We start from the raw sequence: 67,606 nt of genomic DNA, 5'->3' as shown, positions 1-67,606 counted from the left end.
GTGGAGTAAACTGGAGCACCCGAAGGAAACCCACGCAAACATACAAATTCCTTACAGAGGTTGTCCTTGGTCAGATACGAACCCAGGACTCCAGCACTGCAAGAAATCAGTGTTGGGGTCCATTTACACATCCGTATGTGTTTTGTGGACACGGACACTGGCAATGTGCGTTCTGCAATTGCGGACAAGAATAGGACATGTTCTATTTTTTTCGGGAAAGGAATTGCGGATCCGCATTTCCGGATCCGGGCAGCACATAGTGTGGCCCCATAGAAATGAATGGGTTTGCAATTCCGTTCTGCAAAATGCGGAACAGAATTGCGGACATGTGAATGGAGCCTTAACCACTGAGCCAGCTACTTAAAGGAGTGCCTGAACTACACAGCTAAATAAATATGCATTACTTAAAGGGAACCTCTCACCTGGATTTTGGGTATAAAGCTGAGGACATGGTCTGCTAGATGGCCGCAAGCACATCCGCAATATCCAGTCCCCATAGCTCTGTGTGTGCTTTTGTGTCAAAAAAAAAACAACGATTTTATAGGTATGTAAATGAACCTTAGATGAGTCCTGTCTCCTCCATGCTTCAGGGATGAGTCCAGCCATGCCCACTGTGAAGAAGCCCAGCACCGCCCCGCATCCTCCGAATCTCCTCCATACTCCCAGACGTCAAAAAGCTAGAGCGCCGTAATCTCGCGATGCGCAGTTCATTCCCTGAGGCTGATGCCAGCACAGGGAAGGAACACTGCGCATGCGCTAGCTTGCAGCGCTCTAGCTTTGTGATGTCGGGGAGCAAGGGTGGGCTCCAGAAATGGTGGCTGGGTTCCAGCAATGTTAGTAGCCTCATTTACATATCTATACAATCGTTTGTTTTAAATAAAAGCCCACAGAACTATGGGGACTGAGTACTGCGGATGTGCTAGCGGCCATCTAGCAACCCATGTCCTCAGCTCTATACACAAAATCCCGGTGACAGGTTCCCTTTAAAAGTGAATCGCCAGTCTGAGTACAGCTGCTGAAATCTCCAAGGAGATCCCAGGTCATAGATTTCCATTGATGTAAACGCAATAGTTTGAAGATCTCATTAAAAGTTAAAAGAAATATGTTGACATGCGTTGTCATTTTACAACTTCCTCTCACCAGGATATTCATACTACATGACTTGGGCCTCTTTCAAATAGTTGCAATGCGTGTGCTTTATAGTCTATTACAGCCATAAATGTCAGCTCAGTTGTGGTTCGGATGACCTGAACCAACAGCATGATAGAGAGTTATGATGCTGTAAGTTCAGATATTAGACTTATAGTCAGGTCAGGATTTGTGGCTGTAATATGGATGAGAAAAAGTATCCACATTACTGGCGTCTCGGAGGAGGCAGAGTCAAAATAAAAAGTGCTCCACAACCTATATCTGGGATCAGCAACCTCAGGCACTACAGCTCCCAGAATCCTCACTTCACTTCTATAATAATTACAAGAACGGTCTGGGATTTGTAGTTTCACAACAAATGGAGTGCCAAAGGTTGCTGACAGGGGCGTAGCTATAGGGGGTGCAGAGGTAGCAGCCGCTACTGGGCCCAGGAGCCTGAGGGGGCCCAAAGACCCTTGTGCCCAGGGCCAACGCCATCAGTAAGGCGACTTAGGCAGTCGCCTAGGGCGCCATGCAGCAGGTGGCGCCCGTTGCGGTTAAAAAAAAAAAAAAAAATTGCTTATATAAGTTCGGGCGGCCGGTGGCGCCTTAGCGGCTGAGGCTGAGCGCTTGCCGCTCTAAAGAATCCTGCCTGCGCCTGCTGTGTGCTGTTGTTAATGTAGCGTGGCTGAGCTCTGTTCGATCCGCAGTACAGAAGCTTTTGTTTCCTGTACCCGGCCGGACTGACAGGAAGTGCTCACTTTGTGCACTTCCTGTCAGTCCGGCCGGGTACAGGAAACAAATGCTCCTGTACCGTGGACCGAACAGAGCTCGGCTACGCTACATTAGAGGTGAGGGAAAAGAGAGTGACAAGGGGGGGGGTGGAAATAATGAGTGACAAGGGGGAGGGGGGTGGAAATGAGTGACAAGGGGGGAGGGGGGGTGGAAATAATAAATGACAAGGGAGGAGGGGGAAATAATGAGTGACAAGGGAGGAGGGGGAAATAATGAGAGTGATGGGAGAGGGGGGTGGAAATAATGAGTGACAAGGGGGAGGGGGGGTGGAAATAATGAGTGACAAGGGGGAGGGGGGGTGGAAATAATGAGTGACAAGGGGGAGGGGGGGTGGAAATAATGAGGGGGAGGGGGGGTGGAAATAATGAGGGGGAGGGGGGGTGGAAATAATGAGGGGGAGGGGGGGTGGAAATAATGAGGGACGAGGGGGGTGGAATAATGAGTGACAAGGGGGAGGGGAATAATGAGAGTGACAAGGGAGGGGGAGAGAGTGACAAGGGAGGGGTGGGGAATAATGAGAGTGACAAGGGAGGGGGGGAAATAATGAGAGTGACAAGGGAGGGGGGAATAATGAGTGACAAGGAAGGGGCGGGGAGTGACAAGGGAGGGCGGGGGGGAGAAGAGAGCGACAAGGGAGTCCCCAGAGCCAGACTGCAGCCAGAGACCAGATCATCTTATTGTCCTGGTGGTAAGTAGACAATGCAATATGTTTATTATGTAATTGTTTAGTTATTAATACTACATTGGAGACTAATTTACCTCACATTTAGGGTCCATTCACACATCAGTGTGTTTTTTTGCGGATCCACAAAACACAGACAGCGGCAATGTGTGTTCCGCACTTTGCGGACCGCACATTGCCGGCACTATTGCGGACAAGAATAGGACATGTTCTATTTTTTTCAGGATCAGAATTGCGGATCCAGGTCCGGATCGGGGGCGCACAGGGGCCTGATGGGATACACCCAAAGCTATTAAAAGAGCTCAGCGGTGAACTAGCAAAACCATTAACAGATTTATTTAACCAATCACTGGAAACAGGAGTCATCCCAGAAGATTGGAAATTAGCAAATGTTGTGCCCATTCACAAGAAAGGTAGTAGGGAGGAATTGGGCAACTATAGACCAGTAAGCCTGACATCAATAGTGGGGAAATTAATGGAAACCATACTTGAGGAGAGGATTGTGGAACATCTAAAATCCCATGGATTGAAAGATGAAAAACAGCATGGGTTTACTTCAGGGAGATCATGTCAAACTAATCTTATTGATTTTTTTGATTGGGTGACTAAAATAATAGATGGCGGAGGTGCAGTAGACATTGCTTATCTAGAATTTAGTAAGGCTTTTGATACTGTCCCACATAGAAGGCTTATCAATAAAGTGCAGTCATTGGGCTTGGACTCCCATATTGTTGAATGGATTAGGCAGTGGCTGAGGGACAGGCAACAGAGGGTTGTAGTCAATGGAGTATATTCAGACCAAGGTCTTGTTACCAGTGGGGTACCTCAGGGATCTGTTCTGGGACCCATATTGTTTAATATCTTTGTCAGCGAAATTGCAGAAGGTCTCAATGGTAAGGTGTGTCTTTTTGCTGATGACACAAAGATTTGTAACAGGGTTGATGTTCCTGGAGGAATACACCAAATGGAAAAGGACTTAGGAAAACTAGAGGAATGGTCAAAAATCTGGAAACTAAAATTTAATGTTGATAAGTGCAAGATAATGCACCTGGGACGTAAAAACCCAAGAGCAGAATATAAAATCAGTGATACAGTCCTAACCTCAGTATCTGAGGAAAGGGATTTAGGGATCATTATTTCAGAAGACTTAAAAGGTAGGCAGACAATGTCACAGAGCAGCAGGAAATGCTAGCAGAATGCTTGGGTGTATAGCAAGAGGAATTACCAGTAGAAAGAGGGAGGTGCTCATGCCGCTCTACAGAGCACTAGTGAGACCTCATTTGGAGTATTGTGCTCAGTACTGGAGACCATATCTCCAGAAGGATATTGATACTTTGGAGAGAGTTCAGAGAAGAGCTACTAAACTGGTACATGGATTGCAGGATAAAACTTACCAGGAAAGATTAAAGGACCTTAACATGTATAGCTTGGAAGAAAGACGAGACAGAGGGGATATGATAGAAACTTTTAAATACATAAAGGGAATCAACAAGGTAAAAGAGGAAAGAATATTTAAAAGAAGAAAAACTGCTACAAGAGGACATAGTTTTAAATTAGAGGGGCAAAGGTTTAAAAGTAATATCAGGAAGTATTACTTTACTGAGAGAGTAGTGGATGCATGGAATAGCCTTCCTGCAGAAGTGGCAGCTGCAAATACAGTGGAGGAGTTTAAGCATGCATGGGATAGGCATAAGGCCATCCTTCATATAAGATAGGGCCAGGGGCTATCCATAGTATTTAGTATATTGGGCAGACTAGATGGGCCAAATGGTTCTTATCTGCCGACACATTCTATGTTTCTAAATGTATGGGTCCGAATTCCGTTCTGCAAGAGACTGCTACAAGAAGCTGGATTAACCCTAAGGGAAACATAGCAGTTCTTTTCATTTAAAAGCTGAGAAAGGGGTGGAACATGATATGGGCAGATCATCTGATAAGGGGGGGGGGGGGGGGGGGCGTCAATTTGTATCTTGCCTAGGGCGGCAAAAATCCTTGCACCGGCCCTGCTTGTGCCACATAAGAAGACACCAGTATTATAGAAAGTGCATGCTGGTCAAGTTATAGCTCTGGCTGGAGGGAGGGTTAGGTCAAGAATTTGGCATGGGAGGGTTTTTTGCCGCAGGCAGCATGAAGGCTGTGTGTTTCCCTAGCCACAAAACACTGAGGTAAGGGGGGGCCCAAGCTGAACCCTTGGACCAGGGCCCATGAGCCTTTAGCTACGCCCCTGGTTGCTGATCCCTGACCTATATAAATATGAGCAGGGAAATAAAATGTCAAAAAATTGCCCGGTGTTTTACCTTTTAAATTGGTTCTCTGAACAAAGCCCTAGATACTGAATACCTTTTGATTTGCAGGAAGTGCTTGTTTTATCTAGTGGGTACTCATAGTTGATAATTGGCCGCTGGCCTGTGTCTAAAACATGTCCTATAATTTAAGTATGGTGGGTTGTGTGCTGTATGAGACCGGAATGGGATAAGAAGGCAAATACTGCACATTAATAATAAAATCAGTGGCTAAGCCAACCTGGGAACTAATGGGTCGGTGCTCACCCTGCGACTCACCCCAGGGTCGATGAGGGAATAAATAAATGTACACTGGGTTTGGGGGGCACTCTGCTATCTAGTGCTGTATGGACTGAGGATAGTCGACTAGATGTAAAATAATACATTTATTGGATAATCTTAAAATATAATAGCAGGCACTCTCTAATTTGGAGTCATATAATGCTTAAAATAATGGACACGGATAATGAAGGATTATCAATGTATTGGATATATCATTGGTAAAAACACAGAATAAAATATGCAAATAATTAGTACAACAATATAAAACCAATAAAATGAATATAAGCAATCTCAAAAAGAAAAGGAAGAAATAGTAGCTCTAGGTGTCCAATAATTAGCAGAAAGGTAGTGTAAAAAATAGTATATCAATCTAGCACATATAGTCCTTTCATTGAGGAAAGTGATATATTCTCGATGGACATGAATTCGCTAGCAAATTTTCGGGATGTAGCTGATCCGAATTTATAGTTCCAATCACAAACACTAGTAGAGTATCTATAACTCTAAATTCGGATCAGCTACAACCCGAAAATTTGCTAGCAAATTTATGTCCATCGAGAATATATCACTTTCCTCAATGAAAGGACTATATGTGTATAGATTGGTTTTATATTGTCGTACTAATTATTTGCATATTTTATTCTGTGTTTTTACCAATGATATATCCAATACATTGATAATCCTTCATTATCTGTGTCCATTATTTTAAGCATTATATGACTCCAAATCAGAGTGTCTGCTATTTTATATTTTTCAAGATTTCTTATTATTGACTGGGTGAGTCATAGCAGCTGCACCTCAAACCACTGTGGTACCCGGTGGAGCCGTCCAATAACTAATTTTACAATTTATTGGATAATACATAGAATATAAAACATGCGTAGAATCAAAACCTGCATGGGTATATGGCGTCCACCATGTATATAAAATTAAGCACACATAGCCAGGTCCATAAATATTGGGACATCAACGCAATTCTAACATTTTTGGCTCTATACACCACCACAATGGATTTGAAATGAAACAAACAAGATGTTCTTTAACTGCAGACCATCAGCTTCAATTTGAGGGTATTTACATCCAAATCAGGTGAACGGTGTAAGAATTATAACAGTTTGCATATGTGCCTCCCACTTGTTAAGGGACCAAAAGTAATGGGACAGAATCATAAATCAAACTTTCACTTTTTAATACTTGGTTGCAAATCCTTTGCAGTCGATTACAGCCTGAAGTCTGGAACGCATAGACATCACCAGACGCTGGGTTTCATCCTTGGTGATGCTCTGCCAGGCCTCTACTGCAACTGTCTTCAGTTCCTGCTTGTTCTTGGGGAATTTTCCCTTCAGTTTTGTCTTCAACGAGTGAAATGCATGCTCAATCGGATTCAGGTTAGGTGATTGACTTGGCCATTGCATAACATTCCACTTCTTTCCCTTAAAAACTCTCTGGTTGCTTTTGCAGTATGCTTTAGGTCATTGTCCATCTGCACTGTGAAGCGCCGTCCAATGAGTGCTGAAGCATTTGGCTAAATATGAGCAGATCATTTTGTCCCAAAACACTTCGGAATTCATCCTGCTGCTTTTGTCAGCAGTCACATCATCAATAAATACAAGAGAACCAGTTCCATTGGCAGCCATACATGCCCACGCCATGACACTACCACCACCATGCTTCACTGATGAGGTGGTATGCTTAAGATCATGAGCAGTTCCTTTCCTTCTCCATACTCTTCTCTTCCCATCACTCTGGTACAAGTTGATCTTGGTCTCATCTGTCCATAGGATGTTGTTCCAGAACTGTGAAGGCTTTTTTAGATGTCGTTTGGCAAACTCTAATCTGGCCTTCCTGTTTTTGAGGCTCACCAATGGTTTACATCTTGTGGTGAACCCTCTGTATTCACTCTGGTGAAGTCTTCTCTTGATTGTTGACTTTGACACACACACCTACCTCCTTGAGAGTGTTCTTGATCTGGCCAACTGTTGTGAAGGGCGTTTTCTTCACCAGGGAAAGAATTCTTCGTTTATCCACCACAGTTGTTTTCCGTGGTCTTCCGGGTCTTATGGTGTTGCTGAGCTCACTGGTGCCTTCCTTCTTTTTAAGAATGTTCCAAACAGTTGTTTTGGCCACGCCTAATGTTTTTGCTATCTCTCTGATGGGTTTGTTGTGTTTTTTTCAGCCTAATGATGGCTTGCTTCACTGATAGTGACAGCTCTTTGGATCTCATCTTGAGAGTTGACAGCAACAGATTCCAAATAGCACACTTGAAATGAACTCTGGACCTTTTTTCTGCTCATTGTAATTGGGATAATGAGGGAATAACACACACCTGGCCATGGAACAGCTGAGAAGCCAATTGTCCCATTACTTTTGGTCCCTTAACAAGTGGGAGGGACATATGCAAACTGTTGTAATTCCTACACCGTTCACTTGATTTGGATGTAAATACCCTCAAATTAAAGCTGATGGTCTGCAGTCAAAGCACATCTTGTTTGTTTCATTTCAAATCCATTGTGGTGGTGTATAGAGCCAAAAATGTTACAATTGTATTGATGTCCCAATGTTTATGGACCTGATTGTATGTGTGTGTGTGTATATATATATATATATATAATAAAAATGGTTGATCAACCTGTTATAATAAAAAGGAAAAAAATAATATAATAAAGAATAAACTATAAATACAAGATTACACTCACCGGTAATCACTTTTCCATGAGCCCATGACAGCACCCTTGAGAGAGCCCGCCTCTATCCAGGAACTTCCGTGGAGAGCTTCTTAAGGAGGGACCCGGCCTCTATCCACCAGTTATTTGCGAGAAACTTGTCCTATAATTTATACAAAAATCCAACAACTTTCTCTTTTTTTTAATTTTTTTATATTGTGTTCCATTTTTATTTTTAATATATATATATATTTTTTTTATTTACATTTTATATTTTCATTTTTTTTGGGAGGGAATAATAGCGGGTGCTGTCATGGGCTCATGGAAAAGTGATGACCGGTGAGTGTAATCTTATATTTCCCTTATGCCCATGACCGCACCCTTGAGAGATGACTAGAATAGAAACTAGACTTAGGGAGGGATAACAGCCTGCAAGACTTTCCTTCCAAAGGATAACTGATCCTTGCCGCCTAGATCCAGCCTGTAATGATGGAAAAAGGTAGTAGGTGATTTCCAAGTAGCGGCCCTACACATTTGTTCTAGGGAAGCTTCGGCTCTTTCTGCCCAGGAAGTGGAGACGGACCTAGTTGAGTGTGCCCCAAACCCTAAAGGGCAGGGCTGCCCTACTGAGGAGTAGGCCAAGGAAATAGCTGCCACAATCCATCTAGAAAGAGTTCTGGAAGTAATCTTATCGCCTTTGTTCTTCCCAGCAAACTGTACAAAGAGTCTAGAAGATTTTCTCCAGGGTCCAGTCAACTCCAAATTGCTCTAAACAGTGCAATTTCATTTCTTTCTCATTATTCGGCGTTTGGCATAAGGAGGGTAGGACTATGTCTTGTGATCTATGAAAAAAGGAGACGACTTTGGGAAGAAAGGAGGGGTCTGGTTTGAGGATCACTCTGTCATCCAAGATTTTAGTGTAAGGAGGTAAAGTAGAAAGGGCAGATATTTTGCTTACTCGTCTAGCCGAGATGATAGCCACCAGAAAAGCAATTTTGAAGGATAATATTTTTGCTGGTAGGTCTAGCAGAGGTTCAAACGGTGGCTCCATCATACTGGACAAAACTACAGTCGTGGCCAAAAGTTTTGAGAATGACACAAATATTAGTTTTCACAAAGTTTGCTGCTAAACTGCTTTTAGATCTTTGTTTCAGTTGTTTCTGTGATGTAGTGAAATATAATTACACACACTTCATACGTTTCAAAGGCTTTTATCGACAATTACTTGACATTTATGCAAAGAGTCAGTATTTGCAGTGTTGGCCCTTCTTTTTCAGGACCTCCGCAATTTGACTGGGCATGCTCTCAATCAACTTCTGGGCCAATTCCTGACTGATAGCAACCCATTCTTTCATAATCACTTCTTGGAGTTTGTCAGAATTAGTGGGTTTTTGTTTGTCCACCCGCCTCTTGAGGATTGACCACAAGTTCTTAATGGGATTAAGATCTGGGGAGTTTCCAGGCCATGGACCCAAAATGTCAATGTTTTGGTCCCTGAGCCACTTAGTTATCATTTTTGCCTTATGGCACGGTGCTCCATCGTGCTGGAAAATGCATTGTTCTTCACCAAACTGTTGTTGGATTGTTGGAAGAAGTTGCTGTTTGCCTCTGATTGGTTGGAGGGCGGGGAGGGGCGGGCCTAGCTTCCAGTTTATTAGTTAAAGAATCCAATGAGTCACAGACCGTGTCATCGAGTCCCTGCCAGGCTTCCTGCTCTGCGGCTCCCTGTAAGTCCGTCCGGGGGAAGGTGGGGGGGGGGGGGGGCATTATTAGTATAGCATGTAGTGGTGCTGTGTGTGTACAGGGTGCATGTAGCAGAGCAGGAAGTCTGGGGTGACACAGTCTCTGACTCATTCGATTCGTTTTAACTAATAAACTCTCAGACGATTCTCTGAGTCCCTGCAATAACTATAATTACATCACAGTCTGCTCCACTGTGTTTGCCAGGAGCGAGTCCCTCTAAAAGTGATAGTGTCTGTCTTCTATGGCCCTGGTCCTTCCCTTCCTGCCTGCAAGCTGCACATTGATCTCTAAAAGCAGGCATTAGGGCAAGAAGAAATATACATTACTGTATGATGGCCACAAGACTATTATACTGAGGAGGGGGGGCTTCAAAAATTGTTGTCCTGACTCCTTACAGTAACGTCTCCTTGTGGCTGCCCCCCATACAGTATAACGTCTCCTTGTGGCTGACCCATACAGTATAACGTCTCCTTGTGGCTGCCCCCATACAGTGTAACGGCTCCTTGTGGCTGCCCCCATACAGTGTAACGTCTCCTTGTGGCTGCCCCCATACAGTATAACGTCTCCTTGTGGCTGCCCCCATACAGTATAACGTCTCCTTGTGGCTGCCCCCATACAGTATAACGTCTCCTTGTGGCTGCCCCCATACAGTGTAACGTCTCCTTGTGGCTGCCCCACATACAGTATAACGTCTCCTTGTGGCTGCCCCCCATACAGTATAACGTCTCCTTGTGGCTGCCCCCCATACAGTATAACGTCTCCTTGTGGCTGCCCCCATACAGTGTAACGTCTCCTTGTGGCTGCCCCCATACAGTGTAACGTCTCCTTGTGGCTGCCCCCATACAGTGTAACGTCTCCTTGTGGCTGCCCCCATACAGTGTAACGTCTCCTTGTGGCTGCCCCCATACAGTGTAACGTCTCCTTGTGGCTGCCCCTATACAGTGTAACGTCTCCTTGTGGCTGCCCTATACAGTATAACGTCTCCTTGTGGCCGCCCCCATACAGTATAACGTCTCCTTGTGGCTGCCCCCATACAGTATAACGTCTCCTTGTGGCCGCCCCCATACAGTATAACGTCTCCTTGTGGCTGCCCCCATACAGTATAACTTCTCCTTGTGGCCCCCATACAGTATAATGTCTCCTTGGAATGTTATAGTTCTGTTTTTGGGCCTTTTGGTTGGTCAGTGGTCAGAAAATACATGTCTGTGTATTTTATTGTTAAAATTAGTATCGGTAATTGGTATCGGTGAGTACTTAAATAAAAGTATCTGTACTCGTACTCGGTCTTAAAAAAATGGTATCGGGACATCCCTAATAAAAACTTAAGCAGCAACTTTTCCAATTTCCAATATTTATGTAATTCTCAAAACTTTTGGCCACGACTGTAGGTCCCATGGAGGAGCGGATGTTCTGGGTATTTGACTAGTACGATTGACTGCTTTAAAAAATCTTCTTATCCAAGTATGATTGGCTAAGAGGGAGTCGAAATACGCACTAAGGGCTGAAACGTGAACTTTTACTGAGTACTGATTTACTGAGTACTGAATCTCAGTTTTTTGTCCAGGCCACTTTGCAGAAAATCGAGAACCACAGGCATTGGAGGGGGGTCCAAAGGGTCTATTGGGACACCAGCGAATTTTAAGAAGTTCTTCCATACTCTTAAGTAAATGGACGAAGTAGTGTCCTTTCTACACGACAGGAGAGTATTGATCACATCTCCAGACAGGCCCTTCTTTTCTAGTATGGCCCTCTCAGATACCAGGCAGCAAGGTGTAGGTTGCTTATTTCCGGATGGTAAACTGGTCCCTGATGCTGCAAGTCCTGCGTGTCTGGTAGAATCCATGGTTCCATTATTGAAAGCTTGCGCAGCCAGGTGAACCATGACCTTCTGGGCCAGAAGGGGGCGATCAGGATTAGTCTCGTCCTGTGCCGCCTCAGTTTCTGTAGGACCCTTGGAATAAGTCTTATTTGGTGGGAAGGCATATAGAAGGTTGTCTCGCCAGGTTTGGGAGAAGGCGTCTATGCCTGTTGGCGAATCCTCCGGATTTAGAGAAAAGAATAATGACATTTGCGATTTTCTTTGTTTGCAAACATGTCTATCAAGGGTTTGCCCCAGAGACATATTGTCTGATTCAGACCCCATTCTCCATGATGTAGGCGATTTCGGCTCAGAAAATCTGCTTTTCCGTTTTCTGCACCTCTGAAGTGCACCGCTTTTACGAAGCTGACTGAAGGGATGATTATAAAGAAGATCTCTTCTGTAAGTGACATGAGGACTTCGGACCTTGTCCCGACTTGCCTGTTTAAATAGGACACTACTGTGGTGTTATCTGAATTTCTTTTTACAACTTTTCCTTTTAACTTGGGGAGTAACGTTTTGAGAGTCTCTTTTCTCTTGAGGAGACCATTCTCCCTGAGCGACTTCTACCTGGCAGTAAGCACCCCAACTCATGGGACTGGCGTCTGTTGTAATTGAGATCTGCTCCTGCATATCCCAGAGTAGACCTTGAGATAGGTTTGATGGATCTAACCACCACTGCAGGGACTGAATGACGTGGGATGGAAGATGCAGCTGGGCCTCCAAGGGGGATAGGGACCCCTGCCATTCTTTCAGAATTTGCAATTGGAGCTTCCGAGAATGTAGTAATGCCCATTTGACTGCCGGGGTTGTGGACGTCATCCTGCCCAACATTGCCATCCCTTCTCTGATTGTTCTGTGTGTTGATGTAATTAAAGATTGTACACCTTCCAGAATTTTGGAGACTTTGCTCTGGGGAAACAGGCAGCGTTGGTTTATAGAGTCTAGAATTAGGCCTAGGAACACACAGCTTTTTGATGGAGTTAAGCTCGATTTCTCCCAATTTATCCGCCATCCTAACTTCTCTAATATTTTGATTACTTCTGAGAGGTGGGAGGCCAGTATGCTTTCTGATTCTGCTACGACCAATATGTCGTCTAGATAGGTTATCGCTAGGATATCCTTCTCTCTTATATGAGCCATTACCTCCGCCATTAGCTTGGTGAGCAGCCTGGGTGCCTGGGATATCCCAAAAGGAAGCGCTCTGTATTGAAAATGGTGGATGTCTCCGTCCATGAGAATTGCTACCCTCAGGAACCTTTGGGAGTCTGAGTGGATTGGGATGTGATAATATGCATCCTTTATATCGGGAGTTAACATCACACATTTCAGAAAAAGCTGTTTTATTGTGGATTGTATCGATTCCATTCGGAGCTTCTTGTACGAATGGGTTCCATCTGGTTTGGGAACCAGAAAAAGGGAGGAATAGAATCCCCTCTCTGATTCTGGAACCTCTATTAGGACTTTTTTCGCCAACAGGGAAAACACTTCTCGCTTTAAGGCCTGGTTTCTTATAGAGTTCCCGTCGAGCTAAGTAATTTTTATCCTTTCCGGTGGGGAAGAGGCAAATTCTAGACAGAATCCGTCTCTTATTACCCCTAGAATCCAAGGGCTTGCGGAAATAGATTCCCAAGCCTGAAGGAAGGGAGACTACCTTCCCCCCACCGGACTGGCACCGTCATTGTTGTGTAGACTTGGAACAGTTACCGGACTGGGAGCTGAAAAGGAGACCTTTTTTTTCTTTCCTATTTCTGTTATCCCTCCAGTATCTCTGTCTTTTATCTCGGAAATTATTCTTTTTGTTTTTACGAAAAAACTGGCGGTTATTTGTGGGTCTGCTGGAGGGAAAACCTTTTTTTGTCATCCGCTGCCTTTTCTAAAAGTCGCCCTGGCAAGGTATAGCACATAATTTGTTTTTCGACCCCGTGTCTCCTGACCATCCTTTTAACCAAACCACTCTTCTGGCGGAATTAGTTAAAGCGGCAGATCTAGCGCTTAATTTTAAGGCATCTGCGGATGCATGAGAGATAAAGTCCACGGCCTTTAGGATTGTGGGGAAAACTTCTAGCAGCTGTTCCCTTGGGGTTTTGTTTTCTATATGCGCTTCTAGGTCTTGTAACCATATTTTAAGGGATCTAGCTGTGGAGGTAGCGGCGATGTTAGGTTTAAATGCCTGGGTGGATTCTTCCCAGGCGTTTTCAAGAAACAATTCTGCCCTTCTGTCCATAGGGTCCTTTTAGGCCCCCAGGTCCTCAAATGGTAATGCAGATTTTTTTTGGACATCTTGGCTACCTGAGCATCTATTTTTGGTGGTCTATCCCAGTTAGAGCATTCCCCTTCATCAAACGGATATTTTCTTTTAATGTTTTTAGGGACGAAAAAAAATTTGTCTGGCTTTTTCTATTCTTTTTGTATTCGAGACTTTACATTCTCATTTATTGGGAAAACCCTGGATTTTTTGTGACTCAAGTCACCGAACATGATCTGCTGAACTGTCCTCTGCTCTTTGGTCTCCTCCACCTTCATTGTAGCTCTAATGGCTTTAAGTAAGGAGTCTGTGTCCTCATGCGAGAATAGATGTTTACCCGCTGACTCCTCTTCAGATGATGAATCCGAAGAATCTTGGATCTCCCCCTGTTCTGCTTCATCCTCAGAAGAGTGAGTCTGAGAAGCGACTGGTGCGACTCTGTCTGCCTGGGGGGGTAGATGGAAGGAGTTTCTTAAACTCTTTCAAAGAATCCGCTATCTCGGATTTCACCATGCTTTTGATGTTTTGCATGAAAGATGGAGATTCTTCCTCTATTATCTTACCAATACAACGCTGGCAGAGCAGCTTAGGCCAGGAAGTATAGTAGCACACTCCTTCCCACGGGTCTTAGCGATAGCCTTCCTGGGGCTCTTTTTTTATATTCTGTGGACAAATAACAGAAAAAAAGACCCTCTTAGTATAAAATATAAAAAAGGTTGGGGATTACCCCCTTACCCCACCAGGAGTACCGATCTGGAATCATGGTTGTCCTGGTTTTCAGTGCGCTGACCACCCTCTTCTTCCATGGTAAGGTCCAGGGATGGAGGGTTTTCCATATATGGGGTCTGCAGACGTCCTCTGGCTGGCACCCTTCCACCTGCGCACTGAGTGGAGTTAAATACTCCTGGTTCGGTCCTCACCATCATCCACTCTGCGGCCTGCAGCGCTGACTTCCGGGATGCCGTGCATTCCAAACACCGGAAGTCACGCACGCGTCCCTTCCGGTTCTCACTACGCGCCTGTCCAAAAGGCTCTGCACTGCCTCCCCCTCTGTAATCCTACCAGGGATGCTGCATGCCAGGGAGAACAGGCCCCGGACCTCCTGAACACCGCCAGGAGGATCCGGCGCGACAGCGGTACCTCTCGGTACCGCCGGAACTGCCAGCAGATGACGATATGGCTCCAGCCAGGAACGGGAAGGGTGTTCGTCCAGACTTAGGGCAGCTCCAAGAGGAGACTTGCGCCGCACCAGGTAAACCCTATGGTTAAATTCCAAAAACCGGCGGACAGGAAACAGGAACTGGTGGATAGAGGCCGGGTCCCTCCTTAAGAAGCTCTCCACGGAAGTTCCTGTTTCCTGTCCTGGATAGAGGCGGGCTCTCTCAAGGGTGCTGTCATGGGCATAAGGGAAAATTGGATACATAAAAAGATGTAGAAAAGGAAAGTCCCTTGTATAGAGTCAGTTTACTCCTCTGGTGTATATAGCAGAGGTTAAATTGGGATATATAACTCTAATTGTGTCAGTCCTGAAGACAGATACATGGCACTGGTGTTTTTGTCCCAATACTTGTGTAGACAGGACTGATATTCCTTCTGTTATCTCCCAATCAATGTGTCCTTTGTTATATGGGGAGAAATTAGTCTCTTATGTATACTAAAAATTATCGATGGCTTGTAGCCAGTACATTACGGTTGGCTTGTTCCGTTGGGCTGGAGAAGTATCGGACCTTGCGATTTAGACTTTTTGGAATTTATAAGAGATGCTTTGACATATTTGTAACTTCATTCACTGCCAGGTTACCATACGCTTTTCGGAGCTTAGCGCTTCTTCCTCAGTGGCCTGCAGTGAATGATTCAATGGTTCTTTATAAAGAGGTGCTTCATCTTCTGGGGAAGGTACCCCCAAAAAAGGGGTTACAACAAAAACATGGACTGGATTGTTTCACTTTCTATTAGTATGGTAACATAGTACATAAGGCCGAAAAAAGACATTTGTTCATCCAGTTCGGCCTGTTATCCTGCAAGTTGATCCAGAGGAAGGCAAAAAAAAAAACTGTAAGGTAGAAGCCAATTTTCCCCACTTTAGGGGAATAAAAAATTCCTTCCCGACTCCAATCAGAATAACTCCCTGGATCAACGACCCCTCTCTAGTAGCTATAGCCTGTAATATTATTACGCTCCATAAATACATCCAGGCCCCTCTTGAATTCCTTTATTGTACTCACCATCACCACCTCCTCAGGCAGAGTGTTCCATAGTCTCACTGCTCTTACCGTAAAGAATCCTTTTCTATGTTTGTGTACAAACCTTCTTTCCTCCAGACGCAGAGGATGTCTTCTCGTCACAGTCACAGTCCTGGGGATAAATAGATGATGGGATAGATCTCTGTACTGACCTCTGATATATTTATACAAATTAATTAGATCTCCCCCTCAGTCGTCTTTTTTCTAAAGTGAATAACCCTAATTTTGATAATCTTTCAGGGTACTGTAGTTGCCCCATTCCAGTTATTACTTTAGTTGCCCTCGTCTGGACCTTCTCCAGCTCTGCTATGTCTGCCTTGTTTACAGGAGCCCAGAACTGTACACAGTACTCCATGTGTGGTCTGACTAGCGATTTGTAAAGTGGTAGGACTATGTTCTTATCACGGCATCTATGCCCCTTCTGATGCAACCCATTATCTTATTGGCCTTGGCAGCAGCTGCCTGACACTGTTTTTTGCAGCTTAGTTTGCTGTTTATTAAAATTCCTAGATCCTTTTCCATGTCAGTGTTACCGAGTGTTTTATCATTTAGTATGTACGGGTGACTTGCATTATTCCTTCCCATGTGCATAACTTTACATTTGTCAGTGTTAAACCTCATCTGCCACTTATCTGCCCAAGCCTCCAATCTATCCAGATCCCTCTGTAGTAGTATACTGTCCCTCTGTAGTAGTTTAGTGTCATCTGCGAAAATTTATACTTTACTATGCAAGCCTTCTACAAGATCATTAATAAATATATTGAAGAGAATAGGGCCCAATACTGACCCCTGAGGTACCCCACTAGTGACAGTGACCCAATCTGAGTGTGTACCGTTAATAACCACCCTCTGTTTTCTATCATTGAGCCAGTTACTTACCCACATACAGACGTTTTCTCCCAGTCCGAGCATTCTCATTTTATATACTAACCTTTTATGTGGTACAGTGTCAAATGCTTTGGAGAAGTCCAGATATACGACATCCATTGATTCGCCGCTGTCAAGTCTAGAACTTATCTCCTCATAGAAACTGATTAAATTAGTTTGGCATGACCGATCCCTCACGAAGCCATGCTAATATGGCGTTATTTGCTTATTTCCGTTGAGATGCTCTAAGATCGCATCTCTCAGAAAACCTTCAGACAGTTTACCCACAACAGATGTTAAACTTACCGGCCTATAGTTTCCAGGCTCTGTTTTTGGACCCTTTTTGAATATTGGCACCACATTTGCCATGCGCCAATCCTGTGGGACATTCCCTGTCAGTATAGAGTCCGCAAATATCAGAAATAAGGGTCTGGCTATGACATTACTTAATTCCCTTAGGATACGGGGGTGTATGCCATCCGGTCCTGGCGATTTGTCTATTTTAATCTTTTTAAGTAGCTGATGTACTTCTTCCTGGGTCAGACAGGACACTTTTAATGGGGAATTTATTTTTACATTCTGCATGTCATCTGACAGTTTATTTTCCTCAGTGAATACATTGGAGAAAAAAATATTTAACAGCTTTGCTTTCTCCTCGTCGCTCTCTGCGACTCCCCCCTCATTACTCTTTAACCGCCTCCGGACCGCCTAACGCAGGATCGCGTTCCGGAGGCGGCAGCCCTGCGCACAGTCACGCATATACGCGTCATCTCGCGAGACGCAAGATTTCGCTCAAAGCCGGCCCGCGATGCGCATGCGCGGGCCGGCAAAAGTTAGAGGACAAGTTCGTCACCAGCCTGCCAGCCAATGATCATGGCTGGCAGGCTGGCGATTTTCAAAAAAACGAATGAAAAGCCAGATAACACATCATATTAGTAAATATGATGTGTTAAATGGCTTGTCTGCTCCTCTGCTGGTCCTTTTCGTCGGTTGGTTCCAGCAGAGGAGCAGAGATCACTGTGAGTACTCACCAACACTACACTTAGCCCCAGATCACCCCCCATCACCCGAATTAACCCCTTGATCACCCCTTGATTGCCCCTGTCAATCACCTAGTGAAAGGAAAAAAGTGATCAGTTTAAACTGTCACTTTTTTTTTTCACTGGTATTGACTGTTAGGTTTTAGGATAGTTTAGGCCCCTTGGTTAGGTAGTTTAGCGTCAGTTAGCGCCCAGCCCACCGCACCGCAGTCACTGATTCGCTGATTAGCGTATCGCTAATCAGCATTTGTACATTTATAGTATCTGTAAGTGATCAAAACTGATCACAGTCAGATCTATAATTGTATTAGTGTCACCTTAGCTCGCCCTCCACCCAAAACGCAGTGTTTGCCCGATCAGGCCTGATCGGTCGCCCACACGTGCGTTCACCCACGCCCGCCCCGCCGCAGTGACAAAAAATAAAAAAAATATATATCACTGCACAATCACTTTCCAAGCGCTGCGGCGATAAAAAAATCTGTTTTGATCTTTTTTATCAACCGCAGCGGCCTCCGGTACTTCGCTAGCCTCCCCTTTGTAAGACAGGCTTGCTTTTTTTCTTGGGTAGTCTCAGGGAATACCCCTAAATTTAGTAGTCCAAATGTCAAACAGGGGGTATTCTTCTGAAGAGGCCTACAGGATTCTGACCCAGTCGGATGAGGAATGGGAACCCTCATCTGACGAATCTAGCGGGTCAGAATATGAACCTGTAGAAAGCAGTGGCAGTCTGACCCAAAGTTCGGACGAGGAGGTGGAGGTCCCTGATAGAACCAGGCGTACCCGGCCCCGTGTCACTAGACCACAGGTTGCGCAGGATCCGCTTCAAGAGCAGCAGAGTGGGGCTGGCGCTGTCGGATCACGTGGTGAGGCATACACCAGCAGCGCAGCCCTCCCTGGACCTAGTACCAGCACTGCCGTACAACATGGTGAAGTGGCGAGCACCAGAAGGGCAGTTGAAGCTGGTACGGTGGCACGTGCAGTAGTTACCCCGTCGCAGCCACCGCACAGACAGGCCCGTAGAGCCCCTAGAGTCCCTGAGGTGCTGGCAAATCCTGATTGGCAGTAACTAACTTCAGCCGCACCATTAGTTCCCCCTTTCACCGCCCAGTCTGGAGTTCGGGTTGAGACAACTCAGATCGGTTCGGCCCTGGGATTTTTTGAGCTGTTCTTGACTGCGGAGCTCTTGGACTTAGTCGTGGCAGAAACAAATCGGTATGCCACTCAATTTATATCCGCCAACCCGGGAAGCTTTTATGCCCAGCCTTTCCGGTGGAAACCAGTCCAAGTTTCCGAAATTAAAATTTTTCTGGGCCTTCTCCTCAACATGGGTCTAACCAAAAAGCATGAAATGCGGTCATATTGGTCCACGAACCCGATTCATCACATGCCCATGTTCTCTGCTGCTATGTCCAGGGCACGATTTGAGGCCATCCTGCGTTTCTTGCACTTTAGCGACAACACCACCTCCCGTCCCAGAGGCCACCCAGCTTTTGACCGGCTTCACAAAATTCGGCCCCTCATAGACCACTTCAACCAGAAATTTGCAGATTTGTATACCCCAGAGCAAAACATCTGCGTAGACGAGTCCCTAATACATTTTAAAGGGCGCCTTGGCTTCAAACAATACATCCCAAGCAAGCGCGCCCGGTATGGGGTCAAATTGTATAAGCTCTGTGAAAGGGCCACAGGCTATACCCACAAATTTCGGATCTATGAGGGAAAAGATCAGACCCTGGAGCCGGTCGGTTGCCCTGACTACCTGGGGAGCAGTGGGAAGACAGTCTGGGACTTGGTGTCACCCTTATTTGGCAAGGGGTACCATCTTTATGTGGACAATTTCTACACAAGTGTGGCCCTCTTCAGGCATTTGTTCCTAGAACAGATTGGCTGCTGTGGCACCGCGCGAACTAGTCGCGTGGGCTTCCCCCAACGGCTCGTTACCACCCGTCTTGCAAGGGGGGAGAGGGCTGCCTTGTGTAACGAAGAACAGCTCGCGGTGAAATGGAGAGACAAGCGTGACGTTTACATGCTCTCCTCCATTCACACAGACACGACCATACAAATTGAGCGAGCAACCCGTGTCATTGAAAAGCCCCTCTGTGTCCACGACTATAATTTGCTCATGGGAGGGGTGGACTTCAATGACCAGATGTTGTCTCCGTATTTAGTTTCCCGACGCACCAGACGCTGGTATAAGAAGGTGTCTGTATATTTAATTCAATTGGCGATGTACAATAGTTTTGTTCTCTACAGTAAGGCTGGGAGAACACGATCCTTCCTCAAATTTCAGGAAGAGATCATCGAGAACCTCCTGTATCCAGAAGTTTCCGTGGCCCCATCCACCAGTGTAGTTAGCCGTCTACAGGAGCGACATTTCCCCAGTGTCGTTCCTGGTACCTCAACCCAACCGTCACCCCGAAAAAGATGTGTCTGTAGCAGGAGTGGAATAAGGCGTGACACCCGCTATTTCTGTCCTGACTGTCCTGACCACCCTGCCCTATGCTTTGGAGAGTGTTTCCGGAAGTACCACACACAGGTACACAGGGATTGCATCTCACAGGACAGGCACACAGGGCTATTAGGGCCCTTTTACTCACAGCTGCTGCAAACCTCTCCTTTCACCTGGGATAAAGTGCATAATGTACTTCGCCACATCTTTGGGCGATTTGCGCTTTGCACATTGTCCCATGGGGAAGGAGAGGTTTGTCCTATAAAAGGTAAAAACACCAGTAAGCAAAAAAGTTAACTTCAGTTCAAAAAGTAAAAAAAAAGTTTATATGTTCTGTTCAAAAGTTATTATAAAGTTAATAAAATTTATTGCGTTGCGGCCTGCTTTTTTTTTTTTTTTACTTTCCAGGTGGACCAACCGATCGACTAGCTGCAGCACTGATGTGCATTCTGACAGAAGCATTGCGCTGCTGTCAGATTACACACAAGTCGGTGTATGCGGCGCTGCAAGACGAGATTTCTCCTCTGCAGTAAAAGATACGTTTGCCGAGGCATATGAGCTGAGGAGGCGGCGGTGTTCATATGCTTTGGCAAACACTTTGTATATATATATAAAAAAAATAAAAAATCCCTGCAATGATTTATTCATCCACATCGATTGATGTGAATGAATAAATCTGGTTTGCCAGGGCATACGAGCTAAGTGGGTATGGATGTTGGGCGGAGCTCCTATGTCCTGGCAGACGCCTTTCCCCTCCTTTTTTTTTTTTTGGCAGAGATTTTTTCATCCACATTGATCGATGCGAATGAAGAAATCTGTGCCGTTCATTTTTTTCTTTCATCCCAGAGGCTGAACGGAAAAAAAAAATCTCATTACCCGTATGCTCAATATAAGGAGAATAGCAGAAACTCCTAATGCTGGCCATACATGTAATGATTGCGGAGACCCTCAAATGCCAGGGCAGTACAAACACCCCACAAATAACACCATTTTGTAAAGAAGACACCCCAAGGTATTCGCTGAGGGGCATATTGAGTCCATGAAAGATTGAAATTTTTGTCTCAAGTTAGCGGAAAGGGAGACTTTGTGAGAAAAAACCCCAAAAAATCAATTTCCGGTAACTTGTGCCAAATTTTTTTTTTTTCTATGAACTCGCCATGCCCCTGATTGAGTACCTTGGGGTGTCTTCTTTCCAAAATGGGGTCACATGTGGGGTATTTATACTGCCCTGGATTTTTAGGGGCCCTAAAGCGTGAGAAGAAGTCTGGGATCCAAATGTCTAAAAATGCCCTCCTAAAAGGAATTTGGGCACCTTTGCGCATCTAGGCTGCAAAAAAGTGTCACACATGTGGTATCGCCGTACTCAGGAGAAGTTGGGGAATGTGTTTTGGGGTGTCATTTTACATATACCCATGCTGAGTGAGAGAAATATCTTGGTCAAATGCCAACTTTGTATAAAGAATGGGAAAAGTTGTCTTTTGCCGAGATATTTCTCTCATCCAGCATGGGTATATGTAAAATGACACCCCAAAACACATTGCCCAACTTCTCCTGAGTACGGAGATACCACGTGTGACACTTTTTTGCAGCCTAGGTGGGCAAAGGGGGCCACATTCCAAAGAGCACCTTTCGGATTTCACCGGCCATTTTTTACAGATTTTGATTGGGGTGTCATTTTACAGTTGCCCATGCTGGGTAAGAGAAATATCTTGGCAAAAGACAACTTTTCCCATTTTTTTATACAAAGTTGGCATTTGACCAAGATATTTATCTCACCCAGCATGGGTATATGTAAAATGACACCCCAAAACACATTGCCCAACTTCTCCTGAGTACGGAGATACCAGATGTGTGACACTTTTTTGCAGCCTAGGTGGGCAAAGGGGCCCACATTCCAAAGAGCACCTTTCGGATTTCACCGGCCATTTTTTACACATTTTGATTTCAAACTACTTACCACACATTTGGGCCCCTAGAATGCCAGGGCAGTATAACTACCCCACAAGTGACCCCATTTTGGAAAGAAGACACCCCAAGGTATTCGCTGATGGGCATAGTGAGTTCATAGAAGTTTTTATTTTTTGTCACAAGTTAGTGGAATATGAGACTTTGTAAGAAAAAAATAAAATAAAAAAAAATCATAATTTTCCACTAACTTGTGACAAAAAATAAAAAGTTCTATGAACTCACTATGCCCATCAGCGAATACCCTAGGGTGTCTACTTTCCGAAATGGGGTCATTTGTGGGGTGTTTGTACTGTCTGGGCATTGTAGAACCTCAGGAAACATGACAGGTGCTCAGAAAGTCAGAGCTGCTTCAAAAAGCGGAAATTCACATTTTTGTACCATAGTTTGTAAACGCTATAACTTTTACCCAAACCATTTTTTTTTTTACCCAAACATTTTTTTTTTATCAAAGACATGTAGAATAAATTTAGAGAAAAATGTATATATGGATGTCGTTTTTTTTTGCAAAATTTTACAACTGAAAGTGAAAAATGTCATTTTTTTGCAAAAAATAGTTAAATTTCGATTAATAACAAAAAAAGTAAAAATGTCAGCAGCAATGAAATACCACCAAATGAAAGCTCTATTAGTGAGAAGAAAAGGAGGTAAAATTCATTTGGGTGGTAAGTTGCATGACCGAGCAATAAACGGTGAAAGTACTGTAGGTCAGAAGTGTAAAAAGTGGCCTGGTCATTAAGGGTGTTTAAGCTATAGGGGCTGAGGTGGTTAAAGGGCCGACACCTTCAGATTTATACTTTTTAACGTATATATAATTGAAGAACATTTTAGGGTTAGTTTTACTCTCTTTGGCAATTAATCTCTCGGTCTCTAGTTTGGCCGCTTTTATTTGTTTTTTACATGTTCTTTTTTTTTTCCTTATAGTTTTTCAGTGCTTCCGTGCTACCCTCCTGTTTTAGTGATTTATATGCTTTCTTTTTGTCATTTATTGCTTTCTTTACAGTTCTATTTATCCACATTGGTTTCTTTTTGTTCCTTAACCTTTTATTCCCATACGGTATGTACCTCTCACAATGAGATTTTAGGATGTTTTTAAAGATATCCCATTTTGTGGCTGTATTTTTATTTTTGAGGACTTTGTCCCAGTTAGTTAGGCCTATGGCCTCTTAGTTGGCTAAATTTAGCTTTTTTGAAATTTGGTATTGTTCCTCCCTGTAGAAACGCTCTTTTGAATGATAATTGGAAGGTTATTACTTTATGGTCACTATTTCCCAGGTGTCCACCAACCTGCACGTCTGTTGTTCTGTCAGGCCTATTGGTTAATACTAAGTCCAGTATGGCCGTCCCTCTAGTCGAGTCCTGAACCAGTTGGGAGAGGTAATTGTCTTTGGTTACTGATGTCTGCTAGACCCCCATGTCTGGGGTGTTAGCACCAATGTGAGATGAGCCTAATGGCAATGAGTGTTTTACATCGAGCACATAGGTTGCAGCATAACTCAATAGGGTCCAGCAAATTAAAACCTAGATTCCGCCCCTAACATGTTTCGCCAGCTACTCTGGCTTCATCAGGGGTATCGGGCAGACTTGAGTAACTAACGCTGGTAAGAGAATTTATCCTCTACTCTCTCACTTCCTGTGAGAGTCGGCACCAATCTGAAAGGGGTATGTATCTGACTAGTTAGTTGTAACCTATCGTTATAGGTGTTATTATTATGACAGGTAAGTAGCGTCACTAAGGGGGAGGTCCTGTATGACCATGTGCGCAGTAGTGATCGCCGCAAGCACTTACCCTCCGTACGTACCCATTGACTTCTAATGCGCATGCACTGGGACTTAGATCAAAAGACCCAGCTGCGCAGTGGCGATCGCCGCAAACACTTATCCTCTATTCACGCCCACTTATTTCACTGCGCATGCGCTGGGACTTAGAAGAGAAACGGGCTAGGGAGGACACTGCGGCTGCTCCTATACTTAGTTCGTATTGCCGCTAGCTCATATGCGCATGCGATTCAGTGGCAATTGCGCATGTAGGAGAGATTACCAACAAATAAAACACCATTTATCTTCCACTGCTTATGCGCTATTCGTATGTGCCAATGGTTGATCGACACTTGCGCTACAATTTCCTAGTATCCTCATACAGGGGATGGTGCGAATAATTGTTCTAGTTTACAGACCCGCTGTAAGAGACCCTTAAGACTGCACAATTACTCTCTGTCATAATATTGTAATGGTAGTTATTCAGATCTAATTTTTATACCGTATTGATTTTACATTTATAATGCTATACTTATGATAGCTTGTAGCTTGAAGCTAGCCTTAATATATCACATGCCTACTGTCTTCATAACTTATAACTGCAGTGAGCATTGATATGAGAAGGTGTTGACACCATCTGGGAATACCTCTATCGGGCTCTGTTTACTACCAACCACAATATTACTAATAGTATATCAATACACCAGCGTCTGTATATGCTCACATTATATTCTATTTTATTTCTTCAACGTATGTTGTGCTGTCTTCATCTTACAGAAAAGATGAATAGGTGAAGCCTTCATTAAGCCCATTGGGGCTAAGGCTGTTGAGGCGGTAGATCCACCTTGTCTCTTCTTGTAGCAGAATTCTATCTAAATCCCCTCTCCGTGCCCCCAAGGTTTTTTTGCACACACCCCAAAATTGTACGGATTTCGGATCGCCATTATGGAAAGCTCTGACATGTCTTGATATTGTTGTGTCCGAGTTCGTATTAATACTGCTTGTGTTGGCCAATTCGTCGTCGAAATTCTTGCGATGTTTTCCCCTCATACAGTTTGGAACACGGACAGAGTGCAATATAGACAATGCCCATTGTTTGACAGTTAATAAATTCTCTGATCTCATATTTTCTGTCATCCAGGGGGTTTGTGAACATGTTTAGCTTTTGTATGTATGGACAGAAGCTACATCTACCACACGGGTAGGTGCCTACTGTGTTAGACTTCAACCAGGTGGTTTTAGGTGGATCCGTACTATGAAAGCTATGCACTAGAAAGTATTTGATTTTTACCCCTAGATTGACAGGGCTGTTTAGAATGTACAATATACAGTTCAGACCAAAAGTTTGGACACACCTTCTCATTCAAAGAGTTTTCTTTATTTTCATGACTATGAAGGCATCAAAACTATGAATTAACACATGTGGAATTATATACATAACAAACAAGTGTGAAACAACTGAAAATGTCATATTCTAGGTTCTTCAAAGTAGCCACCTTTTTGCTTTGATTACTGCTTTGCACACTCTTAGCATTCTCTTGATGAGCTTCAAGAGGTAGTCCCCTGAAATGGTCTTCCAACAGTCTTGAAGGAGTTCCCAGAGATGCTTAGCACTTGTTGGCCCTTTTGCCTTCACTCTGCGGTCCAGCTCACCCCAAACCATCTCAATTGGGTTCAGGTCCGGTGACTGTGGAGGCCAGGTCATCTGGCGCAGCACCCCATCACTCTCCTTCATGGTCAAATAGCCCTTACTTTCAAAGTTTTCCCAATTTTTCGGCTGACTGACTGACCTTCATTTCTTAAAGTAATGATGGCCACTAGTTTTTCTTTACTTAGCTGCTTTTTTCTTGCCATAATACAAATTCTAACAGTCTATTCAGTAGGACTATCAGCTGTGTATCCATCTGACTTCTCCTCAACGCAACTGATGGTCCCAACCCCATTTATAAGGCAAGAAATCCCACTTATTAAACCTGACAGGGCACACCTGTGAAGTGAAAACCATTTCAGGGGACTACCTCTTGAAGCTCATCAAGAGAATGCCAAGAGTGTGCAAAGCAGTAATCAAAGCAAAAGGTTGCTACTTTGAAGAACCTAGAATATGACATATTTTCAGTTGTTTCACACTTGTTTGTTATGTACACTGCTCAAAAAAATAAAGGGAACACTTAAACAACACAATGTAACTCCAAGTCAATCACACTTCTGTGAAATCAAACTGTCCACTTAGGAAGTAACACTGAGTGACAATCAATTTCACATGCTGTTGTGCAAATGGGATAGACAACAGGTGGAAATTATAGGCAATTAGCAAGACACCCCCAATAAAGGAGTGGTTCTGCAGGTGGTGATCACAGACAACTTCTCAGTTCCTATGCTTCCTGGCTGATGTTTTGGTCACTTTTGAATGCTGGCGGTGCTTTCACTCTAGTGGTAGCATGAGACGGAGTCTACAACCCACACAAGTGGCTCAGGTAGTGCAGCTTATCCAGGATGGCACATCAATGCGAGCTGTGGCAAGAAGGTTTGCTGTGTCTGTCAGTGTAGTGTCCAGAGCATGGAGGCGCTACCAGGAGACAGGCCAGTACATCGGGAGACGTGGAGGAGGCCAACAACCCAGCAGCAGGACCGCTACCTCCACCTTTGTGCAAGGAGGAACAGGAGAAGCACTACCAGAGCCCTGCAAAATGACCTCCAGCAGGCCACAAATGTGCATGTGTCTGCTCAAACGGTCAGAAACAGACTCCATGAGGGTGATATGAGGGCCCGAAGTCCACAGGTGGGGGTTGTGCTTACAGCCCAACACCGTGCAGGACGTTTAGCATTTGCCAGAGAACACCAAGATTGGCAAATTCGCCACTGGCGCCCTGTGCTCTTCACAGATGAAAGCAGGTTCACACTGAGCACGTGACAGACGTGACAGAGTCTTGAGACGCCGCCTAGAACGTTCTGCTGCCTGCAACATCCTCCAGCATGACCAGTTTGGCATTGGGTCAGTAATGGTGTGGGGTGGCATTTCTTTGGAGGGCCGCACAGCCCTCCATGTGCTCGACAGAGGTAGCCTGACTGCCATTAGGTACCGAGATGAGATCCTCAGACCCCTTGTGAGACCATATGCTGGTGCTGTTGGCCCTGGGTTCCTCCTAATGCAAGACAATGCTAGACCTCATGTGGCTGGAGTGTGTCAGCAGTTCCTGCAAGACGAAGGCATTGATGCTATGGACTGGCCCGCCCGTTCCCCAGACCTGAATCCAATTGAGCACATCTGGGACATCATGTCTCGCTCTATCCACCAACGTCACGTTGCACCACAGACTGTCCAGGAGTTGGCAGATGCTTTAGTCAAGGTCTGGGAGGAGATCCCTCAGGAGACCGTCCGCCACCTCATCAGGAGCATGCACAGGCGTTGTAGGGAGGTCATACAGGCACATGGAGGCCACACACACTACTGAGCCTCATTTTGACTTGTTTTAAGGACATTACATCAAAGTTGGATCAGCCTGTAGTGTGTTTTTCCACTTTAATTTTGAGTGTGACTCCAAATCCAGACCTCCATGGGTTGAAAAATTTGATTTCCATTTTTTTTTTTTTGTGTGATTTTGTTGTCAGCACATTCAACTATGTAAAGAACAAAGTATTTCAGAAGAATATTAAATTAATTCAGATCTAGGATGTGTTATTTTTGTGTTCCCTTTATTTTTTTGAGCAGTGTATATAATTCCACATGTGTTAATTCATAGTTTTGATGCCTTCAGTGTGAATCTACAATTTTCATAGTCATGAAAATAAAGAAAACTCTTTGAATGAGGTGTGTCCAAACTTTTGGTCTGTACTGTATGTGTGTGTGTGTGTATATATATATATATATACACACACACACACAATGCTCACTATAGCTTTACCACATTGGGAATAGTGAATTTCTATTAAAGCTACTAAAAATATGAATGCTTTATTCACAGGCACAATATATGGTTATAATGAAACCAGTAATATGTGTTAGCATTCTAAGTATAGAAAAACCTCAGAAAAACGCCACTCATATTTACTATTGAGTTTGGCTGACCACCTTTTTATATACGTATATGCAATTAGATGTCAATGCAACTGACTTAATATTTTATATTATTTATCATTTTGTGAAGTTTGTTTTATGTATATTCAAATTAACTATAACAATGAGTGGCATCATGGAACTTTCATGAGCTGACATTCAAACTAAATGTCTGTTCCTGAATCCAGGATAACGCGAACACTAAATTGGTGCATTTTTTTTATATTTTTTAGTTTTTATTAATAATTTTATACTTAGGATTTCAATAAATATGGTTGTTTCTATATATATCTGAGTAGACGCTAGATAAGTGAGTGCCCTCCAATTTCTAAAAACTTGCATACATTACTACATAGGGTGCCTCGAGGAGTGTGCACCTCTACTATAGGTCGCAGCAGGTGGAGCCTCTGTATCCCTCCTTTTTTGCCTGTATCATCTACACCCTACGGTAGAGCTCCCTGCTGCTACACTATGGATGTCAGAAGTCATATGGAAGTTAAATGTAAAAGAATAGAAACTTATTCTTTTGACCAAGTGGAGAATATAAATTACAAAAAAGACCCCTGAGATCCACCATAGATTTATTTAAGGATCTGGAAAAATTATTGAACAGACAGTTGAGACAGAGTTGGGAGATAAAAGCTCTAAATCAATATTTGGAAAGTGGCATTGTACCCAAGGGATTACTGATCAACAAAGATCCAGCACGGGATCTAATTTGGGATGATTTCTCCAGAGAATGGGAATCCTTTTTGAAAACGGAATCTCTTGCCTTGATGCAAATGATAATAAAAAGACGAACACAGATCTTGAAAGAGATAGTATGCCAAATTGACGCCTTAAAGGGAAAGATCGACTTTTTGCCATGTGATGACACCTTTAATAAATGGCAGGATAGGATATGCAGAGGATTGGATACACTTGAAAGGGATATCAGTACAAAATCTAAAAAATTAAAACTGACAAATATCCGACAGAGCGCCCCCTACAAATGAGATCCCTACCAAATAAAACATATACCACCAATGAGAATATGGAAATTATAACCAATATAATGTCTCTACATCTAAACGTTTTTAAACTTTGGCCACCCCTCATTTTTTAGACCAAACACCACCACATCACAAAATAGGGACTAAACTAACACAATCACGATCTCCAGAAAGGAGACGGCCAAGGACACAATTCCAAACACACGACTACAATCTGAGACAACGACATCACCAGGGGGACAACACATCGGGGAGAAAACCACAAATACAGACGCACAATTATCATCACCAAGTGGAAAGCCACAACTTTCACAGAACACCAATACACGACAATGGAAGGTAATACAAAGGGGTAGATGAAAGAAGAAACCCACACAGACAATACAGGACATGCCCAAAAAGGATACAATTATTAATTTAAGTTCCACAATACTCACCCCCGCTCAAACCACTCTACTAAACAAAGGGCTAAAATTTGTACCAACTAACAATCTGGACAAATTTAACACATATTTAGGCATAGAAAAATTTCTTATACAGTTATGTCTGAAAAAATATTACATAAAAAATCCAATAATGGGGGAAATTACCAATTTTACTACATATAAACACAGATTTAAAAGATAAATCAAAAAGATATCCCAAACAGGAAATAGGAGACGAAATAGCCATGTTCTGTAAAAATGTTGAGGTAGATTTAAGAAAATTGAAAGGGAATAACAAAAACAATAACTTAACAAAAAAGGAGGAAGAGGCCCTCAAACAACTGCAATCGCTACACAACTTAACCATCAGACCGGCAGATAAGGGAGGAGCGATAGTCATCCTAGAAAAAGAAACTGAAAAATGTGATTTTGAATGTAGAAGACAATTACTTGATCAATTGACTTATGATAAATTGAAACACGACCCTCGAAGATGGCGTAAGGACGCCACGCCCGCCTCTCCCCCTCCACCGCTCGACTGCCGAATGAACCGATGATGGTGGCGTCTCTTGCCTTCTCCTGCTGCCGTTGATGCTAGTGGCTTTCCCTGATTCGTGCCGTGCCTGCATGCTGCGGCCGCTGCCCCAAACGGATTGAGTGGCGACTCCCCCTCCTGCTTACCTTCCTGCTTACCCTGTGGTGTGGTGCCGTGCCTGAATGCTGCGACCGCTGCCCCAAACGGATCGAGCGGCGGTGGTTCCACTTCAGCCTCCCTCTTCTGCCTGCCTGCGGTGCGGTGCCCTCTGCTGTCTGGCTCTCATGTCTCCTGCTGCCAGGAAAAGCTTCCGGTTTCTGCATGCTGCCACCGTGACAGCGATGGTCTGAGTGGCCTGTCTGATGCACCGGTCCCCTGACGCTCTCAGCTCGGCTTCTTCCCCTCCAGCGTGCGCTGCCCTCCTTCCTCCACGCTTGCCTGCGGTTTCCAAGCTTCTGAAGAGCGTCCCCTTGCCTTTTCCACCTGGGAACCTGAGCACCATCACATTGGTACCGAAGATTGGTGAGATTGTTCCTTTATCTTTTCCTCTCTATTAATAGGAACTAACCGATTAATCCAACTGAGAAACCGTTACCCTAATTGGCTTCTCATTTATCAGCTAACTCACTAACCAAAAGGACTTTGATGTGTTTTTTTTTTTTTTTGGGACCCTATAGTCTTTACAGCACACTCCATCTACAGAAAAGCATTGGACTCTGTGGGGGGGGGGGGGGAGGACAGGGAAAAAGAAGGGGGGGGGGAAACTCCTAAATAGAAGGAAGGAAAAGGAGTGTTTGGGAGAAAGGGGGGAGAAAAAAATATATATCTAAAAATACAAACAAACAAAATAAACCAAAGTAAGGGGGGGGGGGGAAGGGGGGGTAAATGGCACCCAAGGCAAGCAGGCGCTCTGTCGATCTTTCTGGGCAGATGTCGGCCACTAAATCCTCCGAAGGAGGGAAAATAGATCAATTTCTGAGGTCCTCCAGGGTTAACACCAGAGGCGGGCAGAAAGACAGCAGTTTAAAAAAGAACGGGAATTCTGAAGTGATGGAAACCGAAGTACAAAGGGATTCTGGGAACCCCACAGGGGAGGAGGGAAAGGACAGAGAAGATGCTATCAATCCCTCGCCAATAACAGAAATCCTACTCGCAGTAAAGCAGAATGGGAACCTAATACAGGCCATTGCAACCCAACTTGTCGCAATTCAAGTTGATGTGGGACTGATTAGGGACGATCTGTCCAAAATCCGAGATAGGGTTAAGAATGTGGAGAACTCTATGGGTACTATTCAAAATGAATATAAAGAATTAAACATGGAGATGTCCAACTTTAAGACAGATTTTAACCTCCTTAAAAAAAAGGTGGCGGATCTGGAAGATAGATCTCGCAGGTGTAATGTAAGAATCCTGGGGATCCCAGAGGGTGCTGAAGATAGGAACCCCACTCAATTTATACAGATGTTGATTCTTGAAAATTTCGGGAGAGAACATTTTTCATCCCTTTTTCTAGTAGAAAGAGCCCACGAGTCCCAGGCGGTAAATTAATTCCGGGGAGACAACCACGGACCCTCCTCGCAAAAATATTGACGTCAAGAGACAGGGACATAGTATTGAGACGGACGAGGGAATGTCCCCCTGTTCTCCATGATGGAAATAGACTGGCCTTCTTTCCAGATTTCTCAAAAGAGGTTCAAGAAAAGAGACGCTTCTTTAATATTGTTAGGAAGAGATTAAGAGAAAGGGAGATTAAGTATTCACTTCTCTTCCCAGCCAAACTCCAGATTATTTTTAATGACACAACAGTTTTTTTTTGATACGCCGGACAAAGCTGCGGAGTGGCTTGAACGAAATGATATGTGATCCAATTGCTCTGGCGGGAACAAGGGATCAATAGTTTATAGTCTATGTTTTCGATTCTCTCTGTTCTCTTTTTAAGCAGCGGTTGGGCCGTTGAGTGGAGGGGTGGGGGGGGTTGGTCATAGGCGAGAGATCTGCTGCTTTTTGCGGTGGATTACTTGGAGTGGGGGGTAGGTTGGGGGGACTGTGATGTGTCCAATACGGGGAAGAGTAGGGGGTCTCCTTTTTTTTTCTCTAAGTATTCGGTATAATGTCAATTAGAATTCTCACTTGGCATGTCAGGGGCTTGGGGGATAGGAGAAAGAGACAAGCGTTTTTTGATCTGATCATCTACCAGCCATTGTATGTTTGATAGAAACACATTTTACTGGGGAGACCTCGAGGGTGGCCACCAGGGGATGGGCTGCGCACACGTACCATTCTATCTTCTCTAGTCATTCTAGGGGAGTGTCTATTTTTATTCACAGAATGATTGACTTCAAGTGCGAGGCATCCTCTGTTGACCACCAGGGGAGATTTGTCTTCCTATATTGTAAGTTGGCCGGGAAGATGTGTATCTTGGCATTTGTCTATATCCCACCCCCATTCGCCTTTTCAGTTATTATTTCTCTGTTAAAATTTATGGGAAAATGGCCGGAATGTCTCACGTTGATTATGGGTGACTTTAACTGTGTTATCAATCCTGCGGTCGATAGGGTCTCTATGGGTGTCAAGGGAGACGCCTCTGTTCAGGGGTCCCCCTTGGCACGCTTTTGCTTAGAGGCCGGGTTCGAGGATGTTTGGGGAAGTCTGGGACAGGGGAGAACGTTTTTTTCATGTATTAGTAAATTAGGAAGATCTATGACCAGAATAGATCATGCTTTGATTAATAAAAAATATGTGCGGTTTGTTAAACGAATGAAGTACGAGACTAGGTCACTCTCAGATCATCTCCCCTTGCTCCTTGAGCTCTGTCCGACCTATGATAAACAAATGGGGCGGTCCCCATTTAGACTTAACCCCTATTGGTTATCAGTAATAAAGAACCATGAAATAATACAAAAGGAAATTAACCAATTTTGGGAGGCTAATTATACTTCAGCAAAAATACAAGTAGTATGGGACACCTTCAAGGCTTATATGAGGGGAATAATGGTTAGTAATATTGCCAATCTTAGAAAGGAGTATGGGGAAAAGGAGGAAAATTTAAAAGAACAAGCCTCTTTAGCTACTCAATCTTTCTATATAAATAGGACAGAGGGAAATAGGGAAATTATGGACAAGACCACACAACTATACTCTAATTTCTTACTGGAGAACATTTTTTAAGGGTGAAAAATATTTCACAGAATCAGGGCGCCCAGGCAAACTCTTATCGAGGGTTATCTCGAACCAGGATCCTAAGAAACATATAAATGGTATCCGCCTGACCAATGGGAGGGTAGTTACTGGACAAAACCCTATAGAGAAAGCCTTTTTGGACTACTTCACAGAGCTGTATGGAGCCGATTGTAGGATAACGGATGAAATGATGGATGTCTATCTCGATGGTATTACCTTTCCCATTATTAATTCGGCCCAAAGGAGTGCACTTGACGCCGACCTCTCAATTCAGGAGTTGGAAGGGGCAGTCAAACTTTGTTCCGGTAACTCCACCCCCGGGTCAGATGGATTACCATATGAATTCTATATCAAATACAAGGATTCTATTTTGCCAAAATTGCTGCAGGTCTTTGCCGATTCGGCAGACGAGGGGACCCTATCGGGTTCAATGTCGGAAGCCTTGATAATATTAATTCCAAAAAAAGATAAGGACCTCACAGATTTGGGATCGTATAGACCGATCTCACACCTAAACGCGGACGTAAAGCTTCTGGCGAGGATTCTGGCTACAAGACTCGCGGGGGTTATCTCCTCCATTGTTCATCCGGACCAGAATGGTTTTATCACAAAAAAGGGTACTCACTTCAATCTTCATCGGCTCTATGCCAATATACAGGCATCTGGGGGGTCTGCTCGCTCCATCCTGTCACTGGATGCCTCCAAGGAAGGTTCTGGCCAGGATGGGTTTTGGGGAGAGATCTATAAATATGATTAAACTAATGTATATATCCCCTACGGCTAGGCTGAGTCTTAATGGGAGCCTTACTAGTAGTTTTAACCTAAATAGAGGCACTCGCCAGGGTTGTCCACTATCACCACTCCTATTTGACATTTATATTGAGCCCCTGGCTCTGGCTATTAGGCAGGACCCCCAGGTTAGAGGCTTTGGAGTATTGGGTGTGGAGGACCGTATCTCCCTATATGCAGACGATGTCCTCTTCTTTATAGATAGCACAGAAATAACTTTACCAAGAATTATGGGGATGGTGAAACTATTCGGAGAGGTATCAGGTTTGGACATAAATTGGGCAAAGATAAGTTTGATGCCAATAGACCCGGTTCCCCAGAAGGAGTCCTGGACTACCCAGCTAGATGTCGTTGACACTATTAAATACTTGGGTATGACTATATCTCCCACGGTCGAAAATTGCGTTCAACTCAACCTTATCCCACTGATAACGAAAATTAGGACAAAAGTAGGGATTTGGTTGAGACTTCCCCTATCTAGGGCGGATCGAGTATCACTGGTAAAGATGGTGATTCTACCTCAAATCCTCTATGTTCTTAGAAATACACCTATCTGGATAGAGGATAAATATTTTAAACTTTTGGAAAGAATAATTAACAACCTAGTGTGGGGAAGGAAACGTGTGCGCCTCAAACTAGAATATCTTTACAAGCCTTTAGAGCAGGGGGGATTAAATCTCCCCTATTTCAAGGGCTATTTTATTGCTGCCCAGTTATGGACGTGCCATGAATGGCAAAATAGTACCTTCCTTAGCAGTTTAGTGAGAAGTTCCCCATATAACAACATATTTACGCTCCTGGAATCCGGATTATCGTTCAATAGAGATCAGGGCCACAAAGAGACTATAAAACTACTACTCAAAATTTGGGCTACTACTAGAGCATGGTTGGGGGTAAAGGGTTCACTTACATTCATGCCTCTTTGGTATAATAGTCACTTACACTCCTTAGAAGGGATAGCAACAGATCAATTTTGGCAAAAAAATTGTATTTTGTATATCGCACAGGTTGTTGAGAATAAAGAGATTAAGTCGTTCGTGGAACTATCACATAATATAGGGAATCTCTCATGGCTTAGGTATTTCCATCTTAGGTCAGCACTTTTCAGTTTGATTGATAAATCACTATTAGAAATAGATAATGGTTCTCTTCTAAATGGGTGGATAGGGAACATTTCACAAAGATTGAAGATCACAAACATATATAAATTATTACTTAAGTCACGCTTTGGAGAGACACAATCGCCGGGTCAAAGGGCCTGGGGGTAGGACTGTCCAGATATACAACTGGTAGGGTGGGGAAGTATTTTTAGTAATTCTCACTTATTATCCCATAACTTTAATCATGTTTTAATACAGTTCAATATTTACCATAGATTATATGTTACTCCTATCTGGCTAAATAGGTGCGGAATAAGAAATACTTCTAAATGTCCTCGCTGTGATACTTTAGGTGCGGATTACTAGATGCACATGATCTGGGCTTGCTCGGAACTTCGAGCCTACTGGAATGGTATTAATAATGTCCTTTTACAAAACCTTAAAATACGGATTCCTTTTGAGCCTCAACTGTTCTTGCTGAATGATTTTTCCTCCCTAGAAAACTACAATTATAAATAAAAAGATCCTCTTAGGCTGGGTTCACACAAGCGTGTCCGGATTAGTTCCGGATGCGTCCCGGTGTGTTGCGGCAAACCCGCGCGAGTAGGAATGCAATTGCAGTCAGTTTTGACTGCGATTGCGTTCCGATGTTCAGTTTTTATCGCGCGGGTGCAATGTGTTTTGCACGCGTGTGATAAAAAACCGACTGTGGTACCCAGACCCGAACTTCTGCACAGAAGTTCAGATTTGGGTTCGGTGTTGTGTAGATGTTATTATTTTCCCTTATAACATGGTTATAAGGGAAAATAATAGCATTCTGAAAACAGAATGCTTAGTAGGTGATCAATTGAGGGTTAAAAAAAATATAAAAAATTAACTCACCTTCTCCTCTTGTTCGCGTAGGTCCCGGTCTCTTCTTTACTTCTCAAAAGATGAACTATGGACTAAAGGACCTTTGGTGACGTCAGATCACATGCTCCAATCACATGGTCCATCACCGCGGTCAGAATAGACTGTCACCTAGCAACCATGCGTGAAAATCGCACCGCATCCGCACTTGCTTGCGGATGCTTGCGATTTTCACGCAACCCCATTCACTTCTATGGGGCCTGCGTTGCGTGAAAAACGCAGAATATAGAGCATGCTGCGATTTTCACGCAACGCACAAGTGATGCGTGAAAATCACCGCTCATCTGAACAGCCCCATAGAAATGAATGGGTCAGGATTCAGTGTGGGTGCAATACGTTCACCTACCGCATTGCACCCGCGCGGAATACTCGCCCGTGTGAACGCAGCCTTAGGTAGAATATTATTACTGGCCAGGGTCTTGATTAGTCGGAGTTGGTTTGCACATCATACTCCAGAGGTAAATAATTGGATAAAACTGGTTAATAAGGTCAAAAATTATGAACGGATTCTCTAAGCAGAGAGACTCATTTGAGAAATGGATTAAGATATGGGCTGACTGGAAGTGATGAGTTAATTGTTTGTTTGTTTCTTTTTCTTTTCTTCTTTTGTATTGCCTTGGTATATTAATAAAAGGTGTTGAAATTTAGAAAAGAAAGGGGAAAAAAAAAAAAAAGGGTCTTAGCAATTTTAAAAACCTGGATTAACCATTTATCTAGTAGGTGCCATGGCCAGGGTATGAACAAGAAGGGAAACAATGTGATAAAATAACAGAATCGGCAATGCTCGGGTTGTGGCACTTCATCGGGCCGGGATCTGACGGCACACAAGGGGGCTGGCTTTTCTTGTGTGTGTGGTCAGATCCTGGCCTGATGAAGGGCTACCATTTAGCTCGAAACATTGCCATAATTGTACATTGTGCATCATTATGTCCGGCTGAATAAAATTCACTATCACATCAAAAAAAAAAAACACAACACGACCCCACAAATTAATATCGTAAACAATTGACCGATTACTGCAATGTAGGCCTTGAGAAAGGCATTCTTTTAACACGTGAACATAAATATATATTGGGAACACCGGGAAGGTTACCGGTCTTCTACTGTGTCCCTAAAATACATAAGAATCTTGACAACCCGCCTCGGAAGACTCATCATTTCGGGAATTGGTTCCGTTACTTCAAACCTCACAGTATATAGATAAGTTCTTGCAACTGGTGGTCAAAAACATACCATCGTATATAAAAGACACTAGAGATATCATTTCAGTGGTTGAAAAGTTTAAATTCCAGGATGACTGGATTATGGGAACTATGGATGTGAACTCTACACCATTATTGACCATGAACAAGGTATGGATGCTGTGAGGAAACAACTGACCGCAGATGGTTCAATACAAAGTGATTAAATTACATTTATATTAAAAGGGATCTGATACATACTGACACATAATTACTTTGTATACAATTCTAAATTCTATGTCCAGAAGAGGGGAACCGCCATGGGCACCAGATTTGCCCCCAGTTATGTGAGCCTTTTTATGGCGCAGTGGGAGGAGGAGGTTGTCGCATCCAGGCTGGGGACGAATCTGGTACTATGGTGGCGATTTATAGACGATATTCTCTTTATTTGTCAGGGAACAACTCTGGACCTGGAATTGTTTCTTCAAGAGATTAACACGAACGATAGAAATGTACAATTTACCAACAAAATCAGCAAAACGCAAGTAGAATTTTTGATGACAGAGGTAGATAATTATAAAATGATATGTAGTACCTATGATAAGCCAGTCATGAGAAACAGCTATATCCTTTTCTCGAGCTGCCATCTCCCAAGATGGCTTATGAACATTCCCACTAGCCAATTTAGAAGAATCAAGTAAAATTGCACTAAAAAAATTTAAAACAGGAAACCTCACAATTAAAACAACAATTTGAGAAAAACTACCCAAATACATTAATAGATGCCTCTCTATAAAAAGTGAGAACTATGAATAGGGAGTCTTTTTTGACACAGTGACTAAAAACAGCAAGACACAAGATGACAACCTTCGTATCAGCTTACCATATCAAACAATATAAGGTTGTAGAGAAACGAATCAACAAACAATGGCATCATCTCTTGAGAGATAAAACCCTAGGACTTATTCTAAACACTAACCCTCGAATCACATATACAAAAGCCCCAAATGTAGGAATTAAAGTAGCACCAACAGTAAAAAAAAAAACATAGAGTGGTGAAACCTAATTGGTTGTCCTTAAAAGGCTTTTATAGATGTAGGAGGTGCTGTAATTGTAAGACTACCAACTTCTCTAGGAAAACTACATAAATCTACTCTACAGAAAATGCCTACCATTTGCAAATTAGGGACCACCTCACTTGTGATTCGACAGATGTCATATACATGTTAGTGTCCCTGCCGGAAACAATATATAGGGAGGACTAAACAAATTTTTATAAAAAGAATAGGTTAACATATTGCAAACATAAAGAAAGGTTTTGAACAACTCTGTTTCCAAACATTTTAAACATTACCATAATAAAGATCCGGCCCACCTCACATTTGTCGCTTTTGAACGGGTTAGAAAACAATGGAGAGGAGGTAATCACGTGGCAAACATGTCTAGAGGGGAGTCGACGAGAATATTCAAATTTGATACCATAATTTCGTCTGGCCTCAATGCAAAGATGGAGCTTTTCGGTTTTCTGTGATATTGGGATGGATGCCGGTCTGAGATGGAACATCGGGGTCTGGCTGCTTATCAGCACCTTGATCTTCCTTCCTGGGTTGGCTTCCGCCCCACCCACATCCCATCAAAAAATGAAAAACAGAAAATAGAAAAAAGGAAAAAATACAAAATGGAACAATGTACTTACCTTAGATCTGTATATATAGGATGTAGAAGTAGTAAAATGGACAGATCTACATTACATTAACTGTCGCATTAAAAACGCGCCAATAACGCAGGTGCGTTTTATATGTATATTCATACACATAGTCATCCCTAAATACAAAAAGAAATGCAAAGAAGAAAAGAGTAAAAACTGAAAAATTTAATATAGGAATAATGTATCCACTTTAAATTTGCATATACAGGACGTAGAAGCAGTAAAATGGATACAGATATATTTTATTCATTGCCGTGTCAAAAACGCACTAATAACGCAGGTGCGTTTTATGTACATTATCTTACTTTTTATATTTTATTATATATGATGTCGTCTAATGGCTCATTGAATATGCATTAATTAGGTAGCCCTCTTTACAGCTATAGCTCTATTTAGATATATAATATATTGAATGATCCAACATGTTTATTTGAATGATCCAGTTCTATTTTTTTATGTCCGCCTCCCATTAGTAAACCTCCTTTAAAAGGGGTCAGAAAAACATTCACCGCCTACCACTGAGGAAGGAGTCAGTAACTCAGAAACGCGTTTGGTGTAATACATTTGGCGGTGAACTACCAGAATAGTCAAGCGATCCAGTGCAGTCATATGCCCCCAATTTGAAGGCTCGTCTATCTCTACAGTGCAACAAGCTGGAATTACATTTCCACAGTGAAATCATCTACATCGAGCCACACCAGGGACATCTTGCGATAGTACAAAGCGCCAGCTCCCGATTACGTGGGACGCCACGCGGGTAGCTGTATCAACGCACGGAGTGTACCCAACCATCGGGGAGCAACAGTAACAAGCAGGGTGCCAAGATTATATATGTCCGTGAGGAGTGATAATGTAACCATCTTTATTCTAAAGTAATGGTATACACTAACAATCAATGCTATGTCACCCTAATCGACTGCAACAGAACAGAACAACGCTACATTGCTCTAATCTGCAGCTGCAGCAACACTATCAACAAGCACCGCCACAATATTTGAGCAATTAACGCCATTTTGCTCTCACTAGCTATAATAATATTAATAATACTATTACAGCTGTGATCTAAAAAATATTGGGGAGATTTGAATACATCCCTATCTCAGACATAAAAATATATCTAAAAAAAAACATACCTAAGGTTTGGCTTACCGCCAGGCTATATGTGACTTTCTTTGGAGGAATATCTGGTTCAATATATTTGGCGGTGATTAACTGATGCTATGAGTGACGCGTGCCACTGAAAAACGCCACTCATATTTACTATTGAGTTGGCTGACCACCTTTTTATATACGTATATGCAATTAGATGTCAATGCAACTGACTTTATATTTTATATTATATATCATTTTGTGAAGTTTGGTTTATGTATATTTGAATCAACTATAACAATGAGTGGCATCATGGAACTTTCATGAGCTGACATTCAAACTGAATGTCTGTTCCTGAATCCAGGATAACCCGAACACTAAATTGGTGCTTTTTTAATTTTTATTAGTTTTTATTAATAATTTTATACTTAGAATTTCAATAAATATGGTTGTTTCTATATGTATCTGAGTAGTTCATATGACGCTAGATAAGTGAGTGCCCTCCAATTTCTAAAAACTTGCATACATTATCATAAGTTTGTAGCTTGGAGCCAAGTGGTCAGCATGTAGAGATCCAAACTTTGAATCTTGGGAGTGACACATAATAAAAGGCTATAGTCTTATCAGATTGAGAGTCTTTTATGCATAGAAATTATACATACTGCTGGTTTCTTTATAATCATATATTGTGCCTGAATAAAGCAGTAATATGTTTTAGGTTTCTAAGAATTAAAAAAACACTATTTTCAATATAGTAAGACTATAGCCTTTTATTATGGGTTAAATGAGAGAGAGAGAAAAAACAGAAAACAAACAAACATACAGGTGCACACAGTCATGGGGAAGACTGATAATTTCACAGTTGTCCAGAAGACAGTCATTGAAGGTAAGCCACAAAATATCATTGCAAAAAAAAAAATGCAGGCTGTTCAGAGTGCTGTATCCAGGTATATTAATGGAAAGTTGAGTGGAAGGAAAGTGTGGGAGAAAAAGGTGCACAAGCAACAGGGACAACCACAGCCTTGAAAGGATTGTCAAGAAAAGGCCATTCAGGAATTTGAGGGAGATTCACAAGGAGTGGACTGCTGCTGGACTCAGTGCTTCAAGACCCACCACACACACAGATGCATCCAGAACATAGACTTTGTCACGTTCCTTGTGTCGATTCACACATGACCCAGAGACATCAGAAGCGTCTTACCTGGGCTAAGGAGAAAAAGGACTGGATGTTTGCACAGTGGTTTCCATAACACCTCAGCAGTGCCATGGCGCTTGATGCAGTAATTCATGTAAAAGGATCCCTGACCAGGTATTGAGTGCATATACTGTACATGTTTCACTAAGCCAACATTTCTGGATTAAAAATAATTTTTTAATTTGTCTTATATAATATTCTAACATTGTGAGATACTGACTTTTGGGTTTATTAGCTGTAAGCCATAATCATCAACATTGTATTATAATTTAGGGCTGATGACCTTAGCCTATTTTACAGAGCGCACGTTGCAACACTGATACCAGCTGTATGCGTTCTGCATTTTGCAGAACGGAACATCCTGGCCTCCATAGAACCTAGACAACAATAGGACACGTATCTTTTTGTGGGTGCAATAGAACGGACATACGGATGCGGACATCACACAGTCTGCTATCCGCATCTTTTTCAGCCCCACTGAAGTAAATGGGTCCGCATCCAACCTGCACAAAATGCATTTTGGATGTAGGGAAAAAAAATATGCCCCTACAAAGAAATCCATCCCCTTCTCTCAATTTCAGAGAGTTAGGAAAATAGTCAGCAATACGGGGGTCCGCGAGATTAGGTTACAGGAAATGGAGAATAAGTTTATAGCTAGAGGTTACCCGAGGCGACTTTTACAAGAGCAGAGGGAAAAACTAGACACTTCAGGAAGCTGTAGGACAGAGAAGCCACCCATTGGTAATCAAATATCACCCATTGACTCAACAACTAAGGGGCATTGTCAATAAACATTGGCATACAGTTTCTAAATCATATTCTCAGATTGAGGAATTTCCGAGACCCCCTATGTTATGCTTTAAAAGGGCAGATAATATCAAAGATAAAATAGTTAGGGCCGACATTGGCAGCAATAAACGGGATTTAAGACAGAGTGTACTATCCTCTCCTAGACAGGGTACATTCCCCTGTCTGAATTGCTCAAGTGTGATCAGGGGGACTTGTTTCTCACACCCGCATTCAGGGGAAAGAATTCCCATAAAAGGCGTATTCACGTGTGACAGCAGATTTGTTGTTTATATTTTGAAATGTCCGTGCAGATTATTATACGTGGGGGAAACCTCTATGAGAATAAAGGGTAGGTTGAGCAAACACAAATCCACCATTAGAAAGGGTAACTTACTGCTCCCTGTACCATACCATTTTCATGAGAAAAAACATACTATAGCGCAGTTGCGTTACCAGGTGATTGAAGGGGTTCCATTACCTCGTCGTGGTGGCGATCGCAATAAATTACTTTTACAGAAAGAGGCATATTGGATCTATCGTTTACAAACGATGGAGCCAAGAGGCCTAAACCGCGAATACAATATAAGTAGTTTGATTTGATATTTAAAATTATTTAGTTTTTTTCTCAGCGGAATTAATTGTGGAACTTTTTTCATTGAAGCGAGTGGAAACAGGTGAAGCTTCCCCATCTGAATGTATCTGATCAGGGGGAGGAGTCAGTGGTATGACGTCAATTCCTTTGTTTTTTTCTTTTTTTGCTATTTAAGACATGCTGTGAGGATGTGTGAATATAGTCTGATGAAAGACCATGTTAGTGCTGAAACGCGTCACTAAATATATTTTCCTGGATAACCCCTTTAAAGTATGGACTTCCACTTTACATGTACTATGGTGGTCTTGAAGGGGGTTAAATAAAATGATACCTGTCTTGTAAAAATCAATGCAGTATTCCAGAGAAGGCTTGTATCCGAAAAATCCAAATCAGAGAGCTTCAGTGCACTGACAGACAGGGCCCAGCCCTTTGGTGCACCTCAGCTTTCCAGTGTTGGACATGCCCCTCGTGAGCTGAATTTGTATAAAGAATAAGCTTAGCTGCAGTTGGAACTTGGCCACCTTGTGCCTGAGCACCAACTTAGTTAATTTGACCAAGTTGAGGCTTGTATGGCTAATACAAGACTCAACTTGGTCAAATTAACTAATGAGAACCAAATTGTTTATTTCATGATCTTTATTAATGGCTGTGTTCCAATTAGTTAATATGATGCAGCCGTGGTTTAGACACCAGTGAACCCAGCCAAATCCTGGTACCATCTCTTCTCCAGTTAAGTTATTTAAACACACCTTGCCATTGACATGATGTGAAATAAAATGTGATCAATCAAACCAGGCCACCTTCTTCCACTACTTCATGGTCCAGTTTTGATGCTGAAGTTGGCTATAGTTGGTGTAGCACTTTAGTTGGTGGACAAGGGTCAGTATGGGCACTCTCAGGTCTGCAGTGACACAGCCCATACCCATTATTCAGAGATTCACTGTGTTTTGACCCTTTTCTATCATAGCCAGCAGTAACGCTTCTGTGGAATCAAACAAGATGGGCTAGACCTGACTCCCCACACACATAAATTAGACTTTGGGACATGTCACTGGTTGTCTTTCCTCAGACAAGGCCCAAATTGAAATGGCTAGATGACTGGGTCAGAGCATCCCCAAAACACATGATCAAGGATGATCAAGGCTCATTGATGCTTGGAAAGAATAAAGACTAGCCTGACTGGTCTGCTATACACAGTTTAGTAACAGTATTATGACCACTAGCTTGTATCCACCGTGTGCAGCAAGTGACTCAATAAGGTCCTTGATGGCTCTCACACGTATCTAGAGCCATGCTGGCTGAACTGCATCCTATAGCTGCTGGAGGATTCACAGAACAAACATGATGATTGAGGTTGTCCAGAGATGCTCAATTGGGTTCAAGTCTGGGGAATTAGGGGGCCAGCGGTGTACTTGATGATGCTCTTCCAACCAATGTGTGACATGTTGCATTATCTTGCTGGAAGATTCCTTCTGCCCTAGGAATTACGAGCATGTATGGGTGTACATGATCTGCAAGGATAGATTCATAGCCAAATCAGTTGAGTACCTTCCACATGGATGAGTGGACCCAGAGAATAACCCTAGCACCACCAGCATGTATTCTTCCAGTAATGGTTGCAGGGTGTTTGTTCTCTGATGTTTCTTATCTAACACACTAATGTCTATTTGTTTGATGAAGCAGAAACGTGACTCATTGGAGAAGGCAACCTTCTGCCAATCAGCGGAGGTCTAATTCCAATACTGCCGCGAAAACTGAAGCCTTTTTGCTGATGCAACTTCCTTACCAGATGTGCAGTGACCATCCATCTGCTTCGGAGCCCCATACACAGAAGGGTTCACTGAACTGTTGTTTTAGACACACATCTGTTTCATTTTGGCTCCACTGTAGCATGTCCGTCTGCCCTCATGCACCTTTGTAGCAGACGTTCACCTCTCACATACAAGGTACAGTTTCCACATCACTCATTCACAATGGTGCCGTTTGTCCACTCACTGTACACTTTCACCACAGCAGCGCGTGAACAGTTCACAAACTGCGCAGTTTCCGAAATACTGCCACCCTTGGCCTAAAAGCCAATAATCATCTCTTTTTGCAACTCTGATAAATTGCCCCTTTCACCCATGTCAGCAACGAGGGATATATGTGCAGACAGCCTATCACACACCTTATATACCCACCAGCTCACGAAGATCTCCTGTAGTACAGAAAGGTGTCAGAACATGCAGTGCATCCCATCTGGCTGCATAGTACACAGGCAGGTGCTTTTAATGTGGCTGTTTTCATATACTGTATATAAAGTATACTTTGAAGGGCTTATCCAGGTGTTTTAATGTGCCCACAGCCATTGATGCCTGCTATACACCACTCTGGTCCAGCTCCGTGACTCCTAGGCGCTCTTCACTGGAGTTCGGTCAGTCTTTCAACTTGCTCATGGATGGGATGACCCAGCAGTGATGTGCCACTGAGGCCAGTCATTGGCTGTAGCAGTGCATGTGACCCTGTCCGTGTGCAACTTGACAGATGGAGACCAGAAGTACAGTGAAGACAGAACTGGGCAATAGGGAGAAAATGGGTATGATTTTTACGACAGGTACTGCTGGCTGTGGGGTGCAGTTAAAAAAAAACAACAACCCAAAAACCTAGACAACCCATTGAATGTATATTTGAAATGAGTAGTTGCCTACAGCTGTAATGCTGGAAATATTTCACACTGTGTGCATACCCTTATACAAAACGTGAAGATACAATGGAGCATCTAAGAAGGGTGTACAGATACAATGACAATTCTAGAAGGATTATCTTTGACGTTGAGGGAATCTCCATCTTAGTTTCATGCTGTTAAATAAGTATACTAGGTGTAATTTGGAGAGATGTGGAAAGAAAATGGAGCAACACACCTCGCACTCACTGGAACATGTGTCTTATTGCACCAGTCCTCGACCACTCCTGTTCTGTGCTCGCTGACAGAATGACATGGATGTTGGCGGCCGCAACCGATCCCTTACTGAAACATAGAATGTGTCGGCAGGTAAGAACCATTTGGCCCATCTAGTCTGCCCAATATCTCACTGCTGCAGGGGTAATGTCCAATCTCTAGTGGATGACACATCAGTACCTGTACAGGAGCAATAGGGTACGCACAAAACCAGTGGTAGAGTACCGAGTGATATCAGTAAGTTATTTATATTAAACAAGCACTCCCACAAACATTTTTATTCGCTGACCAGTTAGAAAAGTACATGATCTAAACTGTAGTGAAGGAAATCTTCTTACCAGTGACTGTATTTGTGAGTTATAACCTCCCTTATGCTCCTCAGCTGTCATGTGACCAACACTCTGATCAACAGACACAGGACAGGAAGTCAGTTACTTCTCTATTTATTCCGAGGAGACTGACATTGAGGCTCTCATAGAAAAACATAAGGAAAACTGGCTTCCTGTCCACATATAATGTTAAGTGTCAGTCACATGACACAGCTGAGGATCAGAAACAGTCAATGATAAGAAAATTACCTTCACTACAGTGCATTTTTAAAGGGGTTTCCAGGAAAAACGAACTTTTAAGTGCCCATAGCTTACCTTCTCCCTGCCAATCCAGTCCTGTGTGCTGGCTCATGTGTGTCAATTTTACTATTCCCTGGGCTGGGTCATGGACATGGTCACCTGCTCCACTGTGGCCAACCGCTGTCTTCAGCAGTGATGCGTATCTGGTGGACACGTCACGGTTGAAGCCAAGCACGTGACCATACCCCTGCCAGAGGTAAACAGCCAGGGACCGGAAGATTGACACACAGGACCAGAGGATTGGGGGGGCAGGTAAGTAGGACTCTTTCAATAGCAGAGGCAGGCTGCCAGCACTTACAGGGTTTTCCATCAATTACTAACTTTTAATTCCACATGAAGATATAAAGGAAACAAACCCTGATAGCACATAAAGGTGCCACAAAAGGTTTTGCGATCTGGTATCATTTTAGGAGAACTAAAATCTATAAGATCACGTGACCCAGAGATAAGCCCATGTGACGGGACTCATTTCTTCAGTGCCCCACTGGGGGGTTAAGCTCTCAACAGCATCATCTTCTGACATGTCCACGTGACAAGCCAGGAGACCATTAACGGTGACATAACCGTGCATTTCGAACTGGCTAACACAATTTCTCTCACAAATTGTCCCTCATGTAACCAACTAGGGTTGATAAATGCGCCTACACGTCGCCCTGTGCCACCGCTCCGCTCCCTTCCTCCCCGTGAGAAGCCGCCCCAGCTTCTGACCTCTGCCTCAGAAGCATTAACATTTGTATTGGAGCGTGCCATTACTTAATAAAACAGGGGGGGAGTAGTGACCTAGAGACTAATAACGTATTTTATAACAACCTTATGTCATACCTTAATATAGCATAAATATAGGAATAACAAATATATAAGATACTGCCGAAAGCAAACCTGCAGCGGCAAGGAAATTCTGTACGCCTCCCTTTCCCATGGCAAGTGGTGTAGTCCTTCACGTGACGTCACAATCGCGGCAGTTGGCCGGTTGCCGGGAGGAGTCGCCATTGCTGTGGTGTGAAGTTAACCGAGAGGAAGCAGAAGGGTGAAGGTCTCCGCCGAGCTGTGCCTTATTCCCCCTCAGCGGCCGTACACCGGGCTCCGAGGCTTTCTCTTTTGTACTGCGAGGATATAGGAAGGCGAATATGGCCTGCGGAGCGACGTTAAAACGCTCAATGGAGTTTGAGGCCTTGCTGAGCCCTCAGTCTCCTAAGCGTCGCCGGTGCACCCCGCTCCCCGGATCTCCGGCCACCCCTTCCCGTCAGAGGTGCGGCCTCAGGCAGGAGAGTCAGCCCGGCCCGCAGTCCCCCCTGCCCCAGCTGGCTGGAGACTGCAGGCTCACCCCGGGTACGTAGTCCTCAGCATTGTCCTATCTGTGCGGTTTATGGAGCATGGCGGTAACGCATCGTCCTTCTGCGGATCGTGGGGGGGACGTATCGGACGTGATGGATTACCTGAAGGTGGCCATACATCCGATGGGGGAGGGGGCATTTCACTGTGATCTGAACAATGATTGGGGTTGAGTGGAAATGTATTGATCAGGGTTAACCCTTCCTTGTCTGTGAGTGGCCATCCAATTTCACCAGGGAACTATAGATCAGGTCTATGAGAATTGCACCAGGATAAATGGTGACATGGAAGCTGCTTGGTTTTGTTCTGAATATTTTTATTTATTTTTATTAGTACACTTACCTGCTCCCTTCACCATCGGTACCTGCTCCTATCTCCAGAATGGTGCCCCCTGTGCATGTGGAGATCAGTGCAGGTCTGACACTTATAGTATATCCTAGTAATGTGCCATATATCTTGAGATGGGACATCCCCATTAAGTGGTTGTGTAGGTTTTTATTTTGTCCACACTACTTGCCTTCTCCCCAACGCACCCTTCTGGTTCTGTGGCCCCCTGGGTTGTCTTCATTGTACATGCGGTGCCCAGCTAGTTTTGGATTACCCATAGCGGTTAATGGGGGTGGCTGCACTTTAAAGGTCCCATTCTGGAGGTAGGTGTGGGTTCCATCTCTGGGACCTGCTCCTATCTGACACTAGCGGTATACTATAACTGTTGGAATGCGAATACTCCTTTTAACTTTTTTGCTTTTCTGACATTTTAGTACTGGTGACCTATCCGCTCCTGTGAGCGCCACAGCCTTCTCACAGCTAGGCAAACACCGCCGGACACTATATATAGCGGTTGTGCTTGGTATCGCACTCTGAGCTGTGGCCTAGGGGAAGCTGAGAGAACACCATAGTGCTACTGCGAGCGCCGCTGCCTTCTCGAACAATGTCCCAGATGTCGGACTCCCACCAATCACATACTGATGACCTATCCAGAAGATAGGTCATCAGTATTAAAATCTTGGAAAACCCTTTTACTATCCCTGGTGGTTTCGAAGTCTTTTTAACCACCTTCGGCTACTGTCACACTTGCAGTAGCCTTTTTCAGCAGGCTGTTCCGGCTGGTCCACTGTGCAGCCGGAAGTCCGCTCTGGCTCTATTCACTATAATGGGGGTGGGCCAGAGGTCCGGCCGCAGCACAGCAAAGAGGAAGCTGGACAAGAACCCGCAGCGTGCTGTAGTTTTATTCCATCCGCCCCTCAGCATTTTTGCCGTGCTGCAGCCGAACCTCCGGCCCGTCCCAGTTATAGTGAATGGAGTCGGAGCGGACTTCCAACGGCACGGTGCACTAGCGGTAGCACAGATCTGGCAGGCTGTTCCCCCGCCAGAACAGCCTGCCGGAAAAGGCTACTGCAAGTGACAGTAGCCTAAGAGCATGAACTTGAAAGTTTCTAATATAGTAAATACTGGTTTTGTCCTGGTGGTCTAGTGTGGTGAATAGGTTAGTTCTCACATTTGCCGGTCTCTGATTAGTTCATGGTCGGGTGGATTGATGCATGAGCAATGATAGCATTCACTATGGATGTGGAGGCCAGTGCTGCCAGCTCCTGGAGATTGTGTGCCCCCATAAGTAAGGTCAGCCCTGTGCATGGTCTATACACGAAGTAACATTTCTCACAGGTAGGACTCCTGGTGTGTGTATATGAGTTGGGGGCGCGGCCCATTCACACCACTGTATATTTGAGTTCTTATCTGTTCCGCAGTTTTGTGGAATGTACGCAGACCAGTTAATTTCAATGGGGCCCCAAAAGATGTGGACAGCACACCGTGTGCGGTCCGTATCCCTACTTCCATTCTGCGGCCCTGCAAAAAAGATGCAGCCAAGAATAGGCATTCCTATAATGGGGCTGGATGTTCCCTTCCACAAAATGCGTAACGCACAGCCGGTGTCTGTGTTTTGCAAACCGCAAAAACGGATACAGTTGTCTGAGCCCTTACGCCCGGAAAGAGTCTTGCCTACAGAACCTACCTAAGGTCACCTTCACATCTGTGCCTTTTTCCTGATTATTTCTAAGAAATGCTGCATGAAGTGAACGGCGCCACACGGACCACTTTGATCTGTGGAGTCCATCAGGTTTACATGAGGGAGCCCGGAATTTCATTGAACAAAACCGGGCAGCATAAAGTAGTACCAGACATCCAGGAGTCTCGCTGTAGAGCGGAGCCTCCACCTGCCACTGATTGGCAGTTTTCTCCGTAAGCTGTCAATCAGCAGCTGGAGGGCAGGGTGTGCCCACTTATCTTGAATACACACAACGCTGGCATCTGACTGCAGCATAGCTGTCCTTTCTATAAAACGTAACCACTGAAACTGTATCCATGCTTAACGGGAACCAGTCTCGCTGAAATGTAGTGCAGTCTTCAGGCAGGAGGAGCTGAGCAGATTGATATAGTTCTGTGGAAAGATTCCATAAAACTTCAGTGATTGCATTCTGTGTAAGTGTGTATACAGAGATAGCTGTCAATCACTGATAGCTGTACACAGGGGAGGTGTTAACAATGATTTATAGTATTCTCTGTGTAAGACCTCTTGCACATGACCGTATGGCTTTTTCAGTATTTTGCAGTCCGCAAAAAATACAGATGATGTCCGTGTGCATTCCGTTTTTTGCAGAACGGAACAGCTGGCCCCTGATAGAACAGTACTATCCTTGTCCGTTATGCAGACATTAATAGGAGATGTTCTATCTTTGAACGGAACAGAAAAACGGAAGGCATACAGAGTACCTTCTGTTTTTTTTTTTTTTTTTTTGCAGATCCATTGAATTGAATGGTTGTGTAAACGGAACGTAAACGGAAAAATAAAAAACATTTGTGTGCAAGAGGCCTTTAGTGTGTATACATACTCTACTCACAAATTGGGGACATTTGGCTTTCGGGTAAAATTTATGTAGAACATAAAAAGTTCACGCTGCAGTGATATCAGATTATATCATGAAAGTCTGGCATTTAAGTAGAAGCAACAATGGTGATTTCCTCATCTCAAACTATTTATTGAAACAAAAGCCAACAAGTGGTGGGTATAACCCCACAAAAATGTCAGTCTCAATAACTTGTCACGTGGCCTTGAGCATCAATTACAGCTTTACCACGAGGTCTCATGTTGTTCTCAAATCGACTTATTGTTGGCTGAGGCATGGCATCCCACTCTTCAATGACCTGAGGGCCGCCCTTCAAGAAGTCCTGGGATACAGAGTTACGAGCCTCTACATGGTGACTCAGCTGATTCCATAGGTTTTCAATGGGATTCAGGTCTGGAGAAAGTGCAGGTCACTCCATTTGAGGTACCTCAGTCTCCCAACAGCTGTTCCCTAATGATGTGACCTCGATGAGCTGGCGCATTGGCGTCCATGAAGATGAAATGAGGCCTGTGTTGCTCATGCAGAGGCACAATAACTGGATTCATGTTATTCAAGTATTTTAGGCTTGGCATTGTACCATTCACAAAGTGTAGAGCAGTTCTGTATTGACTAGACACACTTGCCCACACTAACACCACCACCAAGAAAGGCTCATCTGGTGACAACAGTGGCTGATGCATAGCGCTCTCCTTGATGTCTCCAACATCGTTGAAGGACATAATTTATGCGCAGCCTGAATGGACTTTCATCAGTGAACAGGACTGAGGCCCACTGGTCCCTCGTCCAGCATAGATGCTGCCTGTCCTATGTACAACGATGATGCCTGTGCCTGGTGGTGTGGTCAGGTATCCTTGCAGGTCGTCTAGCATGCAGACCACGCTGATGTAAACAGTTTCAAATAGTCTGATGTGACACTAGGGTGGCTCTTACCTTTTCTAAATGTGCCTGGAGTAGTGTGGCATTAATCATCTGGTTTCTCCAGGGTATTGTTCACAATTAATTGGTCATCAGTGTGAGATGTGGCCAAAGGATGTCCACTTCTATGCCTTTCTCAGACTTTTTTCCAGTCTCTTTGTATCTCTGTTGCAACCTGCTGATGACACTCTAAGCTCAGTGGCCACTTCCGTCTGAGAACATCCTGCTTGAAGCCTCGCAATAGCGAGATATTGTTGATCAATTGTTAGGTGTCATCTTGGTCTCATGATGTCAAATTGTGAACAGCATGATGAGGAGGACTGTTTAAATATCAATTCTAATCAAACCAGTAAATTTATTGGGCGATTCATGGATCAAACACCTTGTGAATTTTGCTGTTAAAGGGAACCTGTCACCTGGATTTGGGGTATAGAGCTGAGGACATGGGCTGCTAGATCGCTGCTAGCACATCTGCAATATCTAGTCTCCATAGCTCTGTGTGCTTTTATTGTGTAAAAAAAAAACCTGATTTTATAGGTATGTAAATTAACCTTAGATGAGTCCAGCGTTCTGTCTCTGAGCCCAGCCACGCCCACTGTGAAGGAGCCCAGCACCGCCCCGCATCCTCCGAATCTCCTCCTTACTCCCAGACGTCAAAAAGCTAGAGCGCCGTAATCTCGCGATGTGCGAGCTAGCGCATGCAGTGTGTCAGCATAGTGTTCCTTCCCTGTGCTGGCATCAGCCTCAGGGAATGAACTGTTTTATCCCCATGCATTCTGAATGGAGCATTCCATTCAGGATGTCTTCAGTTCAGTCTATTTTGACTAATCAGGCAAAAGATAAAACCTCAGCATGCTCCGGTCAAAAATGACATTCTAAATACTGGAATGCCGTATCTGTCTTTCCGGTCTGCGCATGCGCAGACTGAAAAAAAAATAAATGCTGGATGACAGCTGAAAGACGGATCCGGCATTCCAATGCATTTTTCTGACCAGGCTTTTTTAAGACTGATTAGGATCCTGATCAGTCTTACAAATGCCATCAGTTGGCATACGTTTTGTCGGATCCGGCAGGCAGTTCCGGCGACGGAACTGCTTGCCGGTTCACTCTGCCGCAAGTGTGAAAGTAGCCTAAAAGCACACAGAGCTATGGGGACTGGATATTGCGGATGTGCTAGCGGCGATCTAGCAGCCCATGTCCTCAGCTCTATACACAAAATCCCGGTGACAGGTTCTCTTTAAGCTCCTTGTTGAACAGCAAGTTGTGCAAGTAGTGAAACATTGAACAGTTGAACATGTGCGTTCAGAAGTTTAGAGTAGGTCACATTAACCTTTACAGGTTAATGTGACTTTTAATGTGTATTTTAGGTTCATCCTGAAATTTCGCCCACAAACAAAATATCCCTAACCTTTTTGTGAGTAGTGTATATAAGCTGTCAGTCACTGATAGTTGTACACAGGGGAGGTGTTATCAGTGATGGCTAGCATTCTGTGTGTATGCTTCCCTTGTGCAATAAAATCAGAAATGGCAGAGATATAAATGTATAAATTACAAGTTTTACTGAATCTTTTCCCACAAAACTATATAACAATCTGCCCTGCTATGTAACATGCCTGCAGATTGTATTGCATTTTGTGGTGAGAGGTCCTCCTTAAAGGGGTTCTGCACTTTCATCTAACTGATTATCTATCCTCTGGATAGATCATCAGCTTCTGATCGGCGGTGGTCCGACACCCGGGACCCCCGCCGTTCAGCTGTTTGAGAAGGCACGATCGTGAGAATGAGCCCTAAACGTGGTAACAGGTTTCCTTTTAAAGCTACTAATAGTCCAGCATTTGTACAACGGTTGGGGTTGTGTGGCCGTACACATCACTTGCGGTATGTTCTCAGATGGAATAGAACTCTGGTCATAGTAACTGTCCTCTCTAGTTGTAGAAACGTTGTCCCCACACTACAGTTGTTAGAACAGGGATTTTAGCATTCCCCAACCAAAGTAGTCACAACAGAATCATGCCATATCTTTGGGTGGAATCCGTGCAGAATCTTCCATTAAAATAAATGAGAAGCATTAATACAACAGCTCCGTATGTATCCATGAAGTTTTTGCACACTTCAGCGTGGTTTTATGGTGTGGATCTGCGCCAAAACTACAAGCTAGAAATAGTTTTCTATTGAAGTCAACAACCATTGGTTAAAAAAAAAACGCATAACAAAAACCACACTGAAAAACACGTGTGAACATACCCTTACCTTGCTGTGGCTCACGGATTAAGCGCCTCTATAGCTTTTATATGCCAAAGGGGCAGGGATTGTCCTATTTGGACTGCTATAAAATAACGAAAGGAAATCTAGCACAGGTTATTACAGAAGCGGCAAGCTGGACTGGCAGTGGGCGCCCAAAGCCTTTTATCTGGAGAACCCCTTTTCTGTGATTGCAAATTCTATGGAGTTTGCATCTGCTCAAACAAGACTAGTCTGTCTTCAAGCTGAGTTGTAACCCTTCTGATCCGCCCTAATTTTCTGCTTGCATACCATAGTATTTTTTCTTTTGTCCCTTCCGTTTTTATAGGCTTTGCCTAGCTTTGTATGAATGTTGTGAGCAATTCCCTGATATACAGCGATTACCTGAATCACTGGGGTGGAGCAGCCATAGAGAATTGTCTGTATTCTGAAGAGTAGAGCCGTAATCAGCATCTGTACGCCCTAATGGCAGCTATATCTGGTGTAAAAGGTGCAGCCCCCAAAAATGTTTGGGATATTGTGGTGTCCTTTATAATTCACTCTGTAGTACACTGGCTTATGGAATCTTTCTCACAATTTTTTTTTTATTTTTTTTCTGCAGAACAAATTTTCCAGAACCTGAGACAGGAGTATACACGTTACCATAGACGAAGGCAATTAGAAGGAGCGTTCAACCAAAATGAAGCAGGCCAGCCTAGTGAGGTTCAGACCAGTTCATCTCTTACAGCCCCGTCGTCTCCAGGTGATGAGGTTTTAATATTCTTTGATAATTAAGATTGACCTCTCATTTTATGTTTGCCTTTTTAATATTGAACTATAGTTTCAGTCCATTAACCCCTTAATGCACATCGCAGTGATTGACAGCCAAGCATCTCTAGCTGGTGCCAGAGGAACTGATTTCAGCCATGTAATCATTAACATGCCTAGCTCGTGTAGTAGTCGTGCCAGGCACACTTCAAAGCATCAGAGTGCAAAGTCAAGGAAAAGCAACAGCTCTTTGTGTAGCTATAACACAGGCTTCCACCAAAATACAATCTCTATCGTATGAGTTCCTCCTGTGGATTACAAAGTTGCACCGCACATAGTGAAGTTCAACCAATCTATCTCTCAAATACTTTTTTAATATACTCACAATAGTCGTTAAAATTCCCGGGTTTCGTCAGGGGCGAATGTCCCACCCTTCCTTGGGTGTTCCTTTATACCAAGGAGGGATCCATATAACACACCTCCTTTCCTTTGTTAGCGCAATAGCAACTGCGGAGCCTAAGAAGCTAGACGGGGTGGTTTCTTTCCCTATCTGCTGATTAGCACCCTGTGACCCACAGAGTGCCACTGCATTACTATAGCAAACAAAGACCCACAGGCTTGCCTATTAGGCCATGTCAGAGGCTATAATTACACTGACAGGCTATAATACTTTGGAGTAGTAAGTATGCCGAAGCATTACGTATGCAATCAGATTATCACAGCTTCAGGTCCAATATGAACTTAAAAAAATACAAAAAAAACAGATATTAATAAACCCCATTTTGCATTAAAAATATTTTATTTAAAAAATACATGTATGGTATCAGTGCATCCGTAGTGACCTATAGAATAAGGGTTCTTTCATGTGGCATTATTGTGCATATGTTTCCGAGCTGTAAACTGCACAGAATCTACCATGTTTGTCAATGGAAGGCCGCGTTGCCGTCCATGCCTGCTGTGCATTATTTTGATGCAAATTTCCAGTCTGCACCACCAAGGGACATGGCCTTTCTTGCCACTGTTTCTGTAGCGGGTAGATTAGCCTCAATTAATGGGGCTAAAGCTGCAGACGGATCCGCAAAATGCAGAAACCAGAGGGGCAGTCTCAGATTTCTGATGCAGCTTCTACAGAAGTGTAATGCATTTTTAGAAGATGCATTACATTAACAAAGTCTGAATTTTCCCATTCCTCGCCCCCCAAAAACCCCCTATGGCTTTGATGGGGAAAAAAATAAATGTTATGGCTCTTAAAATGCAACAAGCAAAAAAAAAACTTGGGTCCCTAAAGGCCCGAAACAGTCCTGATCTTAGTGTGCCTATGCTTTAAAAATATTCTTGATATGTCAGTGACATACCAAAGGTTTTGATTGGTGGGAGTCTGAGTGTTGAGACCCCCACGATCACCAGAATGAGGGCGAGAGAAGAATTTGCATAGCGCACCCTCTCCTTGCTGCTGAAGATGGGGTCTGTAGTGAGGAGAGAGCGCTTCCTTGTCTTGGTGATCAGTGGGAGTCTCGGCACTCGGACCCCTACTGATCACAAGCTTTATGTCACTGATATATCAAGTATGCTTTAACCGTTATGTCCTGTTTCCCTGAAGGGTCAATGGTGAAGAAAGACCAGCCATCTTTTAGCTTGCGACAAGTAGGAATTCTGTGTGAACGTCTTCTGAAGGACCATGAAGAGAAGATAAGGGTAGAATATGAGCAGATCCTCAACACAAAACTAGAAGGTCAGTGCTGTAACTGTTTCCCGCATTCATGAATGTTCCTGTTCACTTTTTGAAACCAGTGTGATTTTTGGAGTCATCCAGTCGCACAATACAAACACTGCTGACCAGAGCTGTGCGGTTTCCAGGGCAAGCAGTGTTTTTTCAGGTCCCTAGTATGAGTTGAAAGGCAAGGAAGACAATAGTCATTGAAGCTGTAGAGCGCATGGGTCGGCAACCTCCCACACTCCAGCTGTTTTGAAACGATGACTCCTAGCATGCTCTGTTCACTTTTATGGGAGTTCTATGAAATCAAACCAGTGTGCATGTTAGGAGATGTAGTTTCACCACGGCTGTAGTGCTGGAGGTTGCTGATACCTGCTCTAGAGTTTTACCCTAAAATGGGTTATTCAGGTGTTTTTTCACCACCAAGTATTTCTATTGTAAACAGACTTGGCATCCCCCTTTAACAGCTTTCTTGGGTTGTTCCTGGCTTCTACTACTGTCAACTGGATGCATTCAGTGCATGAACAGACGCAGCATCCGAATCCCCTTGTATCTGTGTGCGCCAGGGCCGCTGTCACACTGGAGTTACAGTCCCAAATCATTTATTCAAAAGTTTACACATCCAGCTCGCCTTATTCACAAATGCTCTGCATGCTCGGAATGAACAGGTAGTCCTTGGAACATTGGAAAGAAAGGTTTCTGGCACTGTAATGTTTTTCAGTAAAATCTTCCTCTTTATTGACATAACATTAATCCATATACAGACAGATCCTTAAACCATGCAATAGTTTACGTGTTTTGGACACAATGTCCTTAGTCGTAACCAAAATCATTTGTTTGCATTAAAGGGGCTTTCTGGGAATATTACATTTTAAGTGAAGTGCTCTAGCCTGTATGGCCTCCTAAAAGATTTGTACTAGGGCTGCACGATATGGGAATTTTGTGCGATTGCGATAACTATATGCGATGCGATATTTGAAGGGAATTGTGCTAGAGGTCTATTTGCTTGGATTTTCAAGGCAAAAGCACACAGAAATTACTGATAATGCTGAAATGTAGTTATGCTTAACTCAAGAACTGAAATGCAGAGTGTTTTTCAAAATAAAACCTCTTTTACTAAATTAAATAACATATTAGCATTACTGCAAAAATACAAAACTTGCCATTTTCTTAATAGCACTGCACAGAACAGATAAATAAAATAGAATAAATGGAAGAACATTTGTTCATTAAAATAACGACTTGCCTCCAGCCCCTCTTCCCTCCCCGCACTGTAACTGATGTATCGCCGGCCGCGCTGTGCAACATAGCAGACGGCAATACATCCGAGTCAGCCACGTAAAAAGTCAACCATCGCTTTATAAGACGCACTGCCATTTTCCCCCCACTTTTGGGGGAAAAAAAGTTTGTCTTAGAAAGCGAAAAATATGGTAATATAATTGCAGCATTTTTGGGTCGGCCAATTGGCGATTGCGATATGGCGATTTATTGCGATTGCTTTGGCAATATATTGTGCAGGCCTAATTTGTACTTACCTGTTCACTGTATGCTGGCTTCTGTTCCTCAGTCTTCTGGTCCTTTGGGCGTGGCCATGTGCCGCTGCACCCAGTGACTTCAGTGGTGGCATGGCGCATGTGGCCATGTCCCAGCTGGAAGAAAACAACCTGGGGACCAGAACGGCAGGAGCAGGTAAGCATGAATCTTTCCATAGGCAACGGGGGTTAGGGGGCATTCTCTTGACACTTAATATTCCTGGAAAACCCCTTTTAGAAAACATGACTTTATAGGAATTGTTATAAAATAAACTGGCCAGCCTCTTTATGGTGTAATTTTTTTTTTTTCCTTTGCATATGTAGAACAATATGAATCGTTTGTGAAATTTACACATGACCAGATAATGCGACGGTATGGGGCAAGACCAGCCAGCTGTAAGTGTTTCAGTGACTTACTAAATTGTTATAATCCTGTAAATTCTTTTCCTTTTTTTTTTTTTTTTTTTTGTACAAACTCACCCTAAAATAAGAGAATATGCATATTTGAAAATAACTATTCGGAATTACAGAATTGTATACAGCTGCTATGCAGACCTCTGTCTCCATGGTAACAGACTATACACACTGTGTAGTCTGTGTCTGAGTCACGCTTTAAGCATTATTCACATGTCGTTGATTGTGAGCCAAATCCAGGAGTGGAGGCCAGCCATGGCTATATGCCTTTATCTGTACGTTCTTTGGAACTTGATCGCATGGGATCCAATTTATTTAGGCTTGAGAAAAGGTGTGATTTTATATAGATTAGATAAATCTATCACATGAAATCTTTTACAAAAGCTATAACCAGAATTTCTTTCTTTCTGTCTTTACAGACGTGTCTTGAAATTTTCCCGTGTCGCTTGGGTACCAGTTTTGACTTTTCAGCTGCTTTACAGTCTTGCCACCTGGGAGGTGCTATGTTTTCTTCTTCACACCATGTCACCAGACAGTTTGATGTCATTGCTGGTTGCCTTCACCTATTTCTTTTTTATTTTTTCATGAACATTTGTTTTAATACTGCATCGCCCAATAAAACTGACTAGTCTGCCAAGTTGTTACTTTTTTTTTTTTTAACGGATAATCCTCTTTATCCACTCGCGTAACCCCAACATGGCATCTTTTATGTATGGACCATTTCATAACTCTTTTTTTTTTTTTTTTTTTTTTTTTTTTCATGGCGTGATCATAATTTTACTTTTACCTCCGAAGATTGGGGATTTTTTTTTTTATGCACTACAACGGAGTTGCAAGATTATTATAAAAATATTTTTTTTTGGGAAAGGCGCCTAAGAAAAAAACGACATAAAAATAAAGGACCATACAAACTATATAACTGTGGCTTAATTAGTGAATAGTGACATTAACCTAACTGCTATATACATAACCATGCCAATCCCAACCTGTTTATTCTGAAATATATGTATTTTTTATTTAACTGGCTATATGTTGGTTGCTACAGACAAAATCTGTCCTTTGTTTGTAGCCAGATATCTGCTGGGAAATTGATGTATGCGTCGTTTTAAAGGGTTTCTGGTTTTTGCATGATCATATACTGAGTGTTTTGTCATAATATACTTTAACAACAATACCTTAGAATGAAAATGTTGAGACTAAAGTCGAATTCCACACAGCCTTTATATGAGAATATTGTGCCTCTAGTGTCATTTTGAATTATATGGAATAAAGGTTCCTGGGTTTAGCCTCTTAAGAGGACTTCTGATTGATAAATGAAAGCACATGCATGCTGATGTCATAAGCAGTATCGGTAAGCGAATGTCTTATGTTTCTGAAGTTTAGCTTGGTTCTTATTGGCCTCAGAAGAATCCCTTCAGATTTTTCTCACTAAAAACTGGAGTGGTAATATTCCCACTTCTGAGGTTCCCTCCTCCTTCAGATATGGGAATGGATCCTTGCTGACTCCAGTGAACACCAAAATGAATCTTACAGATGAGGCTGAGATCCTTATGGGTTTCTACATAGACTGTGCTCAATGTATATTTGGCTCTGTGTAAGAGGAAATCGGAAGAAAAAAACCTGGATCATGCAAGCAAAAAACAAGCAATATTTAAAGGTATTTTACAGCAGTAAGGAAGTATGTAAAGGGTTCACCTGAAAAATAAAATAAACTGATTCCATATAGCACAATGCAAGCCATGTTTATACTGGTGTCCATTTTTTATGAGCAGATCAAGTTCTGGTAGCATTCCAAGGGAATCTGTCACCAGTGGGCTCCCCCCCCCCCCCCCATATCAAACTATAGATACTGTACACAGCTTGTTCACCCGATTAAATCGCTTCCATTTGTTAATCCGAGGCTCTGTTCCAGAGTTATACTTTTTTTCTTTATATGCAAATTAGGCCTTTGGTGCAATGAGGCTTTTACCATTGCTATTTTTGCACCCAAGCTCTGCTCCTTTCTGTGGCCATCCCCTCCCTCACTGCCACTCCCTGGCTCTGTCAATCAAAGCAGCCAAAGAGGGTATGTGACAAGTGCAATCATGATACCCTTGTTGCACCAAAGGTCTTATTTCCAAATAAAGTGTCATAACTTTGGCACGGAGCCTCATACCAAGAAAATAAAAGCATTTTAATCAGGGGAACCACAGCCACATGTCTATGAAAATAGTTTGATAGGAAAGTCAGTGGTGACGGATTCTCTTTAATGTTCATTTTTTATTAGAAATATGGGATCAGCATACACTCTTCAATGTAGAAATTGCAACAAAAAGCAGGACAAAGCCGTATGGTTATGCAAATTGAGGAAGTAGCAGATTTTGTTAAGATCTACAGATAATCCAACTTTTAAGCACCCAGCTCCAACCTGTGGCATGTGTGAGAGCCATAAAGTCAGATAGAAAGGAAAGTTTTTTTTTGTTTTGTTTTTTTTTAGGCACATGAAACGGAAAAATCGGATTATCATATGGGATGATTGTGCAATGCCTCCTGTTTGTCGATGTGCTAGTTATTGCCACTTTCCTTATCCACCATGATGGCTACCATAGAGAGATGACCTTTGTCCTCTATAGGGGCAGGAACAGAGTTTAAAAGGCCACCACCCACTCTCACCCTCAGTGTTTTCCTGTCCCTATGGAGCACCTACACAGGGAGGTATCGCTTTAAGAAAAAATTGTTAAGTACCTGTATGTGCGGTATCGTTTCTATTCCCTCTGCCCTCCTGCGGTACATTCCAATGCTGGGCAGAGGTGTAGCACTTGAGGGAACTTGTCCCTGTTATCTGGGGCCAGGTTTCCCTCCTTATCTCGGGGTCTCCCTTCCCTTCAGTGTGGAAGCAGGCCGCCATGAGCACGGCACGCTGGCATCCCTACCTGCCGCTATGGCATTTCCGGGTGGGGATAGGGCTAGGCTGCAGTGGAGAGCGCGCACACCAGTGACGTCAGACGCTGCTCGGCATGTAAAGAGCGGCACATTCTAATCTTCCTTGCCTCCACTATGAAGTCCTGTCTGCTCCAGATACCCCGGCAAACCTCATGGAATCGGCGGACCCCCATTCGGCCACTCCAACAATGAGTTACCCTGCGGGGGGTAAGAAACAAACTGTTTCTGTCTGTGTGCCTTATACTTGCCTAATGCATAGTCGCTCCTCTCTTATAAGGGGCAAAAGCTAAGATCAAGGCCAGAAACGCAAGATGTGCTACAAAGCTACAGGAAGGCTATACTGAAAAACTGTCAGTCTTGTATTAATGATCTGGTAAAAGTGGAACAGCCATCTATCCTAATGGAGGTTAAGTCCATGATACAGAGTGAAATAAAGTCCTCCTTGGCCTCGCTAAAGTCTGTTTCCTTACCTCCGCCCAAAAAACCCAGAATATCTATTCCATCCTCCTCTGATGATGAGGACATGGACTTGGGTGCCTCCGACTCCAGACAGTTTGATCAAGACGAAAACTTGTCTGAGGGCGAAATTGTGGAGGGAGCCGTACGGTCTACTATGGGCATTGAGGATGTCCAAAAGCCCAAATCGGTTCAAGATGAAATGTTTGGGGGACTTAGAACAAAAAAAAATCTAAAGTCTTTCCCGGAAATGAAAATATAAGGGACATGATCCTAGACGAATGGAGTGATCCTGAAAAGAGACTGGTGGTCTCTAGAGAATTTAGAAAAAGATTGTTGTTTGACCCAGCCGCAACAAAAATATTTAATGAGACACCAAAAATTTACGTTCAGGTCGCAAAGGTGGTAAAGAAGACTTCCCTCCCATTTGAGGACTCTTCACAATTATCTGACCCAACGGAGAGGAAAGCCAATTCTCTACTACGTAAATGCTGGGAGACCTCCATGTTGGGCATTAAGACCAACATAGCAGCGACATCGGTTGCCAGAACTATGTATATCTGGCTTAATGAGCTTAAGAATCATTTAAAAAACAAGACTCCCAGGGAAGAAATCCTAGGTTCCATCCCCCTTCTTAGGTCCGCCGCGGCCTTTTTAGCTGACGCCTCCGCAGAATCTGTCAGATTCGCCGCGAAGGACGCAGCTCTTTCAAACGCTGCAAGAATAACGTTATGGGTAGAGTTGAGCGAACACCTGGATGTTCGGGTTCGAGAAGTTCGGCCGAACTTCCCGGAAATGTTCGGGTTCAGGATCCGAACTTCGTCCCGAACCCCATTAAAGTCAATGGGGACCCGAACTTTTCGGCACTAAAAAGGCTGTTAAACAGCCCAGGAAAGAGCTAGAGGGCTGCAAAAGGCAGCAACATGTAGGTAAATCCCCTGCAAACAAATGTGGATAGGGAAATGAATTAAAATAAAAATTAACCAATATCAATTGGACAGAGGCCCCATAGCAGAGAATCTGGCTTCACGTCAGCAGAGAATCAGTCTCTTCATGCCATAGCAGAGAATCTGGCTTCATGTCAGCAGAGAATCAGTCTCTTCATGCCATAGCAGAGAATCTGGCTTCATGTCAGCAGAGAATCAGTCTTCATGTCATAGCAGAGAATCAGGCTTCACGTCACCCACCACTGGAACAGGCCACTGTCACATATTTAGGCCCCGTCACCCAGACAGAGGAGAGAGGTCCCGTAACAGAGAATCTGGCTTCATGTCCGCACAGAATCAGTCTTCATGTCATAGCAGAGAATCAGGCTTCACGTCACCCACCACTGGAAGAGGCCACTGTCACACATTTAGACCCTGGCACCCAGACAGAAGAGAGAGGTCCCGTAACAGAGAATCTGGCTTCATGTCAGCACAGAATCAGTCTTCATGTCATAGCAGAGAATCAGGCTTCACGTCACCCACCACTGGAACAGGCCACTGTCCCATATTTAGGCCCCGGCACCCAGACAGAGGAGAGGTTCATTCAACTTTGGGTTGCCCCGCAATATAATGGTAAAATGAAAATAAAAATAGGATTGAATGAGGAAGTGCCCTGGAGTACAATAATATATTGTTAAGGGGAGGTAGTTAATGTCTAATCTGCACAAGGGATGGACAGGTCCTGTGGGATCCATGCCTGGTTCATTTTTATGAACGTCAGCTTGTCCACATTGGCTGTAGACAGGTGGCTGCGTTTGTCTGTAATGACGCCCCCTGCCGTGCTGAATACACGTTCAGACAAAACGCTGGCCGCCGGGCAGGCCAGCACCTCCAAGGCATAAAAGGCTAGCTCTGGCCACGTGGACAATTTGGAGACCCAGAAGTTGAATGGGGCCGAACCATCAGTCAGTACGTGGAGGGGTGTGCACAGGTACTGTTCCGCCATGTTAGTGAAATGTTGCCTCCTGCTAACACGTTCCGTATCAGGTGGTGGTGCAGTTAGCTATGGCGTGGTGACAAAACTTTTCCACATCTCTGCCATGCTAACCCTGCCCTCAGAGGAGCTGGCCGTGACACAGCTGCGTTGGCGACCTCTTGCTCCTCCTCTGCCTTCGCCTTGGGCTTCCACTGGTTCCCCTGTGACATTTGGGAATGCTCTCAGTAGCGCGTCTACCAACGTGCGCTTGTACTCGCGCATCTTCCTATCACGCTCCAGTGTAGGAAGTAAGGTGGGCACATTGTCTTTGTACCGGGGATCCAGCAGGGTGGCAACCCAGTAGTCCGCACACGTTAAAATGTGGGCAACTCTGCTGTCGTTGCGCAGGCACTGCAGCATGTAGTCGCTCATGTGTGCCAGGCTGCCCAGAGGTAAGGACAAGCTGTCCTCTGTGGGAGGCGTATCGTCATCGTCCTGTGTTTCCCCCCAGCCACGCACCAGTGATGGGCCCGAGCTGCTTTGGGTGCCACCCCGCTGTGAACATGCTTCATCCTCCTCCACCTCCTCCTCATCCTGGTGCTCCTTGTCCTCCAGTAGTGGGCCATGTCTGGCCACATTTGTACCTGGCCTTTGCTGTTGCAAAAAACCTCCCTCTGAGTCACTTCGAAGAGACTGGCCTGAAAGTGCTAAAAATGACCCCTCTTCCTCCTGGGCCACCTCCTCTTCCATCATCGCCCTAAGTGTTTTCTCAAGGAGACATAGAAGTGGTATTGTAACGCTGATAACGGCGTCATCGCCACTGGCCATGTTGGTGGAGTACTCGAAACAGCGCAACAGGGCACACAGGTCTCGCATGGAGGCCCAGTCATTGGTGGTGAAGTGGTGCTGTTCCGCTGTGCGACTGACCCGTGCGTGCTGCAGCTGAAACTCCACTATGGCCTGCTGCTGCTCGCACAGTCTGTCCAGCATGTGCAAGGTGGAGTTCCACCTGGTGGGCACGTCGCATATGAGGCGGTGACCGGGAAGGCCGAAGTTACGCTGTAGCGCAGACAGGCGAGCAGCGGCAGGGTGTGAACGCCGGAAGCGTGAACAGACGGCCCGCACTTTATGCAGCAGCTCTGACATGTCGGGGTAGTTGCGAATGAACTTCTGCACCACCAAATTCAGCACATGCGCCAGGCAAGGGATGTGCGTCAAACCGGCTAGTCCCAGAGCTGCAACGAGATTTCGCCCATTATCGCACACCACCAGGCCGGGCTTGAGGCTCACCGGCAGCAACCACTCGTCGGTCTGTTGTTCTATACCCCGCCACAACTCCTGTGCGGTGTGGGGCCTGTCCCCCAAACATATGAGTTTCAGAACGGCCTGCTGACGTTTACCCCGGGCTGTGCTGAAGTTGGTGGTGAAGGTGTGTGGCTGACTGGATGAGCAGGTGGAAGAAGAGGAGGAGGAAGCTGAGGAGGAGGAGACAGGAGGCAAAGAATGTTGCCCTGCGATCCTTGGCGGCGGAAGGACGTGCGCCAAACAGCTCTCCGCCTGGGGCCCAGCCGCCACTACATTTACCCAGTGTGCAGTTAGGGAGATATAGCGTCCCTGGCCGTGCTTACTGGTCCACGTATCTGTGGTTAGGTGGACCTTGCCACAGATGGCGTTGCGCAGTGCACACTTGATTTTATCGGACACTTGGTTGTGCAGGGAAGGCACGGCTCTCTTGGAGAAGTAGTGGCGGCTGGGAACAACATACTGTGGGACAGCAAGCGACATGAGCTGTTTGAAGCTGTCTGTGTCCACCAGCCTAAATGACAGCATTTCATAGGCCAGTAGTTTAGAAATGCTGGCATTCAGGGCCAGGGATCGAGGGTGGCTAGGTGGGAATTTACGCTTTCTCTCAAATGTTTGTGAGATGGAGAGCTGAACGCTGCCGTGTGACATGGTTGAGATGCTTGGTGACGCAGGTGGTGGTGTTGGTGGTACATCCCATGTTTGCTGGGCGGCAGGTGCCAACTTTCCTCCAGAGGCGGAGGAAGAGGCCGAGGCTGCAGCAGCAGAAGAGGCCGAGGCGGCAGCAGCAGAAGAGGTAGCAGGGGGAGCCTGAGTGACTTCCTTGTTTTTAAGGTGTTTACTCCACTGCAGTTCATGCTTTGCATGCAGGTGCCTGGTCATGCAGGTTGTGCTAAGGTTCAGAACGTTAATGCCTCGCTTCAGGCTCTGATGGCACAGCGTGCAAACCACTCGGGTCTTGTCGTCAGCACATTGTTTGAAGAAGTGCCATGCCAGGGAACTCCTTGAAGCTGCCTTTGGGGTGCTCGGTCCCAGATGGCGGCGGTCAGTAGCAGGCGGAGTCTCTTGGCGGCGGGTGTTCTGATTTTGCCCACTGCTCCCTCTTTTGCTACGCTGTTGGCTCGGTCTCACCACTGCCTCTTCCTCCGAACTGTGAAAGTCAGTGGCACGACCTTCATTCCATGTGGGGTCTAGGACCTCATCGTCCCCTGCATCGTCTTCCACCCAGTCCTGATCCCTGACCTCCTGTTCAGTCTGCACACTGCAGAAAGACGCAGCAGTTGGCACCTGTGTTTTGTCATCATCAGAGACGTGCTGAGGTGGTATTCCCATGTCCTCATCATCAGGAAACATAAGTGGTTGTGCGTTAGTGCATTCTATCTCTTCCACCCCTGGGATGGATGCCCTTGGGAAACCCTGGCAGCAGAGTCTTCAAACAGCATAAGAGAGGCTCAGACAGTTTCCCTGATATGCATGGGGGTGATGTGACAGACTGATGGGCTTGGTTTTCATGCGCCATCTGTGCGCTTTCTGCAGAAGACTGGGTGGGAGATAATGTGAACGTGCTGGATGCACTGTCGGCCACCCAATTGACTAATGCCTGTACCTGCTCAGGCCTTACCATCCTTAGAACGGCATTGGGCCCCACGAAATATCCCTGTAAATTCTGGCGGCTACTGGGACCTGAGGGAGTTGGTACACTAGGACGTGTGGCTGTGGCAGAACGGCCACGTCCTCTCCCAGCACCAGAGGGTCCACTAACACCACCACGACCATGTCCGCGTCCCTTACTAGATGTTTTCCTCATTGTTCCCGTTCACCACAATTTTGAAAATGGCAAATTTGGGAATAGTTTTTCAACCCAGAACAAAAACTGTGCATTTACGGTCACTACAAATAACTTGACCAGCTAAAACAGTACTGATTTGGAGGAATATAAATGTCAGGGCTATTTTTTAGGCGCTGTGTGACAGGTATACCTTTAATCACAGAATTAGACTTGTATCTGCACTGTAGCGTGTGTGTTAAGTTTTTCAGAATGACACTATCAGCACCTTGAATCTAATATACCCTTTTTGGGATAGATTTAAAGTAGGCCTGATATAGCAGAAACTACTAATTTTGAAAATGGCAAATTTGGGAATACTTTTTCAACCCAGAACAAAAACTGTGCTTTTACGGTCACTACAAATAACTTGACCAGCTAAAACAGTACTGATTTGGAGGAATATAAATGTCAGGGATATTTTTTAGGCGCTGGGTGACAGGTATACCTTTAATCACAGAATTAGACTTGTATCTGCACTGTAGCGTGTGTGTTAAGTTTTTCAGAATGACACTATCAGCACCTTGAATCTAATATACCCTTTTTGGGATAGATTTAAAGTAGGCCTGATATAGCAGAAACTACTAATTTTGAGAATGGCAAATTTGGGAATAGTTTTTCAACCCAGAACAAAAACTATGCTTTTACGGTCACTACAAATAACTTGACCAGCTAAAACAGTACTGGTTTGGAGGAATATAAATGTCAGGGCTATATTTTAGGCGCTGGGTGACAGGCTCAACTTGCCCCTGATGTAGTATATGGCCAAAAAATAACCACACTATTGATGGTTAAATGCACTTGGGTGACACAGGCTCAGCCTGCACCTGATGTAGTATATGGCCAAAAAATAACCACACTGTTGATGGTTAAATGCACTTGGGTGACACAGGCTCAGCCTGCACCTGATGTAGTATATGGCCAAAAAATAACCACACTGTTGATGGTTAAATGCACTTGGGTGACACAGGCTCAGCCTGCACCTGATGTAGTATATGGCCAAAAAATAACCACACTGTTGATGGTTAAATGCACTTGGGTGACACAGGCTCAGCCTGCACCTGATGTAGGATATAGCAAAAAATAACCACACTATTGATGGTTAAATGCACTTGGTGGTAGCTTGTGCTGGCGCACCACAAGCCACAAAATGGCCGCCGATCACCCCAGAAAAAAGTGATATAAAAACGCTCTGGGCAGCCTAAAAAAAGTGAGCAATTCAATATCAGCACTTCAATGATCCACAGCTGGAGATCGATCACTGAATTAAGTCTTTTGGAGGAGTTAATC

General features: G+C 44.0%; 1 protein-coding gene across 1 annotated transcript; it reads left to right on the top strand.

Moving 5' to 3' along the window:
- The first annotated feature begins 47,075 nt into the window (after window positions 1-47,075).
- On the top strand, window positions 47,076-59,645 carry AKIRIN1 (akirin 1). The gene is made up of 5 exons (XM_040424460.1): window positions 47,076-47,437; window positions 54,104-54,244; window positions 55,850-55,981; window positions 57,820-57,891; window positions 58,329-59,645. The coding sequence occupies exons 1-5, from the start codon at window positions 47,236-47,238 to the stop codon at window positions 58,337-58,339; spliced, it is 558 nt and encodes a 185-aa protein (XP_040280394.1). The 5' UTR covers window positions 47,076-47,235; the 3' UTR covers window positions 58,340-59,645.
- Window positions 59,646-67,606: the final 7,961 nt, after the last annotated feature.

Source organism: Bufo bufo, chromosome 3 (genome assembly GCF_905171765.1).
Source record: "Bufo bufo chromosome 3, aBufBuf1.1, whole genome shotgun sequence".
NCBI classification, from domain to species: Eukaryota; Metazoa; Chordata; class Amphibia; order Anura; family Bufonidae; genus Bufo; species Bufo bufo.
This window is presented reverse-complemented; position numbering and strand designations above follow the sequence as displayed.

What these genes read in the sequence shown, in the direction of transcription:
- AKIRIN1 (XM_040424460.1), top strand. Translation starts at nt 47,236, where the DNA reads ATGGCCTGCGGAGCGACGTTAAAACGCTCAATGGAGTTTGAGGCCTTG. An exon ending in AGACTGCAGGCTCACCCCGG is followed by an intron (nt 47,438 to 54,103) that starts GTACGTAGTCCT and finishes TTTTTTCTGCAG; the next exon opens with AACAAATTTTCCAGAACCTG. An exon ending in CCTCAACACAAAACTAGAAG is followed by an intron (nt 55,982 to 57,819) that starts GTCAGTGCTGTA and finishes TTGCATATGTAG; the next exon opens with AACAATATGAATCGTTTGTG.